The sequence below is a fragment of the Rhamphochromis longiceps genome, linkage group LG12 (genome assembly GCF_057381845.1).
Source record: "Rhamphochromis longiceps isolate RC_006_pf linkage group LG12, R_longiceps_female_GT1.1, whole genome shotgun sequence".
Lineage (NCBI taxonomy): Eukaryota > Metazoa > Chordata > Actinopteri > Cichliformes > Cichlidae > Rhamphochromis > Rhamphochromis longiceps.
Window position 1 is genome coordinate 44,922,082 of NC_140568.1, and position 64,982 is coordinate 44,987,063.

Consider the following 64,982-nt stretch of genomic DNA (forward strand, 5'->3'; position numbering starts at 1 on the left):
CAATACAAAAGACATAAAACCTATTGTTTCTACTGTGCAGCAACAGCAGTGCATAAACGTCTGTGAGCTGAGGAGAGCAGCAGCTCAACTTCTGGGAGAGGAATGCTGTCCCATCCTTGTCTAATGCAGTTTAGCATCATCCTGCTGAAACATGAAGGCCTTCCCTTAAAAATACTTTTCTAGATGGGAGCATATACTGCTCTAAAAGCTGTAGATACCTTTCAGCATTGACGGTGACTTTCCAGACGTGTACGCTGCCAATCCCATAGATGCTGATGCCCCCTCATACCATCAGAGATGCAGGCTTTGAACTGAGCACTGATAAAACGCTCTGGTCCTTGATTCTCTTTAGTCCAGAGGATGCAGTGTTCATGCTTTCCAACAAAAAATTGAAATCTAGATTAGTCTGAGCTCAGAACAGTTTCCACTTTGCCTCAAACCATTTTAAATGAGCTTTGGTCCAGGAAGGATAGTCATGTTCATATGTGGCTTCCTCTTTGCATAATGGAGCTTTAACCTGCATGTTCAATTCACTTCACTTCAATTTTATTTATACTGCGCAAAATCACAAAAACAGTCGCCTCAAGGTGCTTTATATTGTAGACCCTACAATAATAAAACAAACACTGAGCAGCAATTTGGCGACAGTGGGAAGGAAAAACTCCCTTTTTACAGGAAGAAACCTCCAGCAGAACCAGGCTCAGGGAGGGGCGGGGCATCTGCTGTGATTGGTTGGGGTGAGAGAAGGAAGACAGGATAACAGGCAGTGTTGGGGAGTAATGGAATACATGTAACGTCGTTACGTATTTAAAATACAAAATATAAGTAAGTGTTTCCCGTTACAGTTACCGTTTAAAAAGGTGGTATTTAGATTACAGTTATTCCCCACCCACCTCACCCACCTCACTTTGGAGGTGGGGTGCCCCCGGCCTCTCGGCCTGGGGCTCGGTCACTCAGGCACAGCTGGCTGCCGGCGGAGCTCACGGGCGCGTCACTGCAACTCCCCCTGGCTTCTGCTCCGCGGCTGCTGAGTGAGCCCTCATCTGGGACTCTCCTCAGCTCTTACTGGGACAGTGGCGCGGCTGCCCCTCTGTTGGTCTTCCATGGTCTCTTGTGTTCTGGGGGCCTCTGGATGTCTGGAGTTTTGATCTCCTCCATACCTGCTTGATACCATAAAGGACGGGGCTGTGGCCCCCCCACACTCCCTAGCAGATCATTACATGGAGAAACCTTTGGAATGCAAGCATGCTGATCCACACAGGTATGCACACATGGGTATTCACAGACGCGGACTAAAGCTTTCTTGGCTGCTGCCTCAAAGCACATTGTGCGCTGTCTATCTTGCGTGCTGCACAATATCGTTTATTATTTAGTAAATATTGATATCTACTGCTAGCTAGTTTATTGTGATGGTGCTTTTTTTTTCTTATTATGTTGCTCTTTGTTGTTTGCTGTCTCCTCTGTTTTTTTTCTCCATACAGGTGACCCAGGTGTTTTGTTTTTTTTTCTCTCTTCCCCCCCTTCTCACCGTCTCTTCTCCCCTTTGGTTTTCTTTCTCTCCCTCTCTTTCTTTCATTCTTTCTCCCTGTCCTATCCCCCAGTCATGTCTGTCCCGTTTGTAGCAACTGAAAATAAAATAAATTCATAATTATAATAAAGGTCAATCAAATGGACCAATATGGCAAGGCCATGATGATCCACTTGGTAAAATAAATCTGCTTGGCATCTTTCTTGGCCTTAAGACAACAATTCTGATGGCTGTTTCAGAATAGAATTTCACTCACACATGTGCTGTACCAATGTACCTGCACATGTGATGTGACAATAAAAGTGATTTGATTTGATTTGATTTTGATTTGATTTTGATTTGGCTATAGATCCAAACGGGACAAAAAAAAAAACAAAACAAACAAGTATAACAGCATTTACTCATTTTTTATTATTTAAACTGATCACATATTGTAAAAAAAAATGCTTTAAAGCTGTTATTTACTCTTTGTTTATTAATTGTACAAGAAGAATTTTTGTTTTATAATTAATGGCATAACTAAGGTTGATTTTACTTGTAGTGTGGCTGTTGTTAAATGAAATAAACCATGTTAGTCCACATTTGTGGACTCCACATGTGTTTCTTCATGTTACTAGGAGACACTGTCAAAGTGTAGCTTAGAATAATAACTCCATCTACACTGATGTATGTTTTCCTCTCCAGTAACATTACACAAAAACTTCAGTCAAGTTTCACAGAGCCTAGTGAAGAGCTCAGATATTCAAATAAGAAGACTACAGTCCATTATCAGTAGTATTGTAGTCTCTCTCTTTAAAATCAGAGCTCAGGTCTTGTTGGAAGATGTGTTCTTTGAGTGCCCTTCTGTTTTAACTAATGCAGCTCAATATATTTTACATTTCAACAAATCTATTTTGTCTGAAAATACTTTAAAAACTTTGTAGCCTGATGCTCTCAGTAATTTCTAATGTAATGGTTCAGGTCAGTACTATAACAGTGAACAGCTTTAGTGAGCATTAATGTGCCACTTTCCTGTACAGAAGCAGAACGACCAGGTTATCTTCCTTACCCGGCTCCACTTACCGTAACATTGGCAGTAGTGCTGGGTAATCACACAAAGGTTATTGCAACATGAAGGCTTTGTGCTGTAAAAGCATGTCACAGGGTGTTTCTAACCACCAGGGGGCGGTGTAGGAATATTGATATATAAACACCGACACTGAGTCCACCATTATGAATATGATATTCTCAAGGTCTAAAGTCCTTCTAGCAGCAAGTCCTGGCAGTCAGGTCCATCCCAAAAACCTCTGAGAACTTATTTTATGTAAATTGTGTTAAATTTCAATGATCATCACCTCCAGTTTCCTCTGTATGTTTAATGGTTATTTCAGCAACCTTAGCTCATTTATTTCAAGTAATTGTTATTTCTGTTAGTATCCAGCAGCAGGATTTTTGGTAAAATGTTCTTCTTTTATCCTCTCTCTTCTTTACTTCTCTGTCCTTCTGAATTATTTTGGTAGCCTTTTGTCTCTTGTGCTTTGTATTATATATTTTGTCTCAACTGCCATCATTAATTTCAGATGTGTCCCCCACCTGTTTCCTGCATTACCGCTTGTATCTATTGTCTCGGTCTCTTCTCGTCCTTCTAGCTCCAAGTTCCCCTGTGTTTGTAGTCTTTGTGTTTATCATTCTAAGCATTTACCTGAATTCCCTGTTTTCTGTCACTGGTTTTATATCACCTGGAAAATCAATATTAAAGCTTGCTTTGCATTCTACTCCTGTGTTTGTGCCCATAGGGCAATAAGACGATCTATACAGCTCACGGTGGTTATCTTGGCTAATGAAGAATTAACAATGGGTAGAGGGCTTTCAATGTCACGGTCCTGGGTCTGTGACCCAGTGTTTTCTGTTTTGTATTGTTAATCTTTGATTTCATGATGTATCTTTGTTTATTCTTACGTTTTGGGCCTGTTATATTGTATCTCTAAGTTCAGTCTATGTATTGGGGTGTCTCGTGATGTCTGATTACTCCCAGCTGTGCTCTCCTTCTGTGTCTCATTTCCTTGTTGTCCCTCTTTGTATTTAAGCCTTGTGTTTTCCTCTGTTAGTTGCTGGTTTGTCTGCGTTATGGCTCTCCGGCATCTGTGGTCATTCCCTGCTTCATTCTGTGTCAACAGCCCACGTCTCCCTGCTTTGCCATTTCAGGTCTGTGTTTTGTTAGCTTTCTCCAGTTTAGGTTTTTATTAGTGTCCGTCTACTCCTTTCCCATTTCCGTTTGTATTCCACTTCATGAATAAACTCACTCGCATCTCAGCTGCCTGCATCTTGGGTCCTAATTCTCCAACCCCAAACGTCTGCCACAGCGGACATGACATTGAAAGTGTACAGAGAATTGTTTCGAACTGTTTCAGTAAGACTCACCATTTTAAAAAGTAGATGCTAATTTTGGAGTGTTTTGGAAATATGAAATAAATTGATGTGCCCACAAAAAAGTTGTCTTTGTAGGTTCATTTTCAAAGGGGTCAAACAACAATACAGAGCACAGCAGCAGCCGTTTGGCATTTTACTTAGACAAATAACAAGCATAAAATCATTTATAGAGACAAGTTATCTACCTGCTATGGCCACAAAATTATGGCGTTATTTTTGTGCCACTATTCTGAGCGCACGTAAAAAACATTGTGAAGAAAGTGAAAAGAAATTTATTTTGAGCCAAGAAAAGCTAAATTTGAGTGAACAAAATTCATTGCTGCGTGCAAAAAATGGATTTCAGTGTTTGCTGTTATCCACACACACACACACACACACACACACTCGCTCAGTTCTTGCATTTGCGCTCGCTATGTGTTGCTTGCGCTCTCAACATTTCTGCCTCTTTCTGTACACCGTTATATATATCAACTCCCGTCAGAGTGATCGCAGTGTGGTGGATTTACCCGAAACCAGACAAAACGTGTTCGCCTGAAAATGCGCTGCAGGTGGGTTCCTTCAAGCATTAAATGATCAGGTTAAAGAACAACTGGTGTCACGGGATGAGCCAGCTTCCTTCGAAGAACTGATCTCCCTCACTTTTCATATACTGACACACAGATGGGAGAGAGGGAGGCAGAGAAAAGTTATAAATATCCCAAACCTTCTGCCAGAACAGATTCTGTCTCCCTGCCAACCCATGCTTCCCCCTCCACTGCCTCTGGCTTTGATGCCTCACACTCAAGGCGATAAAGGCATACTCCAGAGCAGAGAGAGAGTGGGGTGTTTTTACAGCGGTCGCTCAGGGCATTTCCTCACTACCTGCCAGGTGTCATTTTCCTGTGTCATTCAGTGGTGCATTTTGGTAATCTCAGTCTCTCACTGAGTGTTTCCCTGTGACTGGCAAGCATGTTATGGAGTGGGTGTGAGCTATTATCCACCATGATTCTTATCTTCAACCACATTCGCATTTCTGACACCACCTTAAGAGAGTCCAGCTCCATCCCCACAACATCACTAGCCTTCTAGATCAGTTTATTGAGTCTGTTAGCATCTGCGACCCTCAGCCTGCTGCCCCAGCATGCATCAGCATAGAGGATAGCACTGACCACATCAGACTCTTAGATGGATGGATGTCACATCTCCGCATTTCAACCATCCAATCAAGTCGCTGACATTTAATTATCCCATGTCCACCCGCACCTCATCTCTCCCTATCTGACTTACACTGTAAAAAATGTTTGTGAAATTAACAGTAAAATTTGGTGAAATCTTGTAATCAAAAAAGTGTAAATAGAAAAACAAAGCAATGTCTAATTTACATCAACATTTTCTAAATAATACATATTCGACTGTAAAGTACTGAACCAAAAAAGATGTTAATTTTACAAGTTTGTATTTGCACGTTTTTTCAGATAGCTTTGTGTTAGGACGTGTTAGGGTGGAACGTTAACTATTAATATTCAGTTATTCACAAATGTTTGAACACATGTAAATCTTCATCTGTAGATAATGCAACTGACATTTATCAAAATTTTACAACTAAAACGAACCTGCCAATACTGACACGTGCACACTTAACAGTCACCACCTCCTCTGGAGAGCTCAGCTCACAGTTGTGATGGTAAATCTTTCTGAGTGAGAAGAAATAATAAATTTTCATTAAAAGAATGAAAGCTATCTTTGTGTTAGTTACTGAAAGGAAAAGAAAACAGACTTCATCTTGAAAAGGCGATGCACATCACACTGCAGGAGCATCAAAGACAGAAAACAGTCTGTCTGTCTCGTTTCCTGCCAGGCAGCATACCCTGCATCTGGCACCTTTTCAGCATCTTTCTCACAGTAATCTTTCCACCCACAGTTTCCTGTTTACCACAGGTATGCAGCTTCAGCTGTTCTCTGTTAAATCTGGGTCAGGCCATTCAAGAACAGTATAGAAAAAACATAAAACAAAGAAAACACAACATAAGAAATATTAGAAATTGAATTTTGAAAACCAAGTATTCAAAAAACAAATTTGTCACCACAATCACTGTGATTACTGTTACTCCCATCACAGTCTCAGAACAGAAAATAAAGATCTCATAAGCTCAGATTACTCAGTTTTTATTTGGTTTTGTAGTTTGTGTTGTTTTGGAGTCCTTTGGTTTGATTGGTATTTTGTTTTTTATCACCCAGGTCTCGTGACCATTGATTCACGGTAATGTACACAAACAGAATGTTTTCCAGGTTTCCATAGCAAAACTTTGCATTTGGTGCATTTGTCCTAACTCTATAATTTCCCTCCTGATTAATAGATTAAAAACAGAACCAGTTCAGATCTGTTCTTAGACGGTAGCAGCCTTACTTTTTTTTTTTTTTTTGTCCCGTTTGGATCTTTAGCCATCAGAATTGTTGTCTTAAGGCCAAGAAAGATGCCAAGTGGATTTATTTTACCAAGTGGATCATCATGGCCTTGCCATATTGGTCCATTTGATTGACCTTTATTATAATTATGAATTTATTTTATTTTCAGTTGCTACAAACGGGACAGACATGACTGTGGGATAGGACAGGGAGAGAGAATGAAAGAAAGAGAGGGAGAGAAAGAAAACCAAAGGGGAGAAGAGACGGTGAGAAGGGGGGGAAGAGAGAAAAAACCCAAAAACACCTGGGTCACCTGTATGGAGAAAAAAAAACAGAAGAGAAAGCAAACAACAGCCTTACTGAGCACGCACCAGCATCAAGCCTCCTTCACTGTTGGCAGGAAGTCAAAACAGGGTTTTGTGGTTTTGAAAGAACGACGTCACAGGTAGAAGAAGCAGAAATGATCTTCCTCTGAGAAGTGTCTGTTCTCCCCAAAGCTTTGAATAAACTTTATTAAGTTGACATGTCTGGTAATTGGTGCCTGTGATGAAGATGATGTCCTTTGATTTATGTTTGTGGAAGCAGAATTTCCTTTTTTTTCCCCCCATAGTTTCTATCATCTTTCTCCACGTCCTCTCATTCAGCTGTCTTGTTCTGTGCGATGTCTTGATGTGCTGTTTGAAACCTCTCCATGTTGGCTTGAAAATTTAAGTTGAAAAATGAATAACTTGTTCACTTGAACAGTTTCAGATTTTGTGAGAAGCTCAGAATGTGACGTCTAAAATATATAACATTGAATGTGCATGTTAGGCAATAGTGTGCAATAAAAGGAAATACCAAGACCTATTCTGCTCTGCAGTGTGACAGCTACAGATAAAGTTTTGATATAATAGGTCTGTTGACTGACTCAGTGGATGTTTTTGTTTCCTGACTTCTTCCTGACTTTGAACAGGCCAAACTCTATTAATATTGTAGCTGTTTTTCAGTGTCACTGCCCATTTAAAGCTTTGAAGCATTTAAAGCTCACACTTTGATATAGTACTTTTAATACTAAACTACTGTACAAAGTAGAGATGGCACGATACCACTTTTTTATGTCCGATACCGATATCATAAATTTGGATATCTGCCAATACCGATATGAATCCGATATAGTGTTTTTTAATCAACAAAACTGTTTTTTAAATATCTTGCTGCATTTTGCAAGTCTGCAAGTTCATACTCAAGTTTAAAACAACAACTACACTAAAGCTATTCTGTTATACCTGTATACAAAAAAAATATTTCATAGTTCAGCAATACTGATCAATCTAATAAACTTAAACCTACACCATCCTCCCTATTCTGGTATTTTAAAGAGTACTTAGCATAAATATTAAGCAACCTAACTAATAGGGTTCCAACTCCCAGCAACAACAAAAATAAATAAATAAAAAATGGGGAACCACCCCTCACGCTCCACCTCATGATGCTTAATCGACGTAATCAACCTTAATTTGATGCAGTGTGAAAAAAAATGCACAGAAATCAATTATTTTTCAAGAAATATTAAATAGATTCAACATCTTTCTTCAACAAAATTGCAGACTGCACAGATGGTACCTTCCCAAAGGAAAAAGTACTATAGCTTACTAGGGTATATATATTAGACTTAATAGTCACTATATACAGTAATTGACTTCTATTCATTTTACATCAAATTAAAACTTTGGGTGTCAGATAATTATTTATTAAAAGCTAGACATTTTAAATGAGAATAAGAAAGAAAAGTCTGTCTTTGTGCCCCCTTTTCCCAGTTAATGCCCTATCGGCCCCCCTGGCTAAACTTTGCTAGATCCGCCCCTGCACAGTTACAGCCGTCAGCTACGTAGAAAAAGATCCTGGTGTAGAAAGTAATATTAAATACATTCTAACAACAGCTTATCAAGCTTAAACGTGCTGCTGTTGTTCAGCCGCTGGTTTCCTCTTTCTGCTGCAAAGTGGGCCAAAAGCAAACAAGAGAGACGATCAGCTGATCATTAAGCAGTTTCATGATTGAAGTAGCAGCAGGAGAGGCAGTCGCTTGTTAAGCTTAACGCAGGAATGCTTTACAAACATTCAGAGATGGACTTACACACTTGCTTTACTTCTCTCGGGGATAACTTTGTCGGAGATGAAATGCTGGGTTGCTAGCGAAGCTCCAAATGCTATCCAGACCACCGACAGGTCCCGCATGCCACAGCCGCTCTATCACGTGATGCATACTGCTCCGACGTGCTAACGTTCTGAGGTGAGTTACGGCGTGCTGCAAGTTTTGTGAGGTGCTTTCGTGATATTTAATGGATCGGATTACATTTTTTATTTTTCTCCGATATCCGATCCAGTAATTTAGGTCAGTATCGGACCGATACCGATACGTAATATCGGATCGGTCCATCTCTAGTACAAAGCTTTTCCTCTCACACTGCTGATATATCTGCTGGAGCTGTGTTACTTTCATTCTTCATGTATGTGTGTAATCTCCTTATATTTTTCAGGAAAGATGTTGCTTCGTAGTACAAGGTGTCACGGGCTGTGGAGGCAGACTGTGTGTGGTTCAATGAGGACCCAGGTGCAGAAACAGGCGAGTAGACCAAAACTAACTTGAACAAAAAATGAGCCTTTATTAGGTGGCAAAAACAAAGCAGTAAGGACAGAGGCAAAGTTAAACTGGAACCTAAACTGAGAAAACTGAGTCTTAACTATGACAACTAGGAAGACAATGACAAGGAGACTGTGACAACTATGAACAGGACTTTGTGCAAGAACTATGAACCATATACATGATCAAGCAACACGAACTTGACCTGCACAGAGTCCTGAAGTACATAACCTGACGTGACATAAGGGAAGGTACACAGATGATGTGACACTGAACAAAAGAAGACGGAGGTCTTAAATACACATGAGGTGATCAGGGGAAGGGGACACACACGAGGAAACAGCTGACTAGAATGAACCTAATGACGCCACAGAGGAAGTGTAAACTAATCGCATAGATCATGGAAACAAGACTTTGAAAATAAACAGGGAACCTGATGGGGAACAAAAATGACCCGAACTTGACAACATGAACCATACAGAGAAAAAATAGGTAAGAGACACTAAGCAACAAGGAAGACTTAACACAGAGGAAAATCGCACAATCAATCTAAATGAACAAAGAACTATAACTAGGAAACCTAGGAGCTAAAGAAGACTAAATGAACCAAAACATAAACAATGAATATCAAAATGCAATGAAACACTAAAACACTGTGTCACACAACAATAATCCTGACACAAGGCCCAGTTCGGTGTATTTATAGTCCCATTTTCTCCTTGTTGAAGCTCCTCTGTATGTTTTCTGGTTTGTTCCCTGGAATTGGTTTGTTGGTTACTTATTTATTGTGAATCACTTGTACTTTTGACCTTTTGCATTCTCTTAAATACATTAAATAAGTATGTTTTCAGTCACGTCTGCGTGACTCCTGCATTTGTGTCCTGCAAAGTATATCAGGTGTTCTCTCTAAAGACTTGTCATATGTGAGTGCACTAACTCGGGTGAAGGTTTGGCTAAAAGAAAATTAGAGCTGTTAGTAATTCATTTTAAATTATGTATGTAATTATTGTGTTTTTGTTTAAGTTTTAAATCTTTAGTGTTGCGGTTTAGGGATAAACACTTTTCCAACTTGTCACTGAGCCACTAAGCACCGCTGTGTTAGAATGAAAATTGAACTGAACTAAATAAAAAGATATAGAACTGAGCATCCTTGATCAGGTCCTCAGAATATTCCTGCTGAGAGGCAACCACATTCCTGATCATCGACACCAGAATTCATTATACAAATATATATATGCACAGCGAGGCTGCTGGTCAGTACATGAAAGATTGGATGTGTAATTTAAAAGGTTTAATTTGATGGTGTGTTCAGTAATGTCAAGAAGCACATAAACACAGAGGTGAATGAAGATGTTTGACTACATCATAGTAACAGTAGAGAAAACTTTATTCATCATTTACAAAGATAATACAAAAAATTATATCTGAAAAAATGAGGACTCTGAGTTATGTAATTAATAAAAAGAATCATGAGACATTTCATGAAATAAAGAAAAATTTGGACATTACAGAAAAAAATGAATTTCTATTACAACTAATTTTTTACTGATAATTAAACATTTTAAAAATGGCACTTGTTCATTTATACATTTACAGTATAGGTTCAAAATATGCACAAAAATTAGGCTTATAAGAAGAGACAACTAAAAGGAAAATTATGTTAGAACTCAGGAACACAGAAGTGCATGTAACATGTAACAACAGCTAATTACTATACATGAGATGAATTAGTTTTACCAGTCAGAAGCATATTTAATGTTGGTGTAATGACCTGTAGTTTAATAATGACATTGCTGAGACTGATGATCACTAATCAGTTTCTGTGCTACTTCTAAATGACAGAAAGAGAAGAACATCTGACGTTTCATTTCATAAAATGCTGCAGGCTGATGAGCTGCTGATCTCTTCTCCCAAAATGTTTTTCATCAACTCATTTAGTTGATCTTTTTGTTTTTCCTGGAGGTCTTCTATGTCCTCCTCGGTCCGATTCTTCATTTGTTTTTCATGTGTTAGCATCAATTTCTTGATCCTATTCAAATTTTCAGTCTTTTTGGTCACACGTCTCACTAAGTCGTACATTTCCTTCTTATGTTCTTCCCTCTGTTTTGCTAATTCATCCATGTGTTTCTTCTGGGCTTGGTTGAACTCTTCAGCTTTCTTTCTGGCTTCCTCTTCATGTTTCTTCTTTAGATCATCCAGAGTGTTCTTATGAATTTCCTCCAGTTCTTTTATTTCCTCTTCTCTTCTTCTTTGATCCTCTTCTTTATTGATTTTTTCACATTCCAGCTTTTCGTTATAATCTTCCTGTAGTTTTTCCATTTTTTCTTTCTCTTCCTCTCGTCTTTTGTCTTCGTCTTGTCGTTGTTTGTCCCACCATTCTTTCTGTTCTTTCTCCCACTCCTCTTGTTTTCTTCTCATCTCTTCTCTGGCTTCTTCCAGTTTTCTGTCCACATTTTCTTTTGCCTCTTTTTCTGACTGAATTTGTTTGTCCAGCTTTTCAAGTTCTTTTTCAAATTCTTGTCGACGTCTTTCTTCTTCAGCTTCCTTTTCCCTTTTCTCCTTTTCCCTGATTTCCTGTTCCTGCTTTCTCTTCTCTTCTTCTTCTCTAATTTTATTTCTCATTTTTTCGAGTTCTTTTTCTCTCTGTATTCTCTCCTTTTCTCTTTCTTCATCAATTCTTTTCTCCATGGCCTCCATTTCTTTTTTATATCTTCTTTCAATTTCTTCCTTTTCTTTCTGCATCTCTTCTTCCTTCTCCTTTAAAATCTTCTGCATCTCCTTCCTTATCGCAGTTTCAGACTCTTGCAGCATCTTGTTGGTAAAGCAGCGCCTTCCATTGTCCTTCATCATGGTGTCAATCTTTGCTATCAGCTCAATGACTTGTGTATGGTTTTGTTTGTCACGGTTATTGAACACATGGTATCTATCTCCACAGTCAGAGATCAGCTTCTTAAAGGAATCATCACAGTTGTTCTTGATGTAGTCCTCTATGGACTCTTTGTCATGCTCCAGTGTATCTCCTCCTGTTAAAAGAACGATGGTGAACTTTTGAGAATTCTTCCCAAAGAATTGCTTGATGAGTTTCAGTGTCTCCTTCTCCTCTGCTGTGAATCTGCCGATATGAATCACCACTAAGAATACATGTGGTCCTGGAGCCAGGAGACTGACACATTTCACCAGCTCCTCTTGAAGTCCTTCTGGTGACAAACTTGTGTCAAACAGACCAGGAGTGTCGACTACAAAAACAGGACGACCGTTCACCTCACCCTCTACTTTCTTACAACATTTGGTGACCGACATTTGACTTGATTTAGCTTCAAACTCGTCTCTTCCTAAAATGGTGTTTCCTGTAGAGCTCTTTCCACAGCCGGTCTTCCCAAGCAGCACAATCCTGAGACAGTCTGAGTCCTGTTCTCCAACTTCATCGCCTAAAACATGAAAACAATCAGAGTTAACACTTGTATACTGGATTAAAACTCTGGGTCATTGGAAAATATCACAATCTAAACTACTTACCAGTGACAAGTTTTAAGACTTTCTCCATTTGTGCGTGTAAAAATGTTGCAGTTGTATAACAGCACAGTTGTCCTGTAGGCTGACTAATTTTGTCCACAATCTCAAACATCTCTGGGATCTGCTGTTTGTTCTTGGTGTTGAGAACAACTGATCTTCCTCCAGCGCTCTCACAGAGCTCCTGGATGTCTTCATTGTCCTTTAGAAAGTTACCAACAGCTGGATCTGTAGGATCTGAGTCCACAGTGAACAGAATCATGGTGAAGTCATTGACTCGAGAGCCGAATGCATCCTGGATGGTCTCTAACTCTGCCTTGTCTTCATCAGTGAGGGGAGCCACAGGTAGGACCAGGATGAAGGCATGGACACCCTCAGGATCACAGAGGGAGATACACTTGAATGATTCCTCCATCACTGCCTCCTGAGGTTTTCCATACAAGGCAGGCAGCTCCACCAGGGAAACCCAACGTCCACACACCTCTCCCTGATGTTTAACACACTCTGATGAGTTGGAGGCTGAATGAAGCTCAGTCTGACCTAAAATGGCCTTGGCTGCTGACGTCTTCCCTGCTCCTCTCCTCCCACACAGAACCAGGTTCAGACTGGACTTCAGATTGGGTTTAGCCTCTTCTTTTAGCATTAGATATTTTCCCCAGTTTTCACTCACCATCTCATTCATTTCTTCCATCAACTCTGAGGAATCTGAGAAGGACTCTTTCCTGTCAAAATTAACGAAGTGCTGCCTTTGTTTGGATTCTTCAATGAGTTTATCCACTGAGTTATTCCCTTCCTCGTTATGCGTTCGGATGACAATGGAGTGATTAAAAGCATCTTGACCAAACAAGCTCAGGACCAAATTCAGAGTTTTTCTGTTCTTCTCAGTGAAATCAGAAGGTTTCACTAACAGCAGCAGAACGTTTGGTCCAGGAGGACAGAGACTCACACAGCTCTTCATCACTTCAAACAATGTTTCAACAGACAGACTGAAGATGTTGGGAGTCTTTACTACTGTCAACGGTTTCCCGTTCCACTCTCCAGAGGCAGCGCGACATTGCTTTCCTCCAAGGACTTTAGACACAATGGATCTTTTCTTCCCAACGATGATTTTTTCCAGGGCTGATTTCTTGTCATCACTTTTTCCAAACAGCATTATCCTGAGTTTATGTGCTGCAATACAAAAGGTTTTACAGTATTAACTTTTAAAAATTTTAAAAGCAGATATTTTCACTTCTCTCCGGGTACTCCGGCTTCCTCCCAGAGTCCAAAGAAACATGCAGTTAGTGGGGATAGGTTATTGGAAACTCTAAAATTGCCGATAGGTGTGAATGAGTGAGTGCAACTGGTTGTCTGTGTATATGTTTTAGCCCTGCGACACACTGGCGACCTGTCCAAGGTGTACCCTGCCTCTCGCCCTAAGACAGCTGGGATAGGCTCCAGCTCCCCCTGCAACCCTGGAAAAGGATAAGCGGAAGCGAATGGATGATTCCTAAGAAGAAGAACTCCAAACACAACTATGTCAGATATATGTATAGGGCTACCCACGGCCTTTCCCTGAGCCAGCCCCTGTGAAGCAGCTCATCAATCAGCACCTGGTGGATGGACCTTTACTCATGGGCCCTTGCTGTGCTCAGCCAGAATGCACCATATGTGACTGAACCTCTGTGGGCCCACCCCCTGCAGTTTTATTTGCACTATTTTTTTTTTTTTTTTTTTTGAACATCAGTTGTAAGCATAAGGATGACTATGAGTCATTAGGTTAGGGTTGCAAGTCTGGGATCAGTTTTTGGAATCATAGGGGTTTCGAGTTTTCAGCTGCAAATAACTGCACTTAAAATAAAAACATCTTCACTGATCTCACATTTTATTTTATTCTTAATGATTATAGTTTTTCATAATAAATTGGATTTTTCACTGATACGTCCTTTTGTTTGTTTGTCCTTGTTTTTTGGCTGTTCGTATTAGGGGTCACCACAACAACATCTATTACTCTATCACTCCTCTTCTGTTACACAAATCCTCTGAATCCAATAATCTTTTCCGTGCTCTTCCTTTTTCACCTCTGCTGCCAGCTCCATCTTCATCATCTTTTGTCCAGCATATCCACTACCCCCTTCTTTACATGTCTAAACCATCTTACTTTGTATCCTAACTTCTCAATCTGAGCTAAGGGATATTTAAGTGCTACATCTGTTTTTATTGAAGGATTGTAGGTTTTGTAATTCTCTGATGAAAACACTAAACATAAAACTGATCATCACATTATATGCAAAAAAAAAAAATGTTGTTCCTGCACTTACCGCCCCTAACAGGATCCAAGCTGGGAGAGACTTTTTCTTTTGGGTAATTACTGGACAAAACAGATGTTTTGTTATTGAAAACATTACAGCTCACATGTTCTCCCATCTTCGCCACTGTATCTACGGCTGCTAACAGCTGCTCTTGTTCCAGGTTCTTCTGCCACAACAATTTTTCTCTACATTTCTTGATAATCTCTCCTAACTGTGGATGCTGCTGATACTTTTCAGTGGAACTTGAACTCTTGTCTTTGGGCATTATCAGAGCCAGTGAACGATCAAATGATGGATCACCGAAGAGTTCAAGGACCATTTGTAGCCTCTGTCTGTGATCCTCAGTGAAGTCTGCAGGCTGGAGGACCAGCAGAAACACATGAGGTCCAGGAGCAGAGAGTCTCACACAGTTCTCAACTTGTTTCCTCAGATCTTCTGGGGAGATTTTAGCCGACAGCAGATCTGGAGTGTTGATGAGATCGATTTCTTTCCCCTTCAGCTCCCTTTTGACTCTCAGACAGAGGTCTGCTTTATCCTCAGAGCTGAACACAGTTGCTCCCAGTATGCAGTTCCCCACTGAGCTCCTCTTAGACCAGCTGTTCCCCAGCAGAACGACCCTCAGCTCAGACACTGAAAAAAGTATAATTAGTTCAATTATTGAAAAACTAAGTTCATTTTCAATAGAAAATTATCAGTTATTATTCGTTTTTTGTAGTAGCTTTAGTCAAAAAAAAAAGTAAACAAAAAAAATAAAATGTACACTTTCGTTTAATCCCTTATTTCCATTTCATCTAATAAAGATTGTGACCTGTAACTAACAGGCTGATGAATGAGCAGGAAATCCAGGATTAGTAGAAGCTTCATCCATTTTTTTTTAAATCCTAAACCTCTTGACACAACATTTGATGCATTAAATTAATTTTTTTTTTAAATTTTATTCATCATATATGAAATGCTGTTAGTTTAACTTACACTCCTCAAAGTCAGAGCTGCTGTGTTCTGGTTGATTGAAATCCTCATCTGCAAAAATATAGAAACAAATTCAGCATTCCAAATTTATTGAGAACTCTCCACCAATTAGAAAGAGAAAGGGGAAAAAAAGCATCCTCTTTATTTAGTCCACAATAACGTTTCAGCTTCCAACATTTAATTCTGAAGTTTTGCATTGAAAATTCAGTTTCAGGAATACCTGTAATTAAAATCAGTTATTCAAACTTAAAAGAACTGCCATTAGATTTGACCATTTAGCTTAAGTATAGGTTATGTTGAAACATGCAGGTCAACAGAAAACTATTCAGTCAGTTAAAAAAAAAAACACTGAAATTTTTTAAATGCTTTTACACTACAAAATTATTCATAAATCCCACCACTGGAAAAACTACCTAATACTGGATTTAGAGAATCTGATATATAAACACAAATCATCTGTGACACTTACTTTCATGCATGTGTACTGACGTGTGCACCTTTTTGTGTTTTTGATGCCCTTTCATTGTGTCTTACTGCAAAGCACTGATCACTTTCAGTCGTCACGAACTAATAGACATTGGCCTCAGCCCGAATTTTACTTCTGATTGAACCGACATTATCCCACCTGAGATTTAAGACTACTGGTCTCTCCGGGGGTTATTGTTGTGAACAGCAAGCGATGCAGACAGTGCAAGGAGAGGAAACAAAAGCGGGAATACAGAGTTTCAAAAACAACAACATAAACCCCTGCCGCCATCAATCTTCCTTACCAACATAAGATCCCTTGAAACAAAATGAAGGATCTACAATCAGAGATTTACTACAACTCCTTTGTCTGGGAGTGTTGTCTACTGACTGTAACTGAATCTTGGCTCCATGCAAATATCCCTGATATTCTACTCAGGCAAGTCTCTGAGGGTCATGTTTTTTTACTTTTCCAGTACTTTCAATACCATCAGGCCGACCCTCCTGGGTGATAAACTGACAGTGATGCAGGCGGATGCTTCTCTGGTGTTCTGGGTTGTTGATTACCTGACAGGAAGACCACAATATGTGCATCTTCCACAGTGTGTGTCTGACAAGGTAATCAGCAACACAGGGACACCACAAGGAACTGTCCTCTCCCCCTTCCTCTTCAACCTTTACTCCACATGGCCATGTTTTAATAATCATCTGGGTCATTAAAAAATGGCCAGATGATGCCTTCCTTCAGATACAGGTTTCAATCTGACAGACTGGTCCATTTTTGAACAGCAGGACCTGGAGACATTCACTCAGTCTGTCCTTTTCTATATTAAGTGCTGTGTAGACAACATGACAGTGGCATAAACCATCTGGGTTTTTCCCAACTGATGATGTGTGAAGTCCAGGCTCTGATCAGAACTCGTAACTCAGCCTTCAGGCTGAGGGACAGTTCTCTGTACAGCACTGCCAGAGCCAACGTGGGGAGGGGCATCAAACAGGCCAAGGAGGCCTACAGGAGGAGGATAGAGGGCCTCCTCACTGACAAAAACCTCCAACAGCAGCCTCAAACTGGCAGAGGAGCTAATAATAAATAAATAAAGAATTGAATTGAATTGAATTGAGGCCACTCCTCCCCCACACCCCCGTACCCCACCTGCCTTCCAGCAATATGAGGCCAGGAGGAGACTGAGTGCGTTTAACCCCCAGGAGAGCTGCCGGTCCTGACGGCATCCCAAGGGCTGTGGTTAAAGCCTGCCTGGACTAACTGGAAGGGATCCAGGCTCCTTGACTCATGCCATGGTTCAGAATCAGAATCAGAATCAGAATCGTGTTTATTGGCCAAGTATATGTGCAGACACATACAGGGAATTTGGTTCCGGTAGATGGTGGCTCTCAAGCACAGCAATGTAAATCTCACACACACACACACACACACACACACACACACACACACACACACACACACACACACACACACACACACACACACACACACACACACAAGTGTCTATATACACATTACACATACATACACAAAGCTGTGTAAACCAACTATAAATAACGAATCTAAACTTATATACATAAAATACAGAAATGAATGAGGTGGAATGAATACTACAAAATGTACATAAGGTGCAGTTGCAGTCTGGCAGTGTGGCAGGTCAACTGTTAAGAAGGGAGATGGCGAGGGGAAAGAAACTGTTCCTGTGTCGGGTGGTCCTGGTCTGCAGGCTTCTGTACCGTCTGCCAGAGGGCAGCAGATCAAAAAGTCTGTGTGCAGGGTGTGAGGGGTCTGTGATGATTTTCCCTGCCCGTTTCCTGGTTCTTGAGAGGTACAGATCCTGGATGGAGGGCAGGGGGGCGCCGATGATCCTTTCTGCTGCCCGTACAGTCCGCTGCAGTCTGCTCCTGTCCTGTTTAGTGGCTGCTCCATACCAGACTGTGATGGAGGAGCACAGGACAGACTCAATGACCAGTGTAGAACTGGATCAGTGTAACATATGTGTTAAACACTTGTGAATTTCACCCAAAATACTTTCTTTTTTGGAATAAATATGCCATTTTTTTGCATCTCACTCTCCTATCTGTGTGTTCGGTCTGTGTGCGTTCATGTGCGTGTGTGCGCTGCGTGGTGACGTAGGCGCGTGCATGTGTGCCCCGGTCACAGCTCCTTTCAGCATGGCCGGAGGTAAGTCACTGCTACGTTGCTCTCAGTTAATCAAAGTTTGTTCGGATCCCAAGCTTCAGTGTGAATACGACCGTACCGCCGCGTTTTTGTTTATCGTTAAGAGACTCATTTGGGATAAGTTTTGTGGAGGACGAGTTCATTAATACACAATTATAATGAGTTATAGCCGAGAACTCGGCTAATATGCTAGCATGCTAAGCTAGTCCGTATCGCTAGCGGCTTGAGAGTTTACTCGCGTCAGTCTCTCCTTTTGTGTAACAGCATGCACCTTTTCTTTCTTCGTCAGGAGAGGGTTACGGGCAGTCGCGTGACACGCACGGATCGAACATGTATCTCTGTGTTGCAGGTATGGAGATGTTTTTATGTTTTGGAGATGCAGTCTTTCATTTATTGTTCTTATAAGTTGTTTTGATGTTTTTTAGTGACATATTGTTTATTTTGTGCTTTTTGTTTTTTGAGAGTTTAAGTCAATGTTTTGAAATAATTTGTTGTATTTGGTTCGTTACATTAATGTACATTAAGGGGACAGCTCCTTTCAGCATGGCCGGAGATGTGCAGTAAAGAGCCAAAGATTCGACACTGTCTCCTGCCTCTTGCTTCAACACCAAAACACAACGCAGAACAGCAGGCGTAACAATTACACGGGTTACATTGGTGCCGTGACCCTTTGGATTCATCAAGCATCGGCGTCGTCTCGATCACCGTGGGGAGCTCTTCGCGATTGCCCTCGTTCCAAGTTGGTTGCTTTTCCTAACTTGTGCGGGACTTTTTGAATGAGCTTGGACATTTAATCTGCTCAATTCTCATCCTGAATAACATTAAGTGCTAGTTAAGAATACTGTGTTTGCTTTTGTTCAGTTGCACTATTTGGAATTTTGTTTCTTGTGATTGTGCTTTATTCATCATTATGGAGCCAGCATCTGGTTCGGAGGCAACTGGTGTTCCTGATGAGGAGGTTTCCTCTAATGCTGGTTTGGGGCGAGGGTGGTTTCTTGGGGATGGGGCTCAGACACCTAAAGTTGGTGTGTCATTTGCTCCCAAGTTTTGTTCCACTCGTCTCCAGGTTCCCCCCTGTGACATTCAGATCCCGCAGACAGCTGGCAGCGCTGAGTTGAGTACACTCATCTCAGACTTGGCCAATCAGATTGGTCAGTCCATCGTAGCCCAGCTGCAAGGTGATAAGGGGAGCAGTATGCCTACTGAAAGCTCTAAGGCTGAGCAGGGACCCCCTGAGCTAAATTTGTCTGGGGTGAAACTGGTCTTGCAATCAGACGTCAAGGAGCCACCAGTTTTCAGGGGTGATGGCAGTGATAAATTTTCCATTCATGAATGGGTCGAGATGATGGAAATGTACTTTGTAAAACGCAACACACCAACAGACCAGCGATCACGTGACATATTGGCTAGGTTGATGGGGAAGGCTAAGGATGTAGTGAGGGTCACCCTACGTCACAACCCCTCACTTGACCATGTCCAGGTTCCTGAATTGATATTTGACATTCTGAAACAGCACTTTAGCGTATTGACTTACTCCTCTATGCCTATGGCTGACTTCTATAACACCAAACCATTACAACATGAGGGAGTGATGGAATATTGGATAAGGCTAAACAATGCTATTGACGCTGCTGACGAGTGCTTGCGTAGGCAGGGGCGTAATGTTGAGGACCCAGGGCGTGAGGTCTCGATGATGTTCATCAAGTATTGCCCCGACCCCATCCTCTCGAACAGGCTCAGCATCAAAGCAGCTGAGGAGTGGACAACCACTGAGGTTCAAGAACGCATTGATAGCTTCCAGCGTGAACTCAGGGCACGCAGTCAGGGCAGTTCCCACACCTCACAGAGGAGAGAGGTTAGCCACAACTGCTCTGTTGTGCCTCAAGAAGCGATGGCGCCACAGCCTGGTCAGGCCAGTGTCGCCTTGCAGTCTCAGCCTACAGCAGCAGCCTCAAACCTCGCTTGTCAGCTTTCGCCCACAGCAACTTGCTTCACTCCTGTTCTAGCTGATGTTTCGACGACCTATCCTTCTGGGACATCAGTGTCTTCTTGTCCGGTGCCTACGCCTACTCCTCAGTTCCAACAGTCACCAACATACACTGTGACCACTCAACCTAGTCAGCAGTCAGTTGGTTGCGAGCTTGGTTCGACTGACACCCAAGCTTTTGATGTGACTGGCATGCGCGCTCTGATCAGCCTCTTGGATCGCGTGATTGCATGTCAGAATGTGCAGACTGCAGCCCCTGCATCTACACCTTCGCAGCGTCTTACCCGCGGGCCCTTTCTTAAGAAGAATTGTCAGGTCTGTGGCAACACTGGTCATTCCACTCACATGCACTGCAGGAGAGAGAATCTCTGTCTTGCATGTTTTGCTCCTGGTCATTGGAAAAAGGACTGTCACAGTCGTCGTGAGGGACGGGAGGCCGGGGCTGTCGCGAGGCAGGGTTGGCCTTCGGAAAACTGAATCACCCACATTTGGAGAGGGGCAGTGTGGGGGAAGAACCTAATACCCTCAATCATGATGAATCGGATCTCGAAATTCTTTATGTCAACACCTGTTCAACAATGCCAGAGGGGTACCGTGTCGTGGTTCAGGGACCAGCAGTAGTGCCCACATTTAGTGAATTGTTCTACACCCAAGTTGCAGTGAATGACAAGGTTAACTTGAGGGGCATGATGGATTCCGGGTCTATGGCTTGCACTATGAGTGAAGAGGCCGAGAAGTCACTTAGAGAGGCTGGGGCTCTTGTGAGTGGACCGCAGTCGGCCGAACGGATTGTGCTGGTTGGCTGTGGTGGGAAGCAGACCCACCCAAAGTGCGTTTATGACTTGACACTTACTGTCCACGGTGTGAAATGCATTGTACCAGTTTTGGTAGTGTCGGGCCAGCGTGATGAGCTCATCATTGGCTCCAACGTTCTCAAGTACCTGATGCGAGTTATGAAACATTCTGATGACTATTGGAAGCTTGTGTCTGTGGGAAGCAAGCACTCGCTTCTTGACTATGAGCACTTCTTGGACATGATGTCGTGCACCACCAGATGGAGGGGTGAGGAGGTTCCCGACAAAATTGGCACTGTGAAACTGCCTCGTGCTGTGACACTACTCCCACGGTGTGAACATCTGGTATGGGGCAGGCTACCCAGCAATGTGCCAGTCTCTCCAGGCAGCACGATCATCGTGGAACCGTGCACCTCTGGGTCTGGGCCGAGAGACGTTCTTGTTGGCCGGGTGATCACATCCATGTGGGGTGATCGGTGGGTGCCATTGAAGATGACCAATCTCTCCTCAAAACCACTGACCTTGAAACGCAACTCGAGGGTTGCTGTTGTTTCATCTTGCCTTGCGGTGGAGGACCTTGATTTCCAGCAGGACTCCTGCAAGATGGCGAGTATGGCCCAGGTACCAGCCAGTGGGCCAGCTGCTACTGAGGCCGACTTGAATGACAGGTTGTGCTCCCTAGGTTTGGGTGATCTTGACATTGACTCATGCCATGCCAGCTTGCAATCAAAGAGAGAGCTCGTTGAGCTAATTGAGCAGTATGAGGACATCTTCTCTAGACACCCGCTTGACTGTGGCGAAGCTAGACGCTTTGTACATCGGATCCACCTGACTGATGAACGCCCATTCCGTATGCCTTACAGAAGAGTACCCCCTGCTCATTACCAACAACTAAGGCAGGTACTCACTGACATGGAGGAGAAAGGGATTATTCGCAAATCCATCAGCGAGTATGCATCCCCCCTCGTCATGGTCTGGAAAAAGGATGGCGGATTGCGGATTTGTACGGACTTCAGGTGGTTGAATGCGCGGACTCTTAAGGATGCGCATCCACTCCCTCACCAAGCGGATTGCCTTGCCGCGCTTGGGGGCAATGCCTTCTTCAGCACGATGGACTTAACCTCTGGGTTTTACAACATCCCAATGTGTGAGGAGGATAAGAAGTACACCGCTTTCACGACGCCTGTTGGCCTCTACGAATACAACCGGATGCCACAAGGGCTTTGCAATAGCCCAGCTTCATTCATGCGCATGATGCTGAACATCTTTGGTGACCTCAACTTCACCAGTCTGCTCTGCTACTTGGATGACCTCCTGGTCTTTGCTCCCACTGAAGAGGAAGCCCTGTGCCGGCTCCGAGCTGTTTTTCAAAGGTTGAGAGACAACAATCTCAAGTTGGGTCCAAAGAAGTGTCATCTGCTGCGGAAGTCAGTCAGGTTTCTGGGCCATGTCATCGACCAGACCGGAGTGGCTGTGGACCCAGCTAAGGTGGAAGTGGTTTCCAAGATGCCAAGGGAGGCTCTAATGGAGAAGGATGGTTGCACTCCTTCTGTGAAGAGGATTAAGTCCTTTCTAGGAATGGTCTTTTTCTATCAGTGCTTCATCCCTGGTTGCTCAGCCATTGCCAAGCCTCTGTTTGCTCTGACGGCTGGTCAGAAGAGGAAGGGACGGACTAGTCACGCTGGGAGGGGTGCTGGCATGTTCAGAAAGTTGACTGCTGCAGATTGGAGCCCTGCATGTGACAAGGCCTTTCATAAACTGAAGGACGACCTCCTTAACTGTGCCGTGCTGGCTCATCCTGACTTTTCACGACCGTTCATTTTGTCTGTGGATGCTTCTCTGGATGGACTGGGAGCGGTTCTGTCACAATTGCCTATCGACGGGGATAAGGCACGCCCTATTGCTTTCGCGAGCAAGGCGCTAAGCAGGTCACAGCAGAGATACCCAGCCCATCGCCTTGAGTTCATGGCCCTAAAGTGGAGCATCTCTGAAAAGTTCAGCCACTGGTTGATGGGGCACAAGTTCACAGTGTGGACTGACAACAACCCGCTCGTTCATGTATTGACCAAACCCAAGCTGGACGCTTATGAACAAAGGTGGGTGGCCAAGCTGTCATCCTACAACTTTGATTTGAGGTACATCCCAGGTCGAAAGAATGTTGTAGCAGATGCACTTAGTCGTGACCCCTTCACCTATCAACCTATCGGTGGGCGCTTGCTTCAAGAGCCCTACGAGCACTTGGTGCGGAATGCAGAAGGTGCGGCGGCTCATGAGGTGCAGGACGCTTTCAGGTTTGGTGTCCAAAATATTCGGGTTGTCCAACAACCTGTTCCAGCTCTGGCCTCAGAAGATTTCTACAGTTCGTCGGAAGTCACGGCTACCTTGGCTCACCATGATTACTGGGAAACCGCTGCGGAGAATAGAGCTGCCTCCATTCTCCACCTTGTTCAGCAGTTGCAGCCAGTTGGCAATGATGTACTGCCATCACTTACCTTATATGAGCTGGAGGACCACCAACTTCAGGATCCCATCATCTCCGCTGTCCTGCCGCTTGTAGCCCGCAGGAGGCGCCCTTCCAGGCGTGAGAGACATGATATGGATTCCAGGGCACTGGCCCTATTGAAGCACTGGGAGAGGCTCAAGGTTCGAGATGGCATTCTCTACAGGGAGACGAGAGACCCTGTGAGCAAAACAAAGAGACTCCAGTTGGTGTTGCCAGTGAATTTACGGGTGCAGGCCTTGAAAGGTGTCCATGATTTGGCAGGGCACCAGGGTCAGGTTCGCACCCTCCACCTAGCAAGGCAACGTTTTTTCTGGCCCAATATGGAGAGGGATGTGAAGGAGCATGTTCGGTGCTGTGGAAGGTGCATACTTGCCAAGACTCCAGAGCCTGCAGCACGAGCCCCATTAGAGAGCATTAAGACCTCTGTTCCCATGGAGCTCATCTGCATTGACTTTTGGTCAGCAGAGGACAAAAAGAAGCGCTCTGTGGATGTGCTTGTGGCAACTGACCACTTCACGAAAATGGCCTTTGCTTTCCCGTGCAGGAATCAGACTGCCAAGCAGGTTGCCAGAAAGTTGTGGGACTGTGTTTTTTGTGTATATGGTTTCCCTGAGCGTATTCACTCAGACCAAGGTCCCAGCTTTGAGAGTGAACTATTTTCTGAGCTTCTGCAGATTTCGGGCGTTGCCAAGTCTCACACTACAGCTTATCACCCTATGGGGAATGGGGGCACGGAGCGGTTCAACCGCACACTTGGCAACATGCTGCGAGCTCTCCCTCTCAGAGCCAAACAGGAATGGCCGCAGCAGATTCAGACATTGACCTTTGCTTATAATGCAACTGTTCACGAGACTACTGGATATGCCCCATTCTATTTGATGTTCGGCCGTGTCCCACGACTACCGGTCGACGTTATGTTCAAGTCTGTTTTGCATGATCCCATTGTGGTGGACTTTAACGGCTACTCCAAGCTTCTTCTGTCGTACTTGTCTGAGGCTGCCAGGATCGCCCAGGAGCACACCAGCAATGAGCAGGAGCATCAGGCTCGTCAATACAATAAGAAAATCAAAGGTGTGTCTCTGAACGTTGGGGATCGCGTCCTGCTTGCCAATAAAGGCGAGCGGGGCAGGAAGAAACTTGCAGACAAGTGGGAGCCTCAGGTTTACACTGTTGTGGAGAGGCACCCCAGGACCCACATTTACAGGATCAGTGACTCTTCAGGCCAGAGTAAGGTTGTACACAGAAACCTTCTGTTGGACGTGAGTTTCCTTCCTGTCCAGGATTCGTTGGGAAGTCAGTCCTTAGACGTTTTCTCCAGTGAGGGGGATCTCAGTGCTGATGGGGATCTGGAGGACCCTGGCAGTCTAGGGACAGAGTCTACCGCAGCAAGGACTTCTTTGTGGGTCCTTTCGGATTTGAGCCATGGAGTGGATGTGGATTCCGCGGCAGGAGAGCATGCCTCACAGTCCACGGATCGTCAGCATGGTTCATGTGATGGTGCGGATGTGGACAATGCCCCACCTGATTCTCAGACTTGCACAACGGACATTCCAGCAAGCCCTGCTGGTCAGGCCCAGCACTTTGCTCTTCCTACTCCGGTTGACTGTTCCGCTACCTCTGATTCGACACAGTCTGGCACAGATTCTGTTCCAGGTGCCTGTCATGGGGACGCTGTTGTTCCGCAGACTGTTCCTGTTTCTGGTTCAGACATCAATCAGACCTCTGGTCAGCCGTATACTGGGCAGCCATCCAACTTGCCAAGACATGACTCTGACCATGCCAATGTTCGAAGCAGAGTGGTTACCAGAGCAGGTCGGGTGGTAAAGTCAGTCAACAGGCTGATAGAAAACATGGTCCAGAAGCCTATTACATGGGGCCTGTTACCGCCACGGGAGGCTCGGCCTCTGACATAGACTGTTTTTTTTTGGGTCATCCCATTGTGTATTATGAATGTGTTGTACTTGCTTGAGGCATCATGACACCCACCCTGGGCGTTTTTATGGGACCACGTTTGATGAGGTGTAGGCTGCACCTTTGTGTTCTGAAAGGGTTGGAGGCCTGATCAACCTATCCAACTTCTTTTAATCCATTTATGGATAGTTTTTAACTGAACTATGGGATAAGATCCTTGGGTTACCTGTTCCGGAGGTGATGGTAGTTCAGCGTCGTTGTGCCTCTTGGTACTGCAGTACCATTCAGATGTGTGGTGATTTTGGTGAAATTCAGGGGGGGTGAATGTAACATATGTGTTAAACACTTGTGAATTTCACCCAAAATACTTTCTTTTTTGGAATAAATATGCCATTTTTTTGCATCTCACTCTCCTATCTGTGTGTTCGGTCTGTGTGCGTTCATGTGCGTGTGTGCGCTGCGTGGTGACGTAGGCGCGTGCATGTGTGCCCCGGTCACAGCTCCTTTCAGCATGGCCGGAGGTAAGTCACTGCTACGTTGCTCTCAGTTAATCAAAGTTTGTTCGGATCCCAAGCTTCAGTGTGAATACGACCGTACCGCCGCGTTTTTGTTTATCGTTAAGAGACTCATTTGGGATAAGTTTTGTGGAGGACGAGTTCATTAATACACAATTATAATGAGTTATAGCCGAGAACTCGGCTAATATGCTAGCATGCTAAGCTAGTCCGTATCGCTAGCGGCTTGAGAGTTTACTCGCGTCAGTCTCTCCTTTTGTGTAACAGCATGCACCTTTTCTTTCTTCGTCAGGAGAGGGTTACGGGCAGTCGCGTGACACGCACGGATCGAACATGTATCTCTGTGTTGCAGGTATGGAGATGTTTTTATGTTTTGGAGATGCAGTCTTTCATTTATTGTTCTTATAAGTTGTTTTGATGTTTTTTAGTGACATATTGTTTATTTTGTGCTTTTTGTTTTTTGAGAGTTTAAGTCAATGTTTTGAAATAATTTGTTGTATTTGGTTCGTTACATTAATGTACATTAAGGGGACAGCTCCTTTCAGCATGGCCGGAGATGTGCAGTAAAGAGCCAAAGATTCGACACTGTCTCCTGCCTCTTGCTTCAACACCAAAACACAACGCAGAACAGCAGGCGTAACAATTACACGGGTTACATCAGCAGCTCCTGTGGAAGACTGTACTTCCCCAGTTGTCTCAGGAAGTACATCCTCTGCTGGGTCTTTTTGAGGATGGAGTTGATGTTGGTCTCCCACTTCAGGTCCTGTGAGATGGTGGTACCCAGGAACTTGAAGGTCTTCACAGTTGACACAGGGCTGTCTGATATGGTGAGGGGGAGCAGAGTTGAGGGATGTCTCCTGAAGTCCACTGTCATCTCTACAGTCTTAAGAGTGTTCAGCTCCAGATTGTGCTGACTGCACCAGAGTACCAGCCGCTCAACTTCCTGCCGGTATGCAGACTCATCACCATCTTGAATGAGGCCAATGACAGTGGTGTCATCTGCAAACTTTAGGAGTTTGACAGCCGAGTTCTTGGAGGTGCAGTCGTTAGTGTAGAGGGAGAACAGTAGTGGTGAGAGGACACATCCTTGAGGGGCACCAATACTGAGGGACCGGGTTTCAGAGGTGATCTCCCCCAGCCTCACTTGTTGCTTTCTGTCTGTCAGGAAGCTGGTGATCCACTGACAGGTAGCTGGTGACACGCTGAGCTGGGAGAGTTTGGAGGAGAGAAGTTCAGGCACAATGGTGTTAAAAGCCGAACTAAAGTCCACAAACAGGACCCTGGCATAAGTTCCCGGGCGGTCAAGGTGTTGCAGGATGTAATGCAGCCCCATGTTCACTGCATCATCCACCGACCTGTTTGCCCGGTAGGCAAACTGCAGAGGGTCCAGCTGGTGGCCTGTAATGTCTTTCAGATGGGCTAACACCAGTCGTTCGAAGGATTTCATGACCACAGACGTCAAGGCGACAGGTCTGTAGTCATTCAGTCCTGTGATGGTGGGTTTCTTGGGAACAGGGATGATGGTGGAGCGTTTGAAGCAGGAGGGAACTTCACACAGCTCCAGGGATCTGTTGAAGATGCGAGTAAAGATGGGAGCCAGCTGTTCAGCACAGGTTTTGAGGCAGGAGGGTGAGACGCCATCTGGTCCGGGGGCTTTCCTGGGCTTCTGTTTCTGGAATAGTCGGCTCACATCCTGAGTGTGTATTCTTAGTTTCAGGGAGGAGCTATTTTAACCCGTACAATAACCCACCCAGCCAATGTCATTGGCATACTTGACAATGACACCACCGGGGTTGGACAGCGTAAAGGGAAGAGGTAGAGATCTTGTCCTGCTGATTTTCAGAAAACAACCTGAAGCTGCCTGTACGTGTTCTCAGCAGAGCTAAAGATTCCCACATAATTCAATTCAGTTTTATTTAAACAGCGCCAAATCACAACAAGAGTCACCTCTGGCCGCTTTATATTTTAAAGTAGAGCCTACAATAATACAGACAGAGAAAAAGCCAACGATCTTATGACCCCCTATGAGCAAGCACTTTGGCCAAAGTGGGAAAGAAAAACTTCCTTTCAACAAGAAGAAACCTCCAACAGAATCAGCTCCTACCGCTATTCAGTGGAGATCATGCTCTCCCTAACCCCTGCCTGGGTGTTCGGTACTCAGGCCATGTCCACACTAATACGTTTTTGTTTGAAAACGCATCATTTTCTCTCCATTGTGGCATCCCGTCCACACCGAGATGGTGTTTTGGCTCTAGGAAAATGCAGCGTTTTGAAAGCGCTCTCCAAAGTGGATGCATTTGAAAATGCCGTTTTTGCAGCAGTGCAGAAAACTGAGCCTTTTCGAAAACGATGACGCATTTTAGTCATGTGAGTAAGTAATGGAGTGCTGGCTTCCACAGTCACCTGACCTAAACCCAATCAAGATGGTATCAGAATCAGAAGAATCAGAATCAGAATCAGAATCAGAAAGGGGTTTATTGCCAAATGTTGAGCAGGTTTACAACATTAGGAAATTGCTGCGGTGCTTCAGTGCAAACATACTGTCATAAATTACGCTTAAATAGACATGAAAATAAAAATAAGAATAAGAATTAAAAGTGCTAAGTAGATAGATATATACATGATATATACATGAGTGCAGGTGGTGATCAGTGCCAAACATGGAATGATGCAGTGAACACAGCGTAGGGTCATGTGTTAGTGGTGGGAACAGTCATATGGTTATTGTTCATGTGTCCAACAGCAGAGGGGAAGAAACTGTTCTTATGGCGAGAGGTTCTGGTGCGAATGGACCGGAGCCTCCTGCCTGAGGGGAGCAGGTCAAACAGACTGTGTCCAGGGTGAGAAGGGTCAGCTGAGATCCGAGCTGCACGCCGCAATGTCCTGGAGGTGTACAGGTCCTGCAGAGATGGGAGTCTGCAGCCAATCACCTTCTCAGCAGAGCGCACAACACGCTGCAGTCTCTGTCCCTGATAGTGGCTCCAGCGTACCACACGGTGATGGAGGAGGTGAGGATGGACTCGATGATTGCAGTGTAGAATTGCATCATCGTCCGTGTTGGCAGGTTGAATTTCTTCAGCTGCCTCAGGAAGTACATCCTCTGCTGGGCTTTCTTAATGACGGAGGTGATGGTGGGCTCCCACTTCAGGTCCTGGGTGATGGTGGTACCCAGGAAGCGGAATGAGTCCACAGAGGTGATGGGGGTGTCAGTCAGGATGATGGGGGGGAGTGGGGCTGTGTGCTTCCTGAAGTCCACAATAATCTCCACTGTCTTCTGGGCATTCAGCACCAGGTTGTTGTGGCTGCACCAGGACACCAGACGTTCAACCTCCCTCCTGTAGGCAGACTCATCCCCGTCCGAGATGAGTCCAATAACGGTGGTGTCATCTGCAAACTTGATTAGCTTGACAGACTGGTGGGTGGAGGTGCAGCAGTTGGTGTACAGGGAGAAGAGCAGAGGAGAAAGAACACAGCCCTGAGGGGAGCCGGTGCTGATGGTCCGGGAGTCCGAGACATTCTTTCCCAGCCTCACATGCTGCTTCCTGTCCATCAGGAAGTCAGTGATCCACCGGCAGGTGGGATCAGGCACATTCATCTGGGAAAGCTTGCCTTGGAGATGGTCTGGAAGGATGGTGTTGAAGGCAGAGCTGAAGTCCACAAACAGGATCCTGGCGTAGGTTCCTGGGGAGTCCAGATGCTGCAGGATGAAGTGTAGGGCCATGTTGATGGCGTCGTCTACAGACCTGTTGGCTCTGTATGCAAACTGCAGGGGGTCCAGGAGGGGGGCCGTGAGGGTCCTGAGATGGGAGAGAACCAGGCGCTCAAATGACTTCATGACCACAGATGTCAGAGCCACGGGTCTGTAGTCATTTAGTCCAGTGATCCTAGGTTTCTTGGGGACAGGGATTATGGTAGAGGACTTGAAGCAGGCAGGCACATGACATGCCTGCAGTGAGGAGTTGAAAATGCCAGAAAACACTGGGGCCAGCTCGTTTGCACAGTGTCTGAGGGTGGCAGGAGACACGCCGTCTGGGCCGGGAGCTTTCCGAGCATTCAGATTCTTAAACTGCTTCCTCACATCTGCTTCATGAATATGAAGAGTTGTGGTGGGAGGAGGTGGTGTGAAATCCTCTTTTGTGTGGGGTGAGGAGGGGGGTGTTGTAGGTGAACAGTTTGAAGGTGGTGATGGCTCTATGGAGGGGGGAGAGGTGGGGGAATGAGTGTCCAAAGTGTCTCTATTGTTGGGGTCGTTGGAGGTGTGAAGGCTGCCTGATGGCTCGTCAAAATGGCAGTAGAAGTCGTTAAGGGTGTTGGCTAAGAGCAAGTCATCAGTGGAGTGGGGGGTTTTAGGCTTGTAGTTGGTGATATTCCTAAAACCTTTCCACACAGAGGCCGAGTCATTCTCTGAGATCTGCTGCTGCATCTTCTCAGAGTGCTGATGTTTAGCAATGTCCACTTCTTTAGTGAACCTGTACTTGGCCTCTCTGTAGCAGTCCCTGTCTCCGCTTCTGAACGCCTTTCTCTTTTCCAGCCACAGCTTTTTGAGTTTAGGAGTAAACCAGGGTTTGTCATTGTTATAACTCACCCTGGTGCGTGATGGCACAATGCTGTCCTCACAGAAGTGGATATAGGAGGTGACAGTGTCCGTAAACTCGTCCAAGCTGTTAGAAGCAGCCTTCATTGTGTCCCAGTCTGTAGACTCCAAACACGTGCGAAGCTCCTCCACAGCCTCGTTGCTCCACAGTTTTTTGGTCCTCACGACAGGTTTGGAGAGCTTCAGCCTCTGTCTGTACGTGGGGATCAGGTGGATCATGACGTGGTCAGAAAGTCCGAGTGAAGCGCGGGGCACCGCGCGATAGGCCCCGCTGATCGTGCTGTAGCAGGTCCTCTCCTCTCTGGTCGGGCATTTAATATACTGCTTGTATTTGGGAAGCTCATGGCTCAGATTGGCTTTGTTAAAGTCCCCAAGAGCAATGATGAGAGAGTCCGGGTATGTCCGCTCCATGTGGAGAATCTGCTCTGCGAGTGCGCACTGAGCTGCCTGCGCATCCGCATCTGGCGGGATGTAAACAGCGGCCAGGATGAATGAAGCAAACTCCCGCGGAGAATAAAACGGTTTGCAGTGAATAAAAAGATATTCCAGAGAGGAAGAGCAGTGCTGAGCAATCACTGTTACATCTGTGCACCAGCCACTATTAATGTAGAAGCAGACACCTCCACCTTTGGTCTTACCAGAGAGAGAGGCCTGCCGGTCCGCGCGCAGCAGATGAAAGCCCTCCAGCTTGAGCGCGCTGTCCGGGATGTCCTCACTGAGCCACGACTCCGTAAAACATAAGACACAGGAGGAGGCAACGTCTCTGTTCATGCTTCTCATCAGGGCCAGCTCATCTATCTTATTCCTGAGTGAGCGTACGTTGGAAAGGAAGATCCCAGGAAGAGCAGTTCGCAGTCCGCGTCTCCTCAGATGCACGAGTGCGCCGGCTCGCTTACCTCTCTTTCGACGTCTCACTTTCCTGATCAGAGTCAGCAGTAAATCTGCCGCAGATGCGACAAATATTGGAAGTAAATCCACAGGTGTTGTAGTCCTGTGGTTAAGAAGCTCTTCTCTGGTGTAAGAATATCCAGAGGAGTGCCCAGACACAGAAGTTATGCACAAAAACAAGACAGAAGTAACGCACTGAAGCACCAGGGCATCCATACACGGCACCATCTTGGAGAAGGTATGGGATAAGATGTCCCGCAGAGTGAAAACCAAAGGGCCAACAAGTGCTCAGCATCTCTGGGAACTCCTTCAAGACTGTTGGAAAACCATTTCAGGTGATGACCTCATGAAGCTCATGGAGAGAACGCCAAGAGTGTGCAAAGCAGGAATCAAAGCAAAGGGTGGTTATTTGAAGAATGTGTGTCCAAAACCTTTGACTGGTAGTGTATTTCCTCTTGATTGTATGTGTTGTATATTTTTCTCCTGTTTGTTATTTCCTCCTGCCTGGCTCAGAGTCTCCACTCTAATTCATCCCAGAGGTGTTCTGTCAGTTTGAGGTCTGGACTCTGTGAAGGCCAGTCAAGTTCTTCCACACCACACTGGCTCATACATGTCTTTAAGGACCTTACTTTATGAACTGGTGTGCAATCATGTTGGAACAGGAAGGTGACGTCCACGAACTGTTCCAACTGAATTGGGAGCATGAAGTTCTCCTAAATGTCTTGGTACGCTGAAGCATTAAGAGCTTTCACTGCTGGCGCCTGTTTAGATCTGAGATGAGGAGGGGCTAGAGGCATGAGAGCGGCCAACCCAGGTTTAAAACTGACCCATGGCCATTTGCCATGTCTTCCCTTCTCTCTCTCGACTCTGCAGAAAGTTGGCAGCCTCTGCATGTGCCTCAGCATCTGCTGACCCCACTCTGCAACTTTAAGCAGCCTAACACTTGCCATCATTTCCATTCACTTCTGCTACGCTGAGCATGAACAGAATACTCTGTTAGGGTTGAAAATTATATTTTTATTAAATGATTAAACAAAGCTTTTTTAATTATCTTTTATACACACTACAATTGCGCTTATATGAGTTGGCATTCCGTCTTTTGAAGGTTCAGAGCTTCATTCATTGATTGTCTGAGTTGATATATTGCAGGATGACGTAGAAGTGCAAAAAGATATGCAACATGCTTACACAAATCACAATTGATAATAAGTATCAGGATATTCTCTGGACAGGGAGTCCGAAAAAGATGTCCTGAGTGGAGCCTTAGAATCAGCAGCTAGCCAAGGCTACGTAGGGTGCGTTTTTGTTTTGTCTTTCCAATTCCAGGAAAGGAGCATATAGGAGGTCGAGGAGCCGAACGGACACGGGGGAGGATTTTGCAGAAGCCATCAGGATGGGTGTTTGAAGAAGATAGCCATAATCATTTGTTGTTGTTACTGTATAAAACCTGTGCAGCCATTTCAGGGCCAACCTTGGTGCGAGGCAGTATGCTGTATCATATTCACGGTCCATAGTGCTATGTCACACTTGTAATTTCAACTGCCCAGCAAATTAAATCTTTTTAAATGACACAACATTCCCCCGGATTCCTTCTTAAAAATTTGAAACAAGTAGTTTTCAAAGACGGGGTGATCGTGGCTCAAGAGTTAGCAGTTCGTCTTGTAATCGGAAGGTTGTCAGTTCGAGCCCCAGCTCCGACAGTCTCGGTCGTTGAGTCCTTGGGCAAGACACTTCACCCGTTGCCTACTGGTGGTGGTCAGAGGGCCCGGTGGCGCCAGTGTCCGGCAGCCTCGCCTCTGTCCGTGCGCCCCAGGGTGGCTGTGGCTACAATGTAGCTGCCATCACCAGTGTGTGAATGTGTGTGTGAATGGGTGGATGACTGGATGTGTAAAGCGCTTTGGGGTCCTTAGGAACCAAGTAAAGTGCAATACAAACACAGGCCATTTACCAAAGTTTATCTTGAAAAAGCATTGGAGTTTGGTTAAGTTTGCGCTGTAAAGATTTAAAGTTAGCAATTTCTACAGGAGTTATGCTACTCTAACGATACTTAAAACAATAGGAAACAATAAGTTACACAAATTTTTGTTGACATTTTTAATTTTAAAGTCTTTTTAAAATCTGTCAGCAAGTGACACGTTTAACTCAAATGAAAGGATTTATATGTTTATATATAAATCATTTAGATTATATAAATTTAAATGTGTTTTAAATTTCAAGCGTTTAATTGCTTGATTTTATATTTATCCAGTAATGTATCGAGACATCAAGGTGCTGCATCTTAAATCTGTAATAGTAAATAAGAATAATCGACACAATTGACTGAATGTACTAAGCAAAAACTTAAAGATCTGTCACTGGATTAAAAGGTAATAAGTACCTACTCATATATGACATTTTAAGTTTTTGACCATGTTTCATAAGGACCGAGTTCATTAGTTTCTGGATGATGACAAATTCTGAGTATTTTGCCTCTATGTACCACCATAGTGGATTGTAAAATCAAATAATTTAGATGTGATTAAAGTGCATTACATCTTATATCCCACAGAAAATACCTTCTGCTGCAGTTCTGAGATAACTAGAGTTAAAAAATGTACACGTGAGAATCTACTTTATTCCTCTCACCACATTTGGATATATAGCAGCTGAGTGAAACCGTACTCCATGTAAAAGTGGTTTTCAGTTGTTTTTCTTTGTAATGCAGCCCAAAATGGACCTCTTAGCCTGATTTTTAATTTTTGTCCTTGTTTTCCACAGAGTTTTTGGTTTTATTAAACTAACATAAGTCTATTAGCAGTGATGTCACGTTCTGTAAAGGACAAGATGGCACTAAGTGCAGGTAGAGGAGATAAAGGACATGCATTTAATAGGCACAGATACAGCATTCAACATTTTGTTTATTGTTTTCATTTTTCTGTTGTGTGTCTTCCAAGGATTTTTTGACTGTTCTTGCAGTGACAATTTTTACTAAATGTGATGTTTCACTTTAACCAAATAAAAACTTGTAATGAGAAAAATTTTCATTCAGGGCTGATTTATGGCATGAACATTTGCTCCTTTGTTAAGAAAGTAATTATTGAATACAAAATGAAAAAACAAAACAAAAACAATTGTTCTTCCTTTAACAATACAATTTTATTTATATAGCACATTTAAGAAACCACAGGTATGCCAAAGTGCTTCACAGAATGAGTTAGGAGCAATAATAAATACAAATATAAAGTACAAAATACAAAATACTAATAAAATATACTAACAGGCGGGTGACATAACTAACCAATAATACACCAGGCATAGTAGGCACAACCCGAAAGGCTGAAGGTTAAAACATTATAAACATTAACAAAGTGATAAAGATAAGTTCCAGTACACTAAAAATGTGGGCTCTAGGAGGCGGGGAAAGCAAGGCTAAAAAAATAAGTTTTTAATCGAGATTTAAAAGACTGAATTGAATCAGACGCCCGAATAGCTAGAGGGAGGTTATTCCAGAAGCAGGGTGCGACAGCGTTGAATGCTCGGTCACCTCTGGTCTTGAGCTGAGATCTAGGTCGCATCAGGAGCATTTGGCCTGCTGATCTAAGCGCTCTCCCAGGGATATAAAAGCTGAGGAGATCCGTAACATAGCTGGGTGCGGTGTTATTTATGATTTTAAAAGTGAGCAATAAGAATTATTGAGACAGAGAATTATTTTATTTTCATATTTTTATTTCCAACACTGGAACCATTGCTTTGTCTTGAAATGATCAAAAACCAAAAAGTTTCAACCAGTTTTCACATTTCTGTCAGTTCACAGTGTATAACACGGAATCTGATCTCACCAGGCTACAGTGTGTTTAAACAGTGTGTTATCTAGACCAGTGAAGTCTGGCTGGACTCACCCGGTGCTGCTGCTGCTGCCATAATGTCACTCTGCTGAAAATCCCACAGACTGATTGAACTGGAGGAACGAAAGAAAAAGATTTTAGTCTTTCTTGTTCTAAACCTGCTTTTAGAAACACATATTTCCAAAGACAGAGGGCATGCATTATAGTTTTGGACAAACAGCGAATACTCAATACTTTCTCTGTACTTTGTCCTCGGATCTCTGCAGATTAAGATGGTTTGCTCAGATGGCAATACAGAAATTATTTAGATAGCATTAGTGTGATCATTTTGATTTTTGTTCAGAAATTACACATTTCTTTGAGTTGTTCACAAATCTTTTGTTCAAAATAACATTTATTATTACCATATAACATTTGTGATGGACACTGTTGGAAAACTCATCTCTGACATCAGAATATCATAAACTGTGAGCGGCAGGAAGGATGGGACACAAATCCAGACTCGACAAGCAAGTAAAAAGTAAACTCAAAAAACAGCGAACACAAGGAAAACCAACATTAACTAAACTGAGAATACAAAAAAAAAAACTAGACATGCATGCAGGCTGGCAGACAGTAAGGTATGAGAGAGATGCTGGCATAAATGCACAAAAGGATAACGAGGGAAGTGAGAACACACGGGGAACACAGCTGACACGAATTAGCATGACGCCACTGGGGAAGCACACCGAACATGCAAACACAAGACTTTCACAATAAAACAGGAAACTGAGAAACATGTCAAGTGCACAAGAAGCAGATGAGAGGGAGCGAGGGTGAGAGAGAGACATGACAGACTGGGGAAACATGAATTAACAAGACAAGCAGGGGGAAACATCGAATGACACAGAACTCCTTTTTGTACAAACATAATTTAAAAAGTCATAAAAACTTTATGGCACCCTTAAACTTTTTTCTTTTTTTGCTTTTATTTGTGAAAAGCCAGTTAGTACAGTTATTCGACACTTTGGTTGAATCAGTGGAAATAAACTAAACAGACCTAAAACTTTGGAAGAAGAGCTGACAAACGACACAACTGGAATCCCTCAAATTTAATGAGATAGGAAGAAGAGAGAAAGTACAACAACAATACAGTAAGAGTAAAGTTACACTGACATCCGTTTGTAAAACATTCTGGATGAATAAAGTACAGGTCAACATTTAAAAGACAAAATCTGTGTTTTGTGAATACAGAATTTTGGCAGAGATCTTTAGAGATCTAAAGCTTACCAGAAGTATGTTTTTACCTGACTTCTCAAAGAGAGATGAACGGTGTCTTTTTGACTGATTGAAAAAAATTCTCTTGGTGTTCAGTTTGGTTAAAAGCACAAAGGACATCACTTCCATCTCACTAAACTCCTCACATAAAGAGAACATTCAAACCCAGACCTTGATGTGTGGCATCACAGGTTACCAGTACCAACAGAAAGTCTTTACTAAATGTTTCAACTTCCAGTTTACATGTAAATTTAAGAATCTCTTTGTTGCTGAAGTGGATTATTTTACCCTACTTAGATGGTGCCACTCATTTAAGTCAGTTATTCCATAAAAGTACACAAAACTGATCAAAAACAGCTTAAGCTTTAATACACAGTAGCCTTCAGGGGTGTAAAGCTAAGCCTGTAAGTAGCAGAGTGCACCGATCATGCAGGCGGGTGTCAGAGTGCAGTGAGGAGAGCTGTAAGAACAGCCGTGCCCACACCTTTCAGTCACAAAACTGATACTTTACTTTTTAGTAAATCGTGACATTAGCTTTTGAAAGCCAAACAAAAGTTTTGCACTGGTTTAAAAAACGTAGCATATCTGCTCCTAAAAATTGGTTTGACACTTTTAACAGTTTGTCTTTGGCTCTCTTACATGGATTAAAGTTAGTGAAGACTAAACTTCAATCAGATAATGTTAAATGTAAATTAGACAAAAAAGTGTCAGAGTGTCATCCCAGTGCGAGGTTGGTGTAGGTCAGACATGAACAGCATACTGACTGATCTGTACAAGTTTAAGCAGGTTATAGTTCGAGTGATTCCTTTGCAGCAGCAGGTGTTTGTGTGTGTTACCTGTTTGCTTTGCTTTGAGTTCGCAGCTGAACACCTCTGCACGCTCAGACAGACAGCACTGCTTCTTCCTTTGTCTGTTTGTGTCTCTGATCATGTTGGTGGGTGAGAGAGTGGGACACTTTGTAGGTGGGCTGTAAGCTGCCTGCCCAATCAGAACTTACACTCCCTAAATGAACAAAAAATAACAACTTTTCATTGAGTGGGTTTGATGTTCAGTGTGGGTGGTGTTAGCCTGCCCCTGCACATGACTACAGCAAGAAAAGTCATAAACAGGAAGTTTGCTGAAAGATCTTTGAAGAAGAAGCTTTAAATGATAATGATTTTCTTTATTATGGGAAAGCAGAAAAATTGGTCTGTAAGTGGATCACAGATGATTATCTCCCCTTTTATATATACTGCATCTAATCATCCTCTTCAGAGCTTTGTTAATTCAGTTCAATTCAATTTTATTTATACAGCGCGAAATCACAACAACAGTCACCTCAAAGTGCTTTATATTGTAAGGTAGACCCTATACTTATTTGTATAGTTTGTATTGTTTTTATTACAAAGTATTGTTCATTTTAAAGCCTCGTGTGCTTTGCTAGAATCATCATTCATTTAAACTGTAAGGAGCCAGATAGCCTGAAGGAGGTGGGCAGGGAGAGGGAGGTCTGGGCTCCTTGTCCCGGCCCCGGGTAAGAATAAGGACCCAAACAATGCAGCAAAAACTAACTAAAGGTCACAGGCAGAGAGTAACAAACTCCAATCAGAATCAGGGAAGTCATTACGGCTGGAAAACAAGACACAGCTGAATCAAACTATCACAGAACACTAAGGCACGGGAGAAGGAAAGAAATAAAGTAAAAGAGGAAGTTAAAAAAAACAGAACGCTTACACAGAGGAACACTGCCAGGTGTTAGGACAACAAACCGAATTACCAGGGATTAAATAGAAACAACAGGGTGTTAGGGGGAATTGTTACATGTTGTCATTTTTGCACTTACAACTGTGGATCTTGTTTCAAACTGTATGATCAAAGACCTTCTTTTGTTCCTATCCGCCTCCCCGGCCTGTTGAGTGGTGGGGGAGGTTAGAGTGTTTAATTGCAGGCACATCCTATGTGAGGTTTCTTTTTCCTTGTTTAGTAAACGTCCTGCCGTTTATGGCCTCACCTGTGTTTGTGTACGGTGGACCGTTAGAGGGGTTAAACTGTATGTAGGGGTGGGGTGAGATGACACTTTTTTTATGACCAAGAATGGTAAATGGCCTGTATTTGTATAGCGCTTTACTAGTCCCTAAGGACCCCAAAGCGCTTCACACTACATCCAGTCATCCACACATTCACACACTGGTGATGGCAGCTACATTGTAGCCACAGCCACCCTGGGGCGCACTGACAGAGGCGAGTATGTAGTTATCTTGCTGTAGCAATTGATTGTTTGTATCTTCCTTTAAATGCCAATTTTTTTTGCAATGCTCCTTTCAAAACACTGCAAATTGTCACGTTTATGAATAAGTAGATTGGGTGAAAAACTACAGTTTTCTTGCTGTAGTCATGTTAAGAATGTAGTTAATACTGTTGTAACCAGGAAGTCACGCACACAGAGACACTCACACGTGCATACACACCCACACACACACATGCTCGCACACACACAGTGCCTGACACGCCACATGGGTTTTTTCGATGGGTGGTGCTCGTGTAAACTATAACTGTATTTAACAAAAAGGCTGCAGAGGGAGCCAAGGTCAGAGCCGTTTGAGGTCGAGGGCAGAGTGCTGCTCTGAAAATCCGACCAGGCTTCCCTTGTGCACGTTAAAACCGATCGATCGCTGTTCTGTCTTGCTTTGATCATGGGAATAAGTCTCTGAGTCAGCGAGGTCTATAAGTTTAGACCTAACACAGGGTCTAATCAAATAACTCAAAAAATGCAATACAGACAGAACCTGCAACTAAGAGCTAATGTGTCAAGATACTAAGGAAAAGAACCAGACCACAAACACAAGGACTTGGAAAAGTTCATTTATAAGTAGAGCCGCTATTATTTTGCTCTCTGTGTTTTATGAAGCTTATGCACAAGTTCAGTAGTGAATGTCTGTAATCGGTCATCTGCCTGCTTTCCTGAGTGTTTGGCTGCTTTTCTGTTCTTTACACTGCTATCACTTTTCCATGCTGTCAATCATTACTCTAGTCCAATCATTTTCTTTCCTGCCTTCTTTGGGCCAATCAGCCTCCATGTTGCATAGTTTAAATCTGTGCTCTCCGTCATCCTCATTTTCAAACTCTCATTTTTGCCACTCACCTTCTCCCCATCTCCACATCACAGACTCCTCAGTCAGACCTCCATCCAAGCCTCAGTCTTCATCTTCACCATCACCAGCATCTAGACTCTGGTGGGTCCTGTCCTAAATCACCACCAGGATTCTGTTCTGCCACAATGGGTCATCAGAGTCTAATCACCAAATACATTCATTTCTCTGTCTCAGTTAATCATGTTCACTACTTCCTGTGAACATGATTATATTGAACTCTACATGTAGCCGAATCAGATGTTAATCAGTTTGGTTTAAGAACTACAGAAAAGGGCTTTCCTGTACACTGTATTAATAAAATCATTGGTCCCTTTGTGTGGATTTACCAAGTCAGTATAAAAATTACTACACATTGTTTTCACCTTGTTTTTATTTGCTTTGTCAAACATACCAATCAATTTGTTACTGAGTGGATCAGTGAAGCTACCTGGCGTTCTAGATACACAACTAAAAAGATATACTTGATATTTCTCATCAACAGTTTCTACAGTTAAAAACATATTTTCTGTGCTTTCCACCAACAGACAGGGAAACTGCTTCTCCATTTCTATTGGTCCTTTTAACTTTAAACTAGTCACATCATAGTCTTTGTTATTAGTCTCAGATACAGAAAAAACATTAAACTCTATGAACTGATATAAATATTCCTGTTTTGTGCAGTTTCTGCGTCTTTCTACTGTTGGTGTGTATGACTGATAGAGCACCTGCCATTTCCACATTACTGTTGAAAAGCTCACCTGAGTAATAGTCATGTTTCATGTTGTTGTGGCTTTCTAAATCTGTGTATGAATCAAAATTTATTCAAGTTGTGCACATTTGTGTCCAAATAGTTTCATGTTTGTGTGAAGTGGAACATGGATTTGTGAGTATTCATTTACATACAGTTTTTCTTATTCCTCCACTGATCATGCAATACACATTTACAACTATTTTAAAGTCAGTTCTCTCCATTCTGTACAGTTAAAAATGTTAAAATGATCCAGCTTAACTAACACTAAAACACAGTGCTTTGAATTTTGTTTATTTAAATCTATCTAGAAAAGAAAGTGCACATCACACAGAATGAGCCAGAAACAGAAACAGAATTTTTAAAAGCTAGACTGCTTGCTTCGCCCACCGTTCCCACGTCTGACTATGTCTCATTTCCTGCCGGCAGCACACTCTGCAGACAGAACATAATACATGCGGTACATAGATACAGTAATATTTCCACCCACAGCTTCCTGTTTACCACAGGTGGGCAACATCTATGTATATGTATTCTAACTATGTATACAGACGTGAACAAAATTGTTGGTACCCTTCGGTCAATGAAAGAAAAACCCACAATGGTCACAGAAATAACTTTCATCTGACAAAAGCTTTTCAACCATGCTTCAACTGAATTATTTTAAAAATAAATGCATGAAACAGGCCTGTTTCATGCATCAAGAACAGTATCTTGAATCTTATTCCACTTCAGAATCAGAATCAGAATCAGAAGGGGGTTTATTGCCAAATGTTGAGCAGGTTTACAACATTAGGAAATTGCTGCGGTGCTTCAGTGCAAACATACTGTCATAAATTGCGGTTAAATAGACATGAAAAAAAATAAAAGTAGGAATAAGAATTAAAAGTGCTATGTAGAAAGATATGTGCATGAGATATACGTGAGAATAAGAATTAAAAGTGCTGCGTAGAAAGATATATACATGAGTGCAGGTGGTGATCAGTGCCAAACATGGAATGATGCAGTGAACACAGCGTAGGGTCATGTGTTAGTGGCGGGGACAGTCATACGGTTATTGTTCATGTGTCCAACAGCAGAGGGGAAGAAACTGTTCTTATGGCGAGAGGTTCTGGTGCGAATGGACCGGAGCCTCCTGCCTGAGGGGAGCAGGTCAAACAGACTGTGTCCAGGGTGAGAAGGGTCAGCTGAGATCCGAGCTGCACGCCCCAGTGTCCTGGAGGTGTACAGGTCCTGCAGAGATGGGAGTCTGCAGCCAATCACCTTCTCAGCAGAGCGCACAACACGCTGCAGTCTCTGTTTGTCCCTGATAGTGGCTCCAGCGTACCACACGGTGATGGAGGAGGTGAGGATGGACTCGATGATTGCAGTGTAGAACTGCATCATCGTCCGTGTTGGCAGGTTGAATTTCTTCAGCTGCCTCAGGAAGTACATCCTCTGCTGGGCTTTCTTGATGACGGAGGTGATGGTGGGCTCCCACTTCAGGTCCTGGGTGATGGTGGTACCCAGGAAGCGGAATTTGGCTGTGTTGTTCTGTATGATGTCTTGATGTGTTGCTCAAATGTTACTCAAAATTTGGAGATTTTTGTTAAAAAACTAAAAAGCTTGTTCACTTTACTTGGATGCAACATGTATGTGTGATTTTGTTAGAAGTGAGACTCTTCCCCTTTGCAAAATATGACATGAGCATATCAGGCAATACAATCTTCAATAAATCAAACAGAATGCCAGGGCTGTACATTGTACACCTGTAGATGGGCACACAACATGTGTACTGCTTGGAAGCGATAAAGACTGAAGGTCAAAACATCCAAAAACCAACCTGGAATAATAAGTTCTGGTGGTGGTCACAGAAATGTTTTATATGATATCCATCCAGGCAATTTCTTCCACTTGTCCACTTCAACGTCATGGGGATGGGCCATAATGTGAGCTGGAGCCTATCCCAGACACATAGAGACAGACAACCATTCACACTCACATTCACCAGCATGTCTTTGGTGTGTATGAATATCCCAGCATACCTAGAGAGAACCTACGTAGAATTGGGCAGAATATGCAAACTCCAAACAAAAAGGCCCACACTGGCTTCAAACCAAGGACATTCTTCTTCTTCTTGCCAAAAACGATACTCATAACCATCTCACAGATGAAACATTATGTACAGCTACCTTCAAAACTATTAATATTTCCTTTGGCTCTTTCTCTTTAATTGATCTTTCTGAGTTAGCTTCAGTAATGACTTCCTCCGAACCATCAATGTGACTTTTAGACCCCATCCCTTCAAGACTCCTCAAAGAAGTCCTGCCATTAATTAATTAATTAATCTATGTCTATTAATGGACTACATACTACATAATTTTAAGGTGGAAGTTATAATTATCCATTATTTTCACATGATGGCAGAGCTACTGGGACCCGCCCATTTGGCGGGCAAAAACAGTAATGTGGCCATTTGCTCTCCAGCCTTCCTTTAAACATCTTTTAGTTTAACTTCCAGAAACCTGTTGTGCTCTTAGTTGCGTTTGTTTACAGGTGACAGAAGAGCTCAGAGTAAGGCACCAACATGTGAACACACCTTTCCTAACCCTGGCTTACAGGCCAAATCACACCAGTTGCCCCTTTTATCATGTAGTATTTGTCCAAATCAACATAGTTCAAGAATTACTTATGGTAGTTTGTTCAAGCTAGCTACCGTTGTTTTAACTATTCTTGTTCTTCTTGTTTCCATCCAGATGTAAAACAAATGTAGCTGTCCGTACTAGGTAAGCTCTCATGCTGGCAGCAGTGTAAAGTGAGCGATTCTCTACAAGATACATGTAGATTTCACTGAACTGGAGCTCTGGGAGAGACGTCACCACTTTAAGGCTTTTTTAGAAAGCCCTGCATGAAATAGGGGCCACAGGTAGAGCAAGAGTAACAATGCCACAAATGGTGTTGAATAGCACCTTAGGATTACCTCTGCTCTTTGTAACCAAGTGTGAGAAATAGGCAGCCCTCACATCTCTGATCACATTATTAAAAGAAGCTAAAAGGTCCTTTAGGTAGAGGAGATGAACAGTTAGGTGAGTTTTCCTCCACCTGCGCTCTGCTTTACGACAATCATGTTTTAGACAACGAATACTGTCATTTAGCCAAGGAGGAGATTTGCAAGCAGAAACTTTCCTCGTTTTAACCGGATAAATTTCAGCTAAAATAGAAAGGCAATAATTATTCAAAAGATTGGTTGAATGATCAAAAACTCTAGGCTGGGTAATAAAAGTATAGCCATCCGGGCAGAGTTCAACAAATGACGAATAGTCTACGTCCCACTGCCAGGTCTCAGTTAGGAATAAAAGAATCCAGTTTTTTAGATAATATAAAATCATTCAACAAGAATGATTTATTAGACAGAGATCGAGGTTAAAAAAGCGCCATATTCAGCGAAGTAGAAGCCTCCGTATTTGCGGAGGCTCAAGTTAAAGGACGTAGATACTCAGGGTTTGAACCATCTTGCTCATAGAATCCGAGGGAAGAAAAAGCCAGCCAGCAGAAGAGTCTGGATAAACCCTCCCCAGGCAGGCCAGTCTCAAAGAGCCGGGCCCAGCGTATCCAAACAGGGACGTGGAAAACAAGTCCACCTCCATGGAGCTTCTCTGAGCACAGGAGACAAGGCACGCTCGGTGTCACTTCCCAGCCGAACCCCGCAGCCAGTAAAGCCTGAGCTTTACCTGAAAGCCTCCTCTTCTCACTCTCCTTCTCCGTGGTCTAGAGGATCCGCCGAAATCACCTGACGAGGATCCAGCTGATGGAAGAGGGTGGAAAATGCCGAAGGAGGACGAAGAGACATCATGAGGCATCATAAAAGATGGGATAGATAGCAAAGCCAGACGATCATACACCAACGCAGCCAATACATCGTTAAAACTAAATGAGAACAGCAAAGCAGAAAAAAAATAACACAAAAGTAGTGGAGCAAACTGCACCCGGCAGCGGCAGAGCCAAACACATGCGCCACCATACCCTTCATCATGATACCATAGCACAATAGTGCCATGATGAAGGGTATGGTGGAACAGCTGCATCTGGGATGCTGCAATCTAGTGATTGCGCTTCTGGCTGAGCCGCTGTCCACATTGGATGGGAGGAAAGCATGGAAGGAGGCGTTGGATTCGGGCAAGGGAGGGTGGTGGTGTGGGTGTATCAGTATCAGTGTACATGTGTGTTGGAATGTATATCTTGTGTTCAGCCTGAGAGAGTGTCCTTTTGCCTATTAGTCAAAGATCAACAGTCCACAGCCTACGCAGGTGTGGGGGTAGCCGCATGAGAGATGCTGTAAATGTTGTTTTGGGACAAACAAACTGCATCAGTTTTACAGTTATTCTTAATGTCATCACTGGTCTCCTGTTGTATCATCTGTTTAAGAGCCGTGAGCTCGTCCAAGATGTTTTCCATATTGCGTTCAGTAAGAACAGTCTGAGTACTCACAGCTCTTCCCACATTTTCAATCATACCTGCCAGCTTTGTGGCGGTTTGAACAGCAGTCACCGCTTTCTCCAATTTCAGATAAGCCAGGGCCGAGCCAGCTACGATCACCAAGAGCCCCGTTATTATGGTTCCAAATAGGTAGATGTTCTCAATGTCCTCAGTAGACAGTCCTGCCAGGCACACAACGTGGCACTTCTGCCACCCATCCATTGTGTATCCAGCAGGGAACGTCCCTCCAAGACACTCTCCCAAACCTCGGCTTCTCGTCAAGAATAGAGTGTCAATTGCATTAAGGGACCAGTTGATCAAATCCATAACTCTTCTTTAGGTTTCAGAGAACAAGAGGGAGATAGAGGCTTTCTCGGGGTTAGAGTCAGACGAGACCAGATAAGGAGATAGAAGCAGCAAGCAGGGAAGATAAGGGAAGGAGAGGGTGAAAGATGTGTCCGCCTCCTCCGAGAGCCAAGAGACTATTTAAGTCTCACCCGTCTTTCTGTCTCCTTTCACTTTTTCCATGCTAGAAAAAATATTTTGCCCTGCCATGCTGTTAATTGATGTGGTAGATAAATAATTTATGAAAATATCACTAAATCTGTCATTTATTATTTTTAATATTGAGTAATGATCATATCTCACCTCTAGTCTTCTCTGTCTTGATTTCAGGTTTCCACCATGTGCTGTAGATAGATCAGGAGGTTAACTCGACCAAGCAGTCAGAATACCGGAATAGGGAGGATGGTGTAGGTTTGAGTTTATTAGATTGATACATATATACCAACAACACAGTGTACATCACTGTCAGTATCCTTAAATTCAGAGCAGTTTTAGAGCAGTTTCTGAAAGTCAACAACTTTAATGGAATATATTCCCGACTGTAGTGTAAGCACAGCAAGTGCAGAAAGAGTGCAATGATAATTGAATTGGGGGAGGGGCGACCTGTTATCAGGTTACACATGCAAAGGGAGTTAACTTTTAGATTATAATACACCAACAAAGGAATCCATCTGTGGCCTTCCTCATTATCCATCCTCATCATTCCTATGAAAATACCCAACAAAGGTGTCAAAACACAAATAGTCATAGCCAAAAGTGTACAGCAGCTTGTAAGACTTATTTCTTTCAGTATGATTGGGCCTAAGGACTTTGGTAATAATCAAAGACTCACATAAATATGATGAAGATCAAGACACTGAATGAAATTATAGTTTCAAAAAGATTTAAAATATCACACACAAGTCAATGTCAGTGTTTATATTAATATACCTGCACAACCTCTATGTGTTATATAGACCTTGCCATTGCACAGCTCATAGCCTTAATGCTTCCTCTATGTGACCATCTAGCACTACTGCCAGCATAGACTAAGTGGAGAGCTGCTCACGCATTTAGTGCTGAGTTGAGAGCATCAGGCTGCAAATGCAGCTACACATTCAAAGGATTTCAAATTGTTTTAGGTCTTAAACTGGCTTTGTAACTCTTCAAAAATAAAAAATAAAAAAATCCACTCAAAAAGCACATTTCCCACCAAGTCCAGAGCACCGGTTACAAATTCTAAAGTTTTATGGATCTGTGATAACTGCAATCTTCCTTTCTCTTCCTGTTCTGCACTACGTTCCATGCTAATGCTGCTGACAGACAGAAATTAAACTGCTGCAAAACACATGTGTCAGAGTGGGTGTGGGGATTAGGAAGCTCAGTTTGATTTGACAGGATCTTCAATGAAATTAAAGAAAACATGAAATCAAAATCTGAATGAAGATGCTTTGTTTCATCATTTAAGTACCATCCACACGAATCACAGGGAAACACTCAGTATTTGGAAAATCAACAGATGCATAAAATACTGTTATTCTTCGTTATGTCACTAATTATGAAGCAAAGAATTTATATTTGACATTTATCAAAATAAAGTCAAATATTATCTACTGTATCTGATTATTTTCAATGATAATTGAGTAAATGTTGTTATAATTAGATATTGCAGAGGCATAAATAATATCTAAACTTTACGGTCATATATCTGACTATTTAATAAAAAATAATGAGATTTTATAATAAAACTCGATAATTACTGATTACACAACATGTATGAAAAAACCCAAAACAAATAAACACAATAAAAATAGAACTATTCCCAATAAAATACAATAAATCAAATCACACACTCTCCAGATTTTTACCAAACATTACAGAAAACAACAAATCAGAAAAGATTAAAATGACTGATTCAACTTACAGTGCAGTACAGAGCAAAACTAACAACTTAAATGAAAATCCTGGTACTTAAAGAGCTCAGCCCAGGAAAAATTATTTGATTCATAACTTCGAAAAAAGACAAGAATAAAGGTACCTGATCACCAAATGTGTCGTCTTTCTTTGTGATCAAACATTTAATACCCCCGCCCACACAAACACACACACAATGATAACATTAGAATGACAAAGTCACACTGATAACTGTTCTGTTCTTTACTTATTTGAAAATAATTTGTTTTTCCTGCATCATTGCAACTTATACTCTGTTTCTATTTTGAAGTAAATTATGATAAAAACATTTATTTGCTGGAAAAACACTGACCATAGCTTCAACTCTGCCAGGTGGGAGATTAATGAGCTGAGACAGAGTGGAACATGCTGGTTCCACGTGGGTCTTTTAGCAACTAATACCTATTCAGTCTTTGGAGTTAGTTTAACCAGTCAGAAGCTTTGGTAATGTTGGGATAGTGACTTGTGGTTTAATGGTGAGACTGGAGTCCGACACTGTGTTTAAGGCAGGTTCGATGACACCCAGTCAGAATTATTTGCTGTTGCGAGGAAATCCCAAACATTTAAAACGTGCAGAACAACAAATCGGTGCTTCTTTAACGTTTTTTCCCAGTACAAATGAAAGAAAAACAACTGAAATCATTCATTTCTCGTCATAAAATGCTGCAGCCTGATGCTTCACTGACCTCATCACTTAAGATTTTTTGCATCAATTCACTTAATTGTTGTTCATGTTTTTCCTGTAGTTCGTCCTTGTCCTCCTCAGTTTTTGCGTTCCTCATTTGTTTTTCATGTTTTTCCACTAGATGTTTGATCTTTCTCAGGTTTTCGCTCTTCTTGGTCACACGTTTGACTAAGTCGTTCATTTCCTTCACATGTTCTTCCCGCTGAGCATTTAATTCATCCATGTGTTTCTTTTGGGATTCGTTGAACTCTTCTGCTTTCTGTCTGGCTTTTCTTTCATAGCTCTTCTTTAGGTCCTCCAGTGTTTTCTGATGATTGTTCTCTGTTATTTCCATTTCTCTTCTTATTTGTTCCTCTTGTAATTTGTTGTTTTCGTATTTTATTTTTTCTTGTTTGTAACTTTCCAGCAGTTTGTCTATTCTTTCTTCCTCCTCCTGTCGTCTCTTTTCATCTTCTTGTCTTTGTTTCTCTCGCTCTTCTCTTCGTTCTTTCTCCCAGGCTTCTTGTTTTCGTTGCATCTCTTCTCTGGTCTCTTCCAGCTGTCTGTCGACACTTTCCTTTGCCTCTTTTTCCAAATGAATTTGTCTGTCCAACTTTTCAAGTTCTTCTTTGAATTGTTGTCGATATCTTTCTTCTCCAGTGTCCTTTTCCTTTTCCTCCTTTTCTCTCATTTCTTCTTCTTTTTTCTTCTTCTCTTGTTCTTCCTTAATTTTGTTCATCATTTCCTCGAGTTCTTCAGCTTTCTGTTTTCCCTCCTTTTCTGATTTTTCTCTCTCTTCTGCCATTCTTATTTTCATTGCTTTCATTTCTTGCTTATGTTTTCTTTCAATCTCTTCCTTTTCCTTCTGCATCTCTTCTTCCTTCTCCTTCAGGATCCTCAGCGTTTCCTTCTTTATTGCTGCTTCAGCCTCTTGCAGCATCTCATTGGTGTAGAAGCTTCCTCCATTGTTCTTCACCATGGTGTCAATCTTTTTTATCAGCTCACTGACTTGTGTGCAGTTTTGTTTGTCAGAGTTATTGAACACATGGTATCTTCCTCCACAGTTAGAGATCAGCTTCTTAAAGGAATCATGACATTTGTTCTTGATATAATCATCAATAGACTCTCCCTGACGCTCCAGATCGTCTCCTCTGGTAAAAAGGATGATGGTGAACTTTTCTGAATTCTTCCCAAAGAATCTTTTAGTGAGCCTGATCGTTTCTCTCTCCTCTGCTGTGAATCTACCAACCCCTATCACCACCAAGAAGACATGCGGTCCTGGAGCCAGCTGGCTGATACATTTCACCAGCTCTTCTTGAACTTCTTCATTGGACAAACTTGTGTCAAACAGACCAGGAGTGTCGACCACAACAACAGGACGACCGTCCACCTCACCCTCTGCCTTCGTACAATATGTTGTGACCGACATTTGACTTGATGCAGCTATAAACTTGTCGTTTCCTAAAATCGTGTTTCCTGTAGAGCTCTTTCCACAGCCGGTCTTCCCAATCAGCACAATCCTGAGACAATCTGAGTCTTTTCCTTCAACTTCATCACCTAAAACATGAAAACAATCAGAGTTAAAACTTGTATACTGCTGGATTAAAACTCTTTGGGTCACTGAACACATAAAAATATTAAAATCTAAACTACTTACAAGTCATCATGTTCGTCTTCAGCTTCTCAAGTTCATCATGTTGCATCTGTATGGATTTATCTTGTTGTAAGACTTTGTCCATCTGTGCATGTAGAAATGTTGTCTTTGTATAACAGTGTGGTTTGTTTGTGGCATCACTAATTTTGTCCACAACCTCAAACATCTTTGTAATCTGCTGTTTGTCTTTGATGTTGAGAACCACATGTCTTTGTCCGAACGTCTGAAGAAGCTTCTGGATGTCTTTGTCTATACTTAATATATTTTCAGCAGCTGGATCTGTAGGATCTGAGCCCACAGTGAACAGAATCATGGTGAAGTCATTGACTCGAGAGCTGAATGCATCCTGGATGGTCTCTAACTCTCCCTTGTCTTCATTAGTGAGGGGAGCCACAGATAGGACCAGGATGAAGGCATGGACACCCTCAGGATCACAGAGGGAGATACACCTGAGTGATTCCTCCATCACTGCCTGCTGAGGTTTTCCATACAAGGCAGGCAGCTCCACCAGGGAAAGCCAACGTCCACACACCTCTCCCTGATGTTTAACACACTCTGATGAGTTGGAGGCTGAATGAAGCTCAGTCTGACCTAAAATGGCCTTGGCTGCTGACGTCTTCTCTGCTCCTCTCCTCCCACACAGAACCAGGTTCAGACTGGACTTCAGATTGGGTTTAGCCTCTTCTTTTAATATGAGATATTTTCCCCAGTTTTTAGTCACCATCTCATTCATTTCTTCCATCAACTCTGAGGAATCTGAGAAGGAGTCTTTTCTGTCAAAATTAATGTAGTGCTGCTTTTGTTTGGATTCTTCAATGAGTTTATCCACTGACTTATTCCCTTCCTGATTATGCGTTCGGATGACGATGGAGTGATTAAAAGCATCTTGACCAAACAAGCTCAGGACCAAATTCAGAGTCTGTCTGTTCTCCTCAGTAAAATCAGAAGGTTTGACTAACAGCAGCAGAACGTTTGGTCCAGGAGGACAGAGACTCACACAGCTCTTCATCTCTTTAAACAGCTCATTCACAGGCAGACTGAAGATGTCGGGAGTTTTTACAACTGTGGGAGGTTTCCTGTTCCTCTCTCCAGAGGCAGCACCAGATTGCTTTCCTCCAAAACCTTTAGACTCTTTTTTCCCAACGAGGAGCTTTTCCAGGGCTGATTTCTTGTCATTACTTTTTCCAAACAGCATTATCCTGAGTTCACGTGCTGCAAAAAACAATGTAAATTGCCTCAAAAATTATGAAACACATATTTATGTCACATTCTATTAAATAGTTTGTAATTGCTAATCATTTCACTTGAGAAATAATCACTTACAAATTTGTCTTAAAACAGGTTGCTTAGTGATAGCGCTGGCAGTTACACTTTCCGATATGGTTTCTTGATTAGTTGAAAAGCCATATCAGCTCTCTATTTAGGAGGATAAGCTCATGCAGATGTTTTAAAGGCACTACCGTGATTTTGTTGGGCAGAGGTGGCAAAAGTACAAACTTGATTTACTTAAGTAGAAGAAATGAAACAACTTATTTACTCAAAAGTGGAAATGTACAGGATGTCAACGCTAGCCCTTTATATTATAACATATGATAACCTTTCTTTGGGGCCTCTGAAATACACCCAGAAACTACAAGTGGCTCAGTCAATAGGGGACCTACCATTAACAGGTGGGACTGATGACTTGACCTACAAGGCTATTCAGGTTTGGTTTATCTTATCAGGGTTACGAGGAAAGACACCTGGACAATTTCTAGGTAGTTAGTACTCCAGCTGGTGCAGGGGTGCAGCTGGGTAAGACCCATAGGACCAGAGATTAGGACCTTTTTATCAGAGAACCCTCCCCCCAAAAAAAGGTTCCTCTCCAAGGGTTGTTGGCCCGCAGATTGGCACCGGACTGTCCTTTGTCACTGATTCTGTTTATAATTTTTTGGACAGAATATTTAGGTGCATTCAAGGGCTACACACTTATTAGGTGCTGGGATCAATGGTCTCAGGGTATAATCTCTGATTTTACCTCTGATCTTACCGAATTTCCCAGAGTAATCCACCCGAGGGATTAATAAACTTTTATCTTATCTGATTTTTGATTTTGTTGATTTTGCAAGGGACTGACTTCCAGTTTGCACTAGTGTGGTGTGACACAATTAGGATGACAATTAGCACTTCCAAGTTTGAAATGTCAAGAATGTCACAAGACATAAAGATTGGGATGGCCACTAACTTTTTGTCATGGTCCGTGGGAGTGCCTGGAGGGGGTTTTCCTTGTGTGGCTGCTGAGCCATCCCTTTGGGGCAGGGACTTCAGTGCTTCAAGTGAGCCTCAGCTGCGAGCAATCAGCGGGAGACCTACTTCAGCTGACTCAACCGGCCCCTCCTTGCCAGTTTGTTCTACTCTTCTTGGTGGTAAATTACGTTTCCCTTTGTGGTTTTCCTTGTGTGATTTATCTGTTGGAGTAATTCCTGTCTTCCCTTCATTCAGCGGAGTTTCAACCCTGGCTTCACCTTACTGGGACAGTCCCTGTCTCCCAGCCGGCTCGCCTGCCTGCCCTCTAACCTCCACGCTTCAGCTTGAGACCCTCCAGAAGCTTCCCACGGACCTCTCTCCCCTCTCCTCAGTGAAACGAACCATGACTGGCACAGTAAGGCGAACTATTCTCCAGTTTCTAGTTATCAAGCTCTAGTTTTCTCTTTCGATTTTAACTACCTCTCCATCTGTTACAGAATATCCCCTCGCCTCTCTGACCTCTTCCGCGTTCCTGCCACTAGCCTTTTGGGCCCCTCGTCACTTTTGGCCACCTTTTCAAATAAATATCACTGTAAGCATTCCACGCCCATGTTTGTCTGTGTTTTTGGGTCCACTTTCCTGGGCAAAGCTGTTGGTTCATGATACTTTCTGCTTCTTAATTCAGATCAAACTGAGGTTATTGTACTCTGCCTTAAAATCTTAGAAATATGGTATCTAACCAGATTCTTACTCTGGATGGCATTACCTTGGCCTCCAGTAACACTGTGAGGAACCTTGGAGTCATTTTTGACCAGGACATGTCCTTCAACGCACATATTAAACAAATATGTAAGACTGCTTTCTTCCATTTGTGCAACATCTCTAAAGTTAGAAATATCCTGTCTCAGAGTGACGCTGAAAAACTAGTTCATGCATTTATTACTTCCAGGCTGGACGACTGTAATTCATTATTATCAGGAAGTCCAAAAAACTCCCTGAAAAGCCTTCAGCTGATCCAAAATGCTGCAGCAAGAGTCCTGACAGGGACTAGAAAGAGAGAGCAGATTTCTCCTGTTTTGGCTTCCTGTTAAATCCAGAATTCAAAATCCTGCTCCTCACATACAAGGTCTTAAATAATCAGGCCCCATCTTATCTTAATGACCTTGTAGTACCATATCAGCCTATCAGAGCACTTCGCTCTCGCTCTGCAGGCCTACTTGTTGTTCCTAGAGTATTTAAAAGTAGAATGGGAGGCAGAGCCTTCAGTTTTCAGGTCATATGATTGTTGGGTTTTTCTCTGTATCTACTGTACAATATAAAGCGCCTTGAGGCGACTGTTGTTGACTGTTGTTCTTACCAGAGTAAGAATCTGGTTAGATACCATATTTCTAAGATTTTCAGATTAAAATCTGGTTGGCTGATGCCTGACAACACAGGAGGGGAATGTCATTGTAGGATTAGTAGAGCTTTATCCCTCCCTTCCTGAATTATATAGCTTTTGGCATTATAACTAATACTTTAAATGAAATGATTTTTATTTTACTCATGATACATCAATGTTGTTAGTTCAACTTACAGTCCTTGATGTCATAGCTGCTATCTTCTGGTTTTTGGAAATCCTCTGCAAAAATATAAAGAACTCAAGTTATCCTTCAACACTTAAATGTGGAAAATCTCTTGGTGTTACAGGAATGTGTCATGAGGTCTCTACTTCTGATATGCCAAGTAATTAGTGTACTTGACTGAAAACAATTCATACCATCTCAATTAAGTTTAAAGATTGGACCCTGAGCCGGTGAGAAAAGACTAGAAGCAGAGATTTTATCCCAAGTTGTTTTTGGTTGTTTTTTTTATCGTATCAACTTGACCCCAATTTTATAAAGTTCTGATCATCTTCAAAGATGGAGCATTATTTCACAGATAACATCTTTTTTCTGCACATCCCAGTATCACTAACAATACCATGAATCTATTTCTTGTTCCTAAGTGGTCACTGGAGAAACTAAAGAAATCCGAATTTGGATTTCAAAACAAACCAAGAAAGTATCTCAGCATATCACTGTCTCTGAGTGAAGTATTTACAAGCATGGCTTCCTTAATCCGGCTTCTTTGTGTTTCTTGTTGTGGGCAAGAAGCCATTTTGTCAGGGGTTTTTGTTATCCTGCTTTCTTTTCGTACTTCGTGTGGGTGGACTAATTATACAATTCACCCTGGAGTGTGTGTCTGTGATAATCCACCTGTTCCTGATTGCCTGGTAGATCAGGGAGCTATTTAAGGTGCCTTCAAGCAGCTTTCAGTTATTTATTTTTTATTTACATTCATTCTTTCAGCAAGTGAAGCGACTGGAAATGAACGAGTAACTATATTGGCAGAACAGGGCGACATGTACTGTGAGCATGTTGGATATGTTTATCAGCCAACGTTGCTTCTAAAACCTGCAGCACAGTGTGATCATGGCAGTTGGATCCTGCTCCACCCTACTGCTGCACCTGTTTGTTGTGTGCTTTCACTTCCAATACCTGAACAGATGTTACAGTTACTCTCTAAATCTACTCTCTGTGGACGGTGTGAGTGCAAAGTCCTCACTGCTGATCAATAACATGTGAGTGGACTCACCAGCTGTTTTGGTTGCCATGATGTCAATTTTCTGAAAAGACCTGGGGATGAACTGGAAGGAAAAAAAAGTATTTTAGGTTCTTTGAATCACACGACATGTGATGGTAGGTGGACAAAGGGGCTGTAAGCATGAATGGTTCTAATGGAACGGCACAAAAAAGAGAGAAGTTGTTATTGTGATATTGTTTTATGCAGTACTTCAGTTGGTCTCCGGTTGGTCACCATGTAGAGAATGTTTTATACAAACTGGGGGGTCAAGTGTAACCAATTACATTTAGACGATTAAGACATCATGAGTAACTGCAGAAAGAAGGTTTACATCTTTCACTTTCAATTTCAGTTTTCAAAGAAAAGTCTTTGTATAGACTGATCAACCAGATTTATCCTGAGCAAAAGATTGAAGAATCAGGGGACCTCAGTCTGAACACATGTAGAAGTGTTTTATACACATGGATGATTTATTTCACGTTCTCAACCTCAGAGATCATTTATGCTTTCAGGAGGCCTACTGTGCACAAGAAGATATTACTTGAATGAGTTTTAATTAAAGAATATTATGATGGATCCATTTGATCCACTCATGTGTGCTGCATTCAAGTGCATAATTGGACTAAGATTATTCCAAACAGTCGGACAGAAACGACCAACTATAGACCACATCACCTGGATCATAATCACATTCACATCTTACTACAAGGATTAATTTAGCAAACGCTTCTGAGAACGATGATTAGATGAGATCACGAGAGTCTAAAAACTCCAGTAAGTGAAACACGATCTGAGTGTGGGCGGTACATCTGCAACAAAGAGAATACCAGGACCTGTTCCAGCCCGCTGGGTACAGGTGAGCAGCTGCAAAAAAGGTGTGTGTGTGTGTGTGTGTGTGTGTGTGTGTGCGTGTGTGCGTGCGTGTGTGTGTGTGTGCGTGCGTGCGTGTGTGTGCGTGTGTGTGTGTGTGTGTGTGTGTGTGTGTGTGCGCGTGTGTGGGGGGAGTTGTGGCAGTTTCAGAAGAGAGATTAAAAGTTTCATATAGATAAAATATTAAAATATTCCTCTTCACTCAACCGTCTCACCCTCCAGTTTATATGCAATCTTTCTGTCTACTCAGAGGAAATCATTGATGTCATCATAGGTTATATAACAAATAACCTAAGTTTCATGTTTCTGCTCATTCTGTGCAGTCATTTGATAAAAGCACAAAACAAATATTAGGAATTATAGTTCTGCATCATATCACACAGGTTCACTCTCTGCAGCCATAAAGAAAAGATGTAAATGAGGAAAAATCAAAAGTATATTAAAGGCAGTAACGATCAAAGTGAAACTATCATTAACAAAGAATCACGACGCACCTCACAGCACAAACACAGCTAACAAAGGTGCAGCAGACCTGCAGAGAATCCAAAGCATGAGAAAACATTTAGTGATGAGTTTCACTGTTCAGAAAAAACAGCAGATAAATTTGTGCTTTACCTGTTTGTCGTCCTCCCAGTTCACAGGTGAGACATGGCGCCTGCTTCTTTGTTTGGTTTCACCTCTGACGACGGTATGAAGGCGGGCTTAACGCTGCCCACCCAATCAGAAGTTAGAAACACTGCTCATGTTTTCTCTGAGCCTTCTTTTCTTCCCTTTTGATTGGGTGGGAACAACCACCCACCCATACTCTGTGTGCTGGTGTTTGGGTGGGGTGAGTCTACTCGACACAAATTTATGCCTTATATTTGTATATTTGTACAGATTTGTGTCGACGTTCAGAGGCTGGATCCATGCAGAACAGATGACAAAACATCTGCATCGGTGCGCCTTCATGTTTGTCGTCTGGTTGCACCGATGTTCTGTACGACATCCTGATGTGTTGTCGGTCTGATGTTCGTTGTTTAAAGTTTAAAAGAATACATTTGCCCTCTGTCACTTTAATGCAGCGTGCATTGTGGTTGTGTGAGAAGCCGAGAGCATGAAATTTAATAACTCCACAGACTACAGCTAATCTGTCAGAAAGCAAAAGGAATGCAGGGCCTGTTCCAGCCTGCTGTGTTAGGAACGACGGTTACAAATAAAAGTGCGAGACAAAGATCGTCACAACAAAAATGTGAGTGTGCGTGCCTGTTACTGTTGCTCCTGCTTTTTCTCTTCAGCTTAACTTTTACTTACTCATTTCTTTGTCTTTTGCTTTATAGTTGGAGTGTTGAACTCTTTATATTGAATTATTTAAATTGTTTAGTCTGTTACTGTCTAGGTGCAACTGTGATCCATATAATTTCCTTTGGGATTAATAAAGTATTCTGATTCTGAAACACACAAAACAAAATCATCAAACAACACTCACACACAACCCTTGACACTCATGCCCATGGAGAGTGGATGGCAACTTCTGACCACGGTCTGTGGATATCAGCTGATACAGTGGCTTGCAAAAGTATTTGACCCCCTTGAACTTTCCCACATTTTGTCACATTACAGCCACAAACATGAATCCGTTTTATTGGAATTCCACTTGAAAGACCAACACAAAGTGGTGCACACGTGAGAAGTGGAACGAAAATCAGACATGATTCCAAACATTTTTACAAATAAATAACTGCAGCTGGGTTAGCCTCACTTTAACTCAATGCGTGCACGGCTGCAATGAACAAAACACAGTCCAGCAGCTTCACGCCGAAACTTTACGTGTCATGTCACTAACTTACCGACACAGTGACTTATCTTTCCGAGAAGTCAAAACACACTTACTGATACTACATAAAAACAAGCTAACTTCTCCGGATGCTCCGTGTAACTCACGCGCCACCGCCCTCTCTCCTCGCGCTCTCTTTTTTCTCTTTTTCCTTCTCCACCCTGTGTTACCTTCACAGACCATATCCCCGTAGGAAATTACAGTTCTTCTTCTTCTTCTTCTTCGGTCAAGTTTAACGGCAGCTTGCATCCAAAACTGTTGCATTACTGCCATCTCCTGGCTGTCAACCGTCCGTCACTCCTGAATCCTCAGATCCTCTTGATGAGACCAGTATTTCTCAAAAAACGAAAAACCACCACCTTCCCTTCACCATGACTTAACTTATTAACCACTTGTTCCAATGTAAGTTCCCTTCCACCACTCATTTCACCCCACATCACCCTCCTGTGACTTGCATACTTCCTACAAGGAGTACATGCTCAACCGTCTCCATATCAGTGCACCCATCACACAACCCAGTCGGATGTTTCCCTATCCTAAAAAGAGTACCATTTAAAAAGCAGTGGCCCGTTCGAATTCGACTGATAACAACCTCCTGGAAATTACAGTTCTCACAAGCAAGCCACAATAAAACAAAGATAACTTATTTTAAACAATGCAAACATGTTTTTAATCATTTGACATGAACTTTGATCTTTTTAATACACAAGAATTTTAATTTAAATAAATGAACTCTTTGATATTAATATTCTCAGACTTCACTTATCTTTTACTATTTATGCATCTTTTTAACCCGGGTTACAAATATAAAGTGCCTTGAGGTGACTTCTGTTGTGATTTGGTGCTGTGTAAATAAAATTGAATTGTATTAAAATTGAATTAATTATTTTTCCTTGGTTGTGTGAAATCCGAGAAAAACATCTCTATACAAGGTCTATTAGTTTATGTTGTGAGGTTGGGTGTTGATTCTGGAGTGCAAAATTACTGATGGAAGATGGACAAGAAAAGGTCAAACAAGAAACAAGATCACATTCATTAGCAGGGATAGTAAAAACTTCTGTTTACCTTTGCTAGCCTCTTGGCTATGATAGTAAACAGTAGACACTGATGTGGGTCATTGAATCTTTTGGACTGAGTTCAGCACAATATTAATTAAGCCATTAATTGAAAGAGGTGTATGCTTGCCCAGGACACCAACAAGGCCAGGACTGCCCCTGCTAGCAATCGCAGCCTGGGTCCTTCATGTGTCAAACTAATGATCAAATTTAGGAAACATTAAATGATTCGATTAACATTTATGGTTTTATTTATTATTACACCCTTTTCCAGTCCTTTTACATCTATGACAAAATGTGTACAGACTTTACGGAGGGCCGTACTTTAAATTTTTAACCTTTACTTTTTAAACACATGATGTCTGTGAATTACTTACATAATATCAACATATCAAGGAGTCTGTTTTTCTTTACTCAAAGAAAAGACTCAAGAGTCAAAAAACGTCACAATATGTCAAATTAAAGCACAATTTCTCCAAATGTGCACTTCTTTTTCAGTCAGGGTGGATTTACAGCATCCACATCAGCTCAGGTAATAAAAATACAATCGTGAGAAGAAGTGAACTTTAACATTGGAGCTTCCGTTCGAGTCTTGCTTAGATGATGTGAAGCATCTCATGGATCTTCTTTCTTGTTTTATGCATCAGCCTTGTGTACTTTATTTGAACAAATGTAGGGAGAAGCAGCTCCTTTTTAGCTTCTGTGATGCATTTACTTCTCACACCCTAAACTAGATGTGATTTTCCAAATGTGTGTGGAGCAAAATGACTTTTCACTGATGACGTAAATGTCCTGACCAAGAATCATTCAGGATTAACAACACAAACTGTTCTGATAGCAGAAACACTGTCTGTCTGTCTTATACTTCTCAGAGGTTACTGTTAGTTTTACAAACACATTTTTTTCATGTCTGTTTATGTGGTTTTCATGGGTAAAGTGATTATCTAACTTTTCTTTGCTCTCCAGTATATATGGGGAAACTTGCAGGCTTTATTAAAACTGTCACAACATATTATCTGATGCCGCCTCAGGGCTTATACTATATCCAGATGCCACTCTATACGACACAAATGTCTAAATGATTTCCATTTCTGTACCTTATGACAGCTGAACCAACCATAGACAAACAGGTCTGACAGCTTGTGCTATAAAGAAATAAATGCACATAACACACACTGCACAAGTTTTCGTTGTGGACATTTCTGGCATCAAACAAAATGTATTTGTTGAAACTCTTCCCCAAACAGTGCTGGAATTTTTGCAGTAATAGCTGGATAACTGAAATTCCAGAGAAGGTTTTATTGTTGATTATACGTTTACAGCACTTCAGGAAAGCAGTAGTCATAGTAACACATCTGTCATTGTTCTCTGTGCAAGTTCATCTGTTTTAATTGTACATTGTTTCTAAATGCTGTCTTCATTTTAATACACTTTGATCTTTGACTCCAAAATACAAAGTCCTACAGCTGAACTGACGGGACTGAAGAATGACGTAAATGGAAGAAACCACAATGTTGGAATTATTTTTGTTTGTAACTCAGTTATGCAGAAAAATATGTGGACACCACCTTTGAATGCTAGTTAGAAGTTGGTTACAGAGTTATTTAAGATATGAGGAACAGCAGGTGAGTGGTGCTTTCTTTATCAAACGGCACCAAGAGCAGAAATTTCACAGACAACATGATGAGAGTTCAACTATATTTAAAAGAATATATTTACGTCTCTATATCTAGATATCTTTATACACACACATATTAAAAAAATAAATAAATAAAAAGAATTCCCTTCTCATCCCTGCAGTGGGTCTTGTCTACTCCCCACTGCTGTGTAATCAATTATTGTAAATGTAAATGTTATCAGGAAATGATCAGACAGGAGAGAGTTTTCAGGAAACACTGTTAAATGTGTAGTTTCTATGCCATATGTTAAAACAAGATCTAGAGTGTTAAGGTTCAATGCAGGGGATTCAAACGCAGGACTCCTGAATCAGCTGAAAATGGTCTGTATTTGTATGGCGCTTTACTTGATCCTAAGGACCCCAAAGCTCTTTACACTATACACAATCATCCACCCATTCACACACACATTCACACACTGGTGATGGCAAGCTACAGTGTAGCCACAGCCGCCCTGGGGCGCACTGACAGAGGTGAACACAAGGATTTATTTACAGAGTTCACCAAAGTGTATATACAGAGAGTGCGGGGTAGTGCTACATGTGAGGGACGGGCTCCAGGGAAATCCAAGGTGGGAATAACTCGCTCTCCAACTCACGACAGCAGTCCTCTTCTTTCACACTTGACACACAGATTCACACGCGAAGGGTAATCCAGGGGTCTGTAGATAAGGAGAGAGGAATGAGAACGATATTCACAGAAAACACTTGACTTTCACTAACGTGTGGCAGACAACAATCCAGCGAAGACCAGCAGTCACCTCCTGGCTTAAATGCCGTTCACCTTGATGGGCATCAGATGTGTTCTTTTCCGTGGGCGTGGGCAGAGGGCGTGAACCCACAGTGACTTCCACCCCGGCGACAGAGAGGAGGAGAGAGAGAGAGCACGAGAGAGAAAAAAAGACAGAAACGGCCGATCAGCGTGACATAGAGTGTGATTAAAGTGGTGGGTGGGTTCTTTTACATTTTGAGAGAAACCAATTGAGTCTAATAACAGATTAAATGCCATGTTGAGGCTGTCATTTTTAGCATCTACGTGGATGTTAAAATAACCCACAATAATTATTTTATCTGAGCTCAGAACTAAATCAGATATGAAGTCTGAGAAATCAGACAGAAACTCTGTGTAAGGCCCAGGTGGACGATAGATGATAACAAGTAAGACTGGTTTCTGAGTTTCACAGCTGGGGTGGACAATGTTAAGCATCAGGCTTTCAAATGAATTAAAAGTCTGTCTGGGTCTTTCATTAATTAATAGGCTGGTGTGAAAAATTGCTGCCACACCTCCCCCTCGGCCTGTGCTTCGAGATTTCTGGTAGTTAGAATTAGAGATGGACCGATCCGATATTACGTATCGTATCGGTCCGATACTGACCTAAATTACTGGATCGGATATCGGCGAGAAATAAAAAATGTAATCCGATCCATTAAATATCAAAAAAGCACCTCACAAAACTTGCGACATGGCGTAACTCGTCTCATAACCGTAGCACGTCGGAGCAGTATGCATCACGTGATAGAGCGGCTGTGTGTATTTGTAGTCTCGCTACCAAACCAGCATTTCATCTCCCAGGAAGTGATCCCAGAGAGAAGTAAAGCAAGTGTGTAAGTTCCTCTCTGAATGTTTGTAAAGCATTCCCACGTTAAGCTTAAACACCGATATATGGAGCAAGTGCCTCTCTCTCTCTCTCTCTCTCTCTCTCTCTCTCTCTCCTGCCGCTACTTCATGAAACTGCTTAATGATCAGCTGATCGGCTTTTCTGTCGCGACTCCGTCTCTCTTGTTTGTTTTTGGCCCACTTTGCACCAGAAAGAGGAAACCAGCGGCTGAACAACAGCAGCACGTTTAAGCTTGATAAGCTGTTGTTAGAATGTATTTAATATTACTTTCTACACCAGGATCTTTTTCTACAGCTGACGCTGGTAACTGTGCAGGGGCGGATCTAGCAAAGTTTAGCCAGGGGGCCGATAGGGCATGAACAGGGAAAAGGGGGCACAAAGACATACTTTTCTTTCTTATTCTCATTTAAAATGTCGAGCTTTTAATAAATAATTATCTGAATCTTACACCCAAAGTTTTAATCTGATGTAAAATGTATAGAAGTCCATTACTGTATATAGTAACTGTTAAGTCTAATATACCCTAGTAAGCTATAGTACTTTTTACTTTGGGAAAGTACCATCTGTGCAGTCTGCAATTTTGTTGAAGAAAGATGTTGAATCTATTTAATATTTCTTGAAAAATAATTGATTTCTGTGCATTTTTTTTTCACACTGCATCAAATTAAAGTTGATTACATCGATTAAGCATCACAAAGTGGAGGGTGGAGGGTGGTTCCCTATTTTTTATTTTTTTTTGCTGGTAGTTTGCAACCCTATTAGTTAGGTTGCTTAATATTTCTGCTAAGTACTCTTTAAAATACCAGAATAGGGAGGATGGAGCAGGTTTAAGTTTATTAGATTGATCAGTGTTGCTGAACTATGAAATATTTTGGGCGCAGTGTACTTTTTACACACAGGTTTAACAGAATAGCTTTAGTGCTGTTGTTTATTTAAACTTGACTATGAACTTATACAAAATGCAGCAAGATATTAAAAAACAGTTTTATTGATTAAAAAACACACTATATCGGATTCATATCGGTATCGGCAGATATCCAAATTCATGATATCGGTATCGGTCATAAAAAAGTGGTATCGTGCCATCTCTAGTTAGAATGACTCGGGGGTGTTGATTCATTTATACTAACATAATCATCCTGCTGCAACCAGGTTTCTGTAAGGCAGAGTAAATCAATTTGTTGATCAATTATTAAGTCATGTACTAACAGAGACTTGGAGGAGAGAGACATAATATTTAATAATCCACATTTCACTGTGTTACTCTTTGGTTCAGATGTGGATACTGTATTGTTCTTTCTTTGTGATTGTTTATGTTTAAGTTGTTTGTTGCTGGTTTTTAGTTTGTTTTTTGTCTTTTTGGAAGCTGACACAGTCTCAAAGGAGATGGGTTTTTGGGGGGGTAGCAGGAGGAGAGAAGCTGCAGAGAGGCGTGTAAGACTGTAACTCTGCTTCCTGGTCCCAACTCTGGATAGTCATATTTTGGGGGGTTTAATAAATTTGTCCATATTTCTCGAAATGAGAGCTGCTCCATCCAAAGTGGGATGGATGCCGTCTCTCCTAACAAGAAGCAAGGCAAGTTTATTTATATAGCACAATTCAACAACAAGGTGCTTTACAGAGACATTAAAAACAAAAACAAATAGAAAGCATGATTTAAAATTTATTTTAAAAAACAGTAGATAAAATCAGAACAATAGATAAAATCAGTAATTAAAATGTAAGTTTTAAAATTTAAGCTTAAAAGTGTGGATTTCGTGTTTTCCTCGAATGCAGCTGAGAACAGGTGAGTCTTCAAAACGGACTTAAATAAACTGAGTGTTTCAGCTGATCTGAGGCTTTCTGGGAGTTTGTTCCAGATATAAGGAGCATAAAAGCTGAATGCAGCTTCTCCGTGTCTGGTTCTGACTCTGGGAACTGATAAAAGACCGGATCCAGATGACCTGAGGGATCTGGAAGGTTCATACTGGGTCAGGAGGCCACTGATGTATTTTGGTCCTAAACCATTCAGAGCTTTATAAACCAGCATCAGAACGTTAGAGTCCATCCTCTGATGGACAGGCAGCCAGTGTAAAGACCTCAGAGCTGGACTGATGTGGTCCACTTTTTTGGTCTTAGTGAGGACTCGAGCAGCAGAGTTCTGAATGAGCTGTAGTTGTCTGACTGATTTTTTGGGTAGACCTGTAAAGATGCTGTTACAGTAATCAGTTTTTCTTTGGCACCAAAGACTATTACTTCAGTTTTGTTTCTGTTTAGCTGGAGAAAATTGTGGCACAACCAGTCATTAATTTCCTCAATGCATTTACCAAGAGCCTGTACAGGGCCTCATCTCCGGGTGACATTGTGATATATATTTGTGTGTCATCTGCATAGCTGTGATCGTTTATTTTGTTGTTCTTTATAGTCTGTGCCAGTGGGAGCATGTAAATGTTAAACAGAAGAGGTCCCAAGATAGAACCTTGGGGAACTCCACATGTGATACTTGTCTGCTCAGATGTGAAGTTACCTATTGATAAAAAGTATTTCCTGTTTTCTAAGTATGTTTCCTCCAGAAGGTTTGCCAATTATCTATGAAGCCCACATCGTTTCTGGGACACCACTCAGACAGCCAGCAATTTAAGGAGACCATGCGGCTAAACATGTCACTCCTGGTCTGATTGGGGAGGGGACCAGAGAAAACTACAGAGTCCGACATTGTTTTGGCAAAGTTACACAACAATTCAATATTGATTTTAGTGACCTCCGATTGGCGTAACCGGGTGTCATTACTGCTGATGTGAATTATGATTTACTGAATTTACGTTTACCCTTAGCCAGTAGTTTTAAATTTCCCTCAATGTCACCTGCTCTGGCCCCAGGAAGACAATTGACTATGGTTGCCGGTGTCTCTAGCTTCACATGTCTGAGAACAGAATCACCGGTTAGACACATGAACGGGTTGGTGGTGTACCTGGGGCTTCTGTTTAAGACTATGCTTCCTCCTCAACGTCACCCAGCTGCCCTCTTTCCCCAGCTGCTTGGGGTCTGCCGGGGAACAGCTAGCGGGGCCTACGCTATCTTCGGCTGCACCAGCTACAGGGGCCTGGCTAGCTACGGGTGAATGAAGGGTGCGAAGCCGAGTCTCCAATTCAGTAATCCTGGCCTCCAGAGCTGCAAATATGGTACAATTGTTACAGGTATCATTACTGCTAAAGGAGGCCGAGGAGTAACTAAACATCTGACACAATGAGCAAGAAAGTGCAGGAGGGACAGGTGAAGAGGCCATGGTGCTAACAAGTCGGCTATGAGCTAAGCTAAGCTAGTGAAACAGTAAAAACACAGTGAGTGAATACTTTGGCTATAAGTTCGGTAGTGAGTACACAGAAAGTGTGTTTTGGATGAAGCACGTGAAGATTATACTATGAAAAAAAGAATGTATTTAACAGTTTTCAATTAAATTGCTAAGCAGATAAGCTACTCAGAAACACCACTTGGAACAGGAACAGGAAGTGATACTGTACCGCAGAGACAGCGAACACAAACTGACAGCGCCTCATTTTTCCAAACTCGTAATATAGGGATGTTGTCATGATGG

General features: G+C 42.4%; 2 protein-coding genes and 1 long non-coding RNA gene across 4 annotated transcripts; 1 reads left to right on the forward strand and 2 right to left on the reverse strand.

Moving 5' to 3' along the window:
* Positions 1–9,018: 9,018 nt before the first annotated feature.
* On the reverse strand, positions 9,019–37,554 carry LOC146658118 (uncharacterized). Its single transcript, XM_085426522.1, has 6 exons — positions 37,472–37,554; positions 35,433–35,491; positions 15,716–15,763; positions 14,753–15,373; positions 12,459–13,622; positions 9,019–12,370 (listed from the first exon to the last, which is right to left on the reverse strand). Exons 2-6 carry the CDS (start codon positions 35,452–35,454, stop codon positions 10,812–10,814), a joined length of 3,414 nt encoding a protein of 1,137 aa, XP_085282648.1. The 5' UTR covers positions 35,455–35,491; positions 37,472–37,554; the 3' UTR covers positions 9,019–10,811.
* Positions 18,259–26,735, forward strand: LOC146658119 (uncharacterized). Its single transcript, XR_014914147.1, has 4 exons — positions 18,259–18,711; positions 18,916–19,101; positions 26,365–26,424; positions 26,629–26,735. It is a non-coding gene; the product is annotated as an uncharacterized LOC146658119 (long non-coding RNA).
* Positions 37,555–45,675: 8,121 nt separating the features above from the next.
* LOC146658120 (GTPase IMAP family member 8-like) lies at positions 45,676–57,231 on the reverse strand. 2 transcript variants are annotated; one of them, XM_085426534.1, is made up of 6 exons: positions 55,859–57,231; positions 55,738–55,775; positions 54,386–54,437; positions 53,346–53,390; positions 49,547–50,755; positions 45,676–49,446 (listed from the first exon to the last, which is right to left on the reverse strand). In XM_085426534.1, the coding sequence occupies exons 3-6, from the start codon at positions 54,402–54,404 to the stop codon at positions 47,879–47,881; spliced, it is 2,841 nt and encodes a 946-aa protein (XP_085282660.1). In that variant the 5' UTR covers positions 54,405–54,437; positions 55,738–55,775; positions 55,859–57,231; the 3' UTR covers positions 45,676–47,878. The 2 variants fall into 2 exon arrangements, with proteins under 2 accessions (XP_085282660.1, XP_085282661.1); XM_085426535.1 differs by lacking the exon at positions 55,738–55,775.
* Positions 57,232–64,982: the final 7,751 nt, after the last annotated feature.

Coding starts and splice junctions, on each gene's coding strand:
- LOC146658120 (XM_085426535.1), bottom strand. Junction 50,756..53,345: donor CAGCTATGACATCAAGGACT/GTAAGTTGAACT, acceptor TGTTTTTTGCAG/CACGTGAACTCAGGATAATG. Junction 49,447..49,546: donor GAAGACGAACATGATGACTT/GTAAGTAGTTTA, acceptor TTCATGTTTTAG/GTGATGAAGTTGAAGGAAAA.
- LOC146658118 (XM_085426522.1), bottom strand. CDS start 35,454: ATGGCAGCAGCAGCAGCACCGG. Junction 15,374..15,715: donor CAGCTCTGACTTTGAGGAGT/GTAAGTTAAACT, acceptor TACTTTTTTCAG/TGTCTGAGCTGAGGGTCGTT. Junction 12,371..12,458: donor AGTCTTAAAACTTGTCACTG/GTAAGTAGTTTA, acceptor TTCATGTTTTAG/GCGATGAAGTTGGAGAACAG.